This window comes from Ranitomeya variabilis, chromosome 3 (assembly GCF_051348905.1).
Source record: "Ranitomeya variabilis isolate aRanVar5 chromosome 3, aRanVar5.hap1, whole genome shotgun sequence".
Lineage (NCBI taxonomy): Eukaryota > Metazoa > Chordata > Amphibia > Anura > Dendrobatidae > Ranitomeya > Ranitomeya variabilis.
The window spans coordinates 401,930,875-402,002,963 of NC_135234.1; the positions used below are offsets into that span (position 1 = coordinate 401,930,875).

Sequence of the window (72,089 nt, forward strand, 5' to 3'; positions counted from 1 at the left end):
CCACCCTTGGGGGTGAAGGGGTTAAAAGCAGATGCTCCACAAAAAATAGAAACCAACAACTTCACACGCCGTACCGAACACTCTGAATCACACAGCACACACACATCATCCATATAGCCACTCATCTTCCATTCTCTCCCCCACCCCCGGGTACTTGCACACCCCGAATCACCTTATCTTTTCTTAACAAACATAACAAAGGCTCAATTGCGCAAATAAAAACGATAGGGGACAAAGGACACCCCTGCCGAACACCCGAAAATACATTTACTCTCCTCCCCACATTTCCATTCAACAACACACAACTGTAAATATTCTTATACAAACTTCTCACTCTCTCAACAAACTCAGAAGGAAAACCCATCTTCACCAACACACTAAACAAAAAACCATGCGCCAATCTATCATACGCCTTCTCAAAATCCAAACTCAACACATACACCCCTTTCTTACGATTCATGCAGTCCCACAAACAATCTCTCAACATACACAAACTTCCATGTATTCGTCTTCCAGGTACCGCACAACATTGCTCCTCACCCACCACACTCCCAACCACACCACGCATCCTGTTAGCCAAAAGTTTCGCATAAATCTTATAATCACAATTCAGCAATGTGATCGGCCTCCAATTTTTTAGATTTTTCAAATCACCTTTTTTTGGCAATAACACAACCACCCCTGCACGCATACCATTTGCCACCTCTGCATTCGCCCACATATACTTACATACATCCACAAAATCCTTCCCAATCACATCCCACATCACACGATAAAATTCCACCGGTAGACCATCCTCCCCCGGTGTTTTATTCAGCGCCATACTGCACACCACCTTCCATACTTCTTCACCCGTCACCTCACCCATCAAACTTTCCCTTTCTATCCTATTCAAACTATTTTCCAAAACACTCAACACCTCACCCTCCAAACCTTCATCCCTCCATTTCACAGCATACAAATCATCATAAAACTTTGCCACTTCCTCACACAAGTCCGCGCCACTAACTTCATTTCCATCCATCCCATTCAAAACACTCATACTCTGTCTCTTCCCAAAAACTTTCTTAAAGAAAAACCGCAAACACTTCTCATTCTTCTCCAAATTCTCTAATTTGGCCCTATACACAATACTCCTCCCTCTTTCTAACAAAAAATCATTCACTTCTTTTTTCACTTTCACTAAATCTTCACTCACATCCATCCCTCCCGCCCTCAACTTATACAACAAACTCAATCTTGCATTTAAAAAAACAAACCTTTCTCTCTTTGCAGCCGCACACTTGTACCCGAGTTTTTTAAAAAAACTCTTGGTTCTCCATTTAACCCAATCCCACCATTCACACACATTTCTGAAATCACTCCTGCACCCACACCACTCTGCATAATGTCTTTCATACTCCTCTCTCACCCCCCCTCCTTCCAGCAAACTCACATTCAACTTCCACACACCTTTCCCAGCCACCTCATTAACATGCAAATCCAATTCACACTTCATACACACATGATCCGAAAAAAACACCCTCTCCTGTGCATAACTAACAGGAATCAGATTTTTTGAAACAAAACAATAGTCCAATCTAGACTCCACCCTCCCACTGTCAGAAAAAAACGTATTTAACAACGGAGTTATCTTGCATGCCCGCTGCATATCTTTTAAACCAAAATCACTCACCATATCCATTAACACTTTCCCTGATGCATCGACATTCACACTTCCCACATCACAGTTCATATCACCCACTATCACAACAGGCACTCTTCCTGGAATAAAAAACTTAATTTTTTCAAATAAAACTCTACGCTCCTGTTTATCCACAGGCGCATATACATTAATAACGCAAAAACGAACATTTCTAAACTCAAAATTAGCCAACACACACCTTCCAACCTCAATCACCATATAGTCACACAAACTCACATCATTTCCCTTCACCAAAAAACCCACACCATCATTTTTATTACAGGCACTCCCTGACCACACAGACGCACCATGAGGCCATTCACTCCCCTTCACACCATCCACAATCCCACACTCCTGCAGACAAAAAATTCCTGCATTCTGGGTTGCAAAAAAATCCAAAATGGCTGCCCGCCGCCACCTGCTTTTAAAGACCCTCACATTTTGTGATATGAGTACAAAACCCATCACATACACAAAAAAATACTAAAAAAAATAACCTACGAACATGACATTACTCAACTTACATGAAAAACAAACCAAAAGGAAAAAAAAAAAAAAAAAATTTAAAGGCAAATGCTATATACAAAATCACCTAGCTACTGAAATAATAGCACATATCTACACAGCACCGCCACTGTCCTCCTCCACCATCTGCGCTGAGCAGCTTTCAGGGCCGCTGACCTCCATACACTCCTCCACACGCGCCTTCTTCTGCCCAGCCTTCCTCTGGGGCCCTCCACCTTCATCACAGATTTCCCCACCACCCTCCCTGGGACACTTTCGACCTCCAGGCTCCTCTTCTGAGGAAAAAACGCCAATGCTTTCTGGATCAGAATCAACAATCAATGACGCAGCCATCTCCTCCGCCCCAGAAGTGTCAAAATCCATCAAACCACCCAACTCCTCATCTTTGGTAACTGGGGCCTCCTTTTTTTTCTTTTTATTTTTAACCATAGCACGCTCTTCTTGCTTTGCAGCTCTCCAGAATAACTTGTCCTCCAGCTCCTCCTTCCTCCTTTCAGCCTCCTTGTCCTCCTGCCGTCTATCCCGCCGTCTCTCAACCATGGAGGGCGGAATTACCTCAGCGCTTTGCTGCGCAGATGCCTCGCTTTCCTCCCGCTTCCTCTCCTCCTCCCGTTTCTTAACCTCCTCCTCTCTCTTTTTTTCCTCCTCCTGCCTCCGCTCCTCCCTACGTTTCTTTTCTTCCTCCTCCCGCCTCTCCTCCTCTCTAGTTGGCCTCCTTGGCACACCATATGGACAGTCCTTATACAGGTGCCCTGTATTACCACACTGGTCACATTCACGTGGCATCGGACACTGAGCCGCTGTATGGCCTTCTTGCTTGCAGTTACGACAAACCATGCTCTTCTCACATGTGTTCTGTAAGTGCCCAAATTGAAAACACTTCCTGCAGTATAGAGGCTGCCCTGCATACGACAGAAAGCCCCTATGACCCGCCACTGAAAAGTTCGCCGGGGGATGGGTAAAGCCTCCCAAACAGCTTGGGTCTTTCCTCAGTTTCACACGAAACACATATTTACAATTAAAAATGCCCAAACAATTTCTCTGTTTCTCTCCACTTTTTACATATTCGCAGTACCGAGCCAGGAACTGCTCCAGCAGCCTTACTTCTGTGTAAGGATTGTACACGGTTACAGTCACTACTTTCTCCATGAGCCCAAACAAAGGCTCCACCCGCACTCCCCCCAGGCAGGGGTCACCATCATGGCTTCTTAACCACTCGAAGACAGTTAGACAGCAAGGCTCACTCACAAAGGTTACATCATATATACCTTGGTTGTGAAATTCATTCACACTGAAAATGTCAGTCCGATGAGCTCCAGCCTTTCCCTCCAGCAGGTCACGAACCACATATACCACGTTGTTTTTGGCACCATCCTCCACGACCAAACGAATCGTATTCTTGACAAACATCTTCAGTCTTCACTGCCGATACGAATATCGCAGACGAAAATTAGCAGCACGCTGCAAAGAAACACTCGCACCCTCTGACTGCGACACAAGATCGCAGCCAAAAGGCCGAGAGGCACTCCTACCCACAGACAGCTGTTTCGGGGTTTTTGCCCCTCATCAGTGTGGAGTAGGAAACTGGCTATCAGGAGCAGTGCCTAGTAGAAAGACTATAAAGGCACGGATGATTGACCTCGTGGAGACCAAAACATCCAACACTGCGGAGACACCATCACGTGTTTCTCAACGCAGTGATCCAGAACACTGCCCCCAAGTATGCAAATGCAAGTAGAGGAGCTGCGGAGACACCATCACGTGTTTCTCAACGCAGGCAGTGAATAGCCAGGCCTTTCCCCGGGAAGGAACAACCAAGGGAAGGGCAGCTTGGCATAGGTGGTTTTCCTTTATTGGATGTTTTCCTTTATTGGATGCTGCCCTTCCCTTGGTTGTTCCTTCCCGGGGAAAGGCCTGGCTATTCACTGCCTGCGTTGAGAAACACGTGATGGTGTCTCCGCAGCTCCTCTACTTGCATTATCCCGTTGCAAGACCTGAGACTGAGACCAAGCTTTCTGACAATGGGCAGCACATTTCTCTCTAGAATCCCTTGCTAGTCTTGAGATTTCATTGTACCCTGCACAGATTTTAGACACCCTGTGCCAGGTGCAGCAAAGAAGCCCCAGAACATAACAGAGCCTCCTCCACGTTTCACAGTAGGGACAGTGTTCTTTTCTTGATATGCTTTATTTTTCCATCTGTGAACATACAACTGATGTGCCTTGCCAAAAAGTTCCATTTTTGTCTCATTGGTCCATAGGACATTCTCCCAGAAGCTTGTCAACATGTAGTTTGTCAAATTCCAGTCTGGCTTTTTTATGATTTTTTTTTTCAACAATGGTGTCCTCCTTGGTCGTTTCCCATGAAGTCCACTTTGGCTCATACAATGACTGATGGTGCAATCTGACACGGATTTTCCTTGAGCTTGAAGTTCACCTTTTAATCTGTTTAGAAGTTTTTCTGGGCTCTTGTTGCCATTCATATTATCCGTGTCTTTGATTTGTCATCAATTTTCCTCCTGCAGCCACGTCCAGGGAGGTTGGCTACAGTCCTATGGAACTTAAATTTCTGAATATGTGCAACTGTAGTCATAGGAACATCAAGCTGCTTGGAGATGGTCTTATAACTTTTACCTTTAACCCCTTCCCGACCTGTGATGCCACGTAGGCGTCATGAAAGTCTGTGCCAATCCGACCTGTGACGCCTATGTGGCGTCATGGAGGGATCGCATCCCTGCAGATCGGGTGAAAGGGTTAACTCCAATTTCACCCGATCTGCAGGGACAGGGGGAGTGGTACTTTAGCCCAGGCTACGATCGCTCTGATTGGCTGTTGAAAGTGCAACAGCCAATCAGAGCAATTTGTAATATTTCACCTATGAAAAGTGGTGAAATATTACAATCCAGCCATGGCCGATGCTGCAATATCATCGGCCATGGCTGGAAAACCTAATCTGCCCCCCGCCACCGATCTCCTCCCCAGTCCTCCGTTCTGTGGTCCGCTTCCCTCCGTCCTCCTGTCTGCTCTCCTGTCCGCTCCCCCGTGCTCCGATCCCACCCCCCATGCTCCGATACCCCCCCTGTGCTCCGATCCCCCCTCATACTTACCGAGCCTCCCGGTGTCCGTCCGTCTGTTCCATGGGCGCTGCCATCTTCCAAAATGGCGGGCGCATGTGCAGTGCGCCCGCCGAATCTGCCGGCCGGCAGATTCGTTCCATGTACATTTTGATCAGTGTGATAAAACCTATCACAGTGATCAAAATAAAAAAAAATAGTAAATTAACCCCCCCCCCTTTATCACCCCCATAGGTAGGGACAATAATAAAATAAAGAAAATATATTTACTTTTATTTTTCCACTAGGGTTAGAATTAGGGTTAGGGTAAGGCTATGTGCACACGTATTCTGGTCCTCTGCGGATTTTTCCGCAGTGCAAAACTGCGGATTTATCGCGGATTTACCTCGGTTTTTCTGCGGATTTCACTGCGGTTTTACAACTGCGGTTTTCTATAGGAGCAGCTGTAAAACCGCTGCGGAATCCGCAGAAAGAAGTGACATGCTGTGGAATGTAAACCGCTGCATTTCCACGCAGTTTTTTCCACAGCATGTGCAGTGTTTTTTGTTTCCCATAGGTTTACATTGAACTGTAAACTCATGGGAAACTGCTGCGGATCCGCAGCGTTTTCCGCAGCGTGTGCACATACCCTTAGAATTAGGCTATGTGCACACGGTGCGGATTTGGCTGCGGATCCGCAGCGGATTGGCCGCTGCAGATTCGTAGCAGTTTTCCATCAGGTTTACAGTACCATGTAAACCTATGGAAAACCAAATCCGCTGTGCCCAGAAACGCTGCGTTGTATTTTCCGCAGCATGTCAATTCTTTGTGTGGATTCCGCAGCGTTTTACACCTGTTCCTCAATAGAAATCCGCAGGTGAAATCCGCACAGAAAACACTGGAAATCCGCGGTAAATCCGCGGTAAATCCGCAGGTAAAACGCAGTGCCTTTTCCCTGCGGATTTTTCAAAAATGGTGCGGAAAAATCTCACACGAATCCGCAACGTGGGCACATAGCCTTAGGGTTAGGGTTGGAATTTGGGCTAGGGTTGGAAATAGGGTTAAGATTAGGCTTGTGGTTAGGCTTTTGGTTAGGGTTAGGGGTGGGTTGGGATTAGGGGTGTGTTGGGGTTAGGGTTGTGGTTAGGGGTGTGTTGGGGTTAGGGTTGTGGTTAGGGGTGTGTTGGGGTTAGGGTTGTGGTTAGGGGTGTGTTGGGGTTAAGGTTGTGATTAGGGTTATGGCAAGAGTTGGGATTAGGGTTAGGCAGATCAGGGGTCTCCAAAAGCAACATTGCGCCACCATTGATTCCAGCCAATCTTGCGTTCAAAAAGTCAAATGGCGCTCCCTCTCTTCCGAGCCCCGACGTGAGCCCAAACAGTGGTTTACCCCCACATATGGGGTACCAGCATACTCAGAACAAACTGGGCAACAACTTTTGGGGTCCAATTTCTCCTGTTACCCTTGCAAAAATAAAAAATTGCTTGCTAAAACATCTTTTTTGAGGTAAGAAAAATGATTTTTTATTTTCACGGCTCTGCGTTGTAAACTTCTGTGAAGCACTTGGGGGTTCAAAGTGCTCACCACATATCTAGATAAGTTCCTTGGAGGGGTCTAGTTTCCAAAATGGGGTCACTTGTGGGGGGTTTCTACTGTTTAGGCACATCAGGGGCTCTGCAAACGTAACATGATGCCTGCAGACGATTCCATCAAAGTCTGCATTCCAAAATGTCACTACTTTCCTTCTGAGCCCCAACGTGTGCCCAAACTGTGGTCCCCCCTTACATATGGGGAATCAGCGTACTCAGGACAAACTGGACAACAACTTTTGGGGTCCAATTTCTCCTGTTACTCTTGTGGAAAAAAAATTGCGGGCTAAAAAATAATTTTTGAGGAAAGAAAAATGATTTTTATTTTCACGGCTCTGCGTTATAAACTTCTGTGAAGCACTTGGGGGTTTAAAGTGGTCACTGCACATCTAGATTAGTTCCACGGGAGGTCTAGTTTCCAAAATGGGGTCATATGTGGGGGAGCTCCAATGTTTAGGCACACAGGGGCTCTCCAAACGCGACATGGTGTCTGCTATCGATTGGAGCTAATTTTTCATTGAAAAAGTCAAATGGCGCTCCTTCCCTTCTGAGCCCTGCCGTGTGCCCAAACAGTGGTTTACCCCCACATGTGAGGTATCAGTGTACTCAGGAGAAATTGCCCAATAAATTTTAGGATCCATTTTATCCTGTTGCTCATGTGGAAATGAACAAATTGAGGCTAAAATAATTTTTTTGTGAAAAAAAAGGACTTTTTCATTTTTACGGATCAATTTGTGAAGCACCTGGGGGTTCAAAGTGCTCACTATGCATCTAGATAAGTTCCTTGGGGGGGGTCTAGTTTCCAAAATGGGGTCACTTGTGGGGGAGCTCCAATGTTTAGGCACACAGGGGCTCTCCAAATGCGACATGGTGTCCGCTAAAGATTGTAGCCAATTTTTCATTGAAAAAGTCAAACGGCGCTCCTTCCCTTCCGAGCCCTGTCGTGCGCCCAAACAGTGGTTCCCCCCCCCCACATATGGGGTATCGGCGTACTCAGGACAAGTTGTACAATAACTTTTGGGGTCCAGTTTCTCTTTTTACCCTTGGGAAAATAAAAAAATTGTTGCTAAAAGATCATTTTTGTGACTAAAAAGTTAAATGTTCATTTTTTCCTTCCATGTTGCTTCTGCTGCTGTGAAGCACCTGAAGGGTTAATAAACTTCTTGAATGTAGTTTTGAGCACCTTGAGGGGTGCAGTTTTTAGAATGGTGTCACTTTTGGGTATTTTCAGCTATATAGACCCCTCAAACTGACTTCAAATGTGGAGGTGGTCCCTAAAAAAAATGGTTTTGTAAATTTTGTTGTAAAAATGAGAAATTGCTGGTCAAATTTTAACCCTTATAACTTCCTAGCAAAAAAAATATTTTTGTTTCCAAAATTGTTCTGATGTAAAGTAGACATGTGGGTAATGTTATTTATTAACTATCTTGTGTCACATAACTCTCTCGTTTAACAGAATAAAAATTCAAAATTTGAAAATTGCAAAATTTTCAAAATTTTTGCCAAATTTCCATTTTTTTCACAAATAAACTCAAAAATTATCGACCTAATTATACCACTAACATGAAGCACAATATGTCACGAACCGCTAGAATCCGTTGAAGCGTTCCTGAGTTATTACCTCATAAAGGGACACTGGTCAGAATTGCAAAAAACGGCTAGGTCATTAAGGGGTTAACATGTTTGTCTATAATTTTCTTTCTAATCTCCAGAGACAACTCTTTCGTTCACTTCCTCTGGTCCATGTTGAGTGTGATACACACCATGTCACCAAACAGCACAGTGAGTATCTGTAGCTCTATATACAGGCCCACTCACTGATTCCAAGATTGTAGACACCTGTGATACTAGTTAGTGGACACACCTTGATTTAACATGTCCTTTTTGTCACATTATTTTCAGGGCTACCATCATTTCTGTCCAGGCCTATTTCATGAGTTTTATTTTTTTTCAAATTCTGTGGAAGCATGGTTGAAAAGCAATGTCTGACTTTCATTTGTTCATTTTCATAGAGCTAGATCTTTTATTATTACTTTTGTCAGATTCAAGTTATTTCTGTGATCATTAAAGAGAGGTACCAACAATTTTGAATACGTGTGTACATGGAAACCCCACTGTAAGCGCTCAGCATAGTGCGCAGGATCAATGTGCGCCGAGCCTTACTGCGATCTTTGGGAAGCAGAATGAAAAAAAAATATCAACAGTATGTGAAGAATTGGTTTTATTTTTTCCGCTGTTTCTCATGCAGTATAAGTGTGTCGGGACCACACTCTGACGGAGCAGCCTTTGGAAGTGGGGAATCACCAGAAATAATACACAAGACACGTCTCGTATAGTATATCACTGGGAAGCCTCTGAAGCACGCCTGCCTTCAAGGTGCTATCCCCTCTTTATATAGTTGTACAGGTAGTTTCAGTGGTTATACAAGTTTTGCTTGTTTAAACAAAGAGAGAAAAGAGAAGACAAAAAAAACAGTTTCGGCTATGTGATAGTTTCACAACAAACAAAACAGTACAGTTTCGCCTAAGTGGCAGTTTCACAAACAAAAAATAGGATTTCACACTATAGCTAAAATGTCCTTGAATGGACAGGTCAATATTGATCACAAATTCTTTTTGGTTCATTGAGGTAACCATTTTTGTTCCGCTCTTCACAATCCCCCCTTTGACATATTCCATTCAAAACCTTGTCATATAGACGATTATTTTAGTCATTCTTTTTGTGATATTACAAAAAAACTTTATATTCTCGCATCCATTACACAAAATTTATTTGTGCATACCGAGATACCCTTGAGTACAACCTTGAATAATACATATATAATTACAATAACTATAACTGTATGTATTAGGCTTTGCATAATCCCGGTAACCCACCCACCGATCCCCCTGAACCAATTGGCCGGGTTAAGAAAAGAAAAGGTATCTGACCACCAGCTATCCTTATTTTGGTCATTGTCTTTGTCATACTGATCCCTGAGTCGTTGTACGTCTTCTAATTTAAATCTCATACTCATAGTACTATTCGGGTCTATATAATGACAGCAGGTGGGTCCGATGATTTGACACATACCCCCTTGTGAGGCAGTTAGGTAATCCAATACCAGGGTATGTTGGTTAGTGACTATTATAAGCTGATTCTGTGCAGCTATACTAGTATTTAATATGTCCAATATATCCCAAATCTGGTCATCTAGATAATCCGTGGCTCTAACTAATTTATCCCACATCTGTGTTAACATAGGATAAATAAAAATGGTACTAGCAATTTTGTTGGGAATTCCCATTTGTACTATATGTGGCCTCCCCGAGGGACGTGGTGAGTTATCTGCAGCTCTTTTATACAGTGTGTGCTTGGGCACGGCTTGCATATTCACTTGTTTGTTCGAAATTATGAAAGTAGCCGGGGTTAGGCGTCCTAATGTACAAGTACCCTTTATACCTACGGGAAGCCATTTATATGCCCCTTCTCCGCATATCCAAAATGTACTCTCAGGCAGATCCCACAAAGCTGAGTGCTGCAATACCAATCTGTGAGCCAAATCCACAAAACTAGATACATTCTGAAGCATACACCAAGAGGGTTTTTGTCCCAAGGGGCTACAGTACCCAGCTGCGGGATTCCCACATACATGCATTCCGTTGACATACTCATCGGATTCATTACAAATCAGGTTCCCCGGCTTACTTGTACAACTGTTTGCATCACCTTGGGGGAACAACTCGGAATGTTCCCATTTTCTATTATGTATGTACCTTTCCAATACTGTAGGTTTGAAAGCATCAGAGGAAGGGGTGGTTGTACTGAAACTGAGCTGTAGATTTTCAGTGGGGACCTGTCCTAAATCAGTTAATCCAGTCTTATTCCTAGGTACCCATGCTCCTCCTCTGAGTGCTAAATATTGTAAGTTGCCTATTTTTCCTGTCACCAAGGAAATTCTACCCATCCCACAACTGGTATGGCGATTGTAGTATTCCATAGTCTAGTATTGCCAGGTTGGTTGTTGGCCAGGTTGTCTGAACAATTAGGCCAAGCGAATATTTCTTCAGCTGACACGGGAACTGCTAGAAAAGGTATACTTGTGGCTGATACTGGTGAATGGGTACAGATCCAACAATCTGCCAGGGGTTGCGTATTATTTAACAAATCATGCACTAATTTTCTATGATGTTGTACGAATCTATTGTTCAAAGGGGCTAGAGAATTCAATCTTTCCCATGCCTCCGTTGAGGTTAACATTATTAACATCAATATCATGAGTCTTATACTGCTTTTTTGCAATGGCTTGCATGTATCCATGATGCCTTTCCTTCAAGCTTGACTGCTGTTGGAGTTGTTAACAGGACTTGGAAAGGTCCGTCAAATCTCGGTTCCAGAGTCTTTCTGGTGTGTCTTTTCACGTAGATTTGATCACCAGGTTCCAACTTGTGGCCTCCTTCGAGATTTTCTGGATCTGGAAGGGAAGCAAAAACTTGCGAATGCACTTTAGTTAAACGTTTCTGTAATTCTTGTACATAAGCAGTTAAAGTCTCAGTATTCAACATCAGTTGTTGTGGAAAATAACAACCCAAATTTGCTGCTCTACCAAAAAGAATCTCATGTGGTGACAGCTTAGCCTTCCCCCTTGGGGCGTTTCGGATGGAATACAGGGCAAGTGGTAGACACTCGGTCCAAGGCTTTCCTGTTTCTGCCATGGCCTTCTGGATTTTTAATTTTATTGTTCCATTTAATCTTTCCACTTTACCTGAACTCTGTGGGTGATACGGAGTGTGAAACTGGTTTTCTACTCCCAACATTTTCATAACATTCTGCAATATTTCTCCAGTAAAATGGGTACCCCTATCTGACTCGATCACCTCAGGCATGCCGTAACAGGGTATCAGTTCATGTGCTATTTTAATGGCAGTAGTTTTTGCTGAGGCTTTACGAACTGGATAAGCCTCTGGCCACCCTGAGAACATGTCCACACACACAAGCACATATTCGTATCCATTGTACCTAGGAAGCTGGATGTAGTCGATCTGGAGTCTTTGAAAGGGATACAGTGGTCTTACATGATGCTTGGTTGGGGTTTTAATGGTCTGACCTGGATTGTGTGCCAGGCATATAGCGCATGCAGCACACATGTTCCGAGCGAAATTACCAAAGCCTGGAGCCAACCACCTTTCTTTTACCTTGAGCGTCATACCGTTTGCCGATACATGCGTAGGTAGGTGGAGGTCACTCGCCACTGCGGGGTACCAGGCTCTGGGTAAACACAACAAAGTTCATTTTTTCCATAATCCTTGCTGATCTTCTGCCCCTTTTTTCTGCCACTGCCCTCGTTCTTCGTCGTCTACCTGTTTCTGAGCTTCCTTCAATCTCTCCTCATCATCTTCAGAGGTATCTAGTGTGTGGGCATGATGTAAGGGTTTACGTGCTGCCTGTTTTGCTGCTTTGTCGGCTTTATCGTTACCCCTGGCTTCCTCGGTGTCGAGTCTCACATGTGCAGCTACCTTTATCACCGCTATTTCTTTAGTTTCTTGTGCTGCCTCCAGAATCTGTCTAATGAGGGAGGCATGTTTAACAGGTTGGCCTGAAGCAGTCATATAACCTCTGGCTCTCCATATTACGCCAAAATCGAAAATAATGCCATGTGCATATCTAGAATCAGTGTATATGTTTGCTGTCTGATCTTTGGCTATTTTTAGAGCTTCAACTAATGCCGTAAGTTCTGCTTCTTGTGCAGACTGATTAGCAGGGAGAGGTTCTGCTTTCAGCACTTCATGCTGAGTTACTACCGCATAACCTGTATGAAATTGTCCATTCATATCTGCATATCTACTGCCATCTATGAAAAGTTCAAATGTAGCATTACAGAGTGGCTTGTCACGTACATTACGTAAGCCCTGAGTCTCTTGTTCCATTAATTGTACACAATCATGCATTGACTCTGATGGGTCAAAGGAGTTGGAGAGTGCAGTTTCCTCAGGTATGGTACCCCCTTCAGACTCTAAAGGGAGCAAAGACGCGAGATTAAGAGTCTGAACCCTGGCAAAGGAAATGTTGGGCGGCAGTAGTAGGGAACATTGGAGACGGAGGTGTCTGGCCATTGAAATATGTTTAGGTTGGACCTGGTTAAGAATGCCATGTACATCATGAGTGGTCTGAACTAGAAGTGGGTGATCAAGAACAATCTCAGAAGCTTTATCTAATAACAGTGAAATTGCGGCTACTACTCTTACACAAGAAGGTGCGGCTCTAGCTACAGGGTCCAGATGAGCTGATATGTATGCCACAGGTCTCTGTTTGTTTCCATGTTTTTGTGTGAGCACCCCTGTAGCATGTGAGGATATCTCAGCTGCCATCAATTGAAAAGGTTTAGTGTAGTCTGGGAGTCCCAGAGCCGGAGCTGATACCAGTGCTGTTTTCAAAGAGGAAAATGACTGTTTAGCCTCTTCACTGAGTGAATATGGCGTGTTGGCAATACAGTCATATAAAGACTGCATGAGTTGACTTGCATGTATGATCCACTGTCTACAGTGTGAAACAATACCCAGGAAAGCACGCAGCTGTTTGTGATTCCTGGGTTCAAGCATGTTACGTATGGCTTCCGTACGTTGAGGTGTGAGATGTCTGATGCCCTGTGATATGCAGTGACCTAAGAACACGACTGTTTGTTGACAAGCCTGGAGTTTCTGTCTATTTACTTTACAGCCTTCTTGCGCTAGGAAAATTAAGAAATTAACAGTTGAGGTAACTGCCGTCTGCTCATCAGGGCAACAAATAAGTAAGTCATCTACATACTGTAGAATGACTACTCCTGGTTCTGGGGTGAAATTTTTCAGCACGGTCTGCATTGCTTCAGAGTACAAAGTTGGTGAGTGTACCATACCTTGTGGCAATCTTGTCCATGCTAATTGTTTACCCTTGAATGTAAAGGCAAACAAATGCCAACAGTTCTTATGTAGTGGCACAGAAAAAAATGCGTTTGATAAGTCAATTACCGTAAAATATGCAGCAGTGCTGGGAATTTGAGACAGTAAGGTATGAGGATTCGGTACCACAGGGGTGACCGGTGCCAAAACCTTATTGATTTCCCGTAGGTCGTGCACCATGCGATATTTCACCATAGTTTCTTTGGAGGAAACTTTCTTTTTAACAGGATATAAGGGTGTATTGGCGGGTGACCTGATTTCTACCAAAACACCTTGTAACACATAATCCTGAATTTGTTGAGAAATCGCCAGTTCTTGCTGGGCGCTGATGGGGTATTGCCTAAGCTGAGGTAAAATGGTTCCCGGGGCAGTTTCTAACAGTATAGGAGCTACTGATAAGAATCCTACATCAGTGTCTCCTTTTGCCCATAGGCTGTCAGGAACCCGAGACAAGTCAATTTTTGCTTGTTGAGTGTAAATTTCGGGAAAATCCTCCATTGCCTGTATTCTAACATATTTTTCCAGAGTTTCTGCATCTTCAGGGATGGTCAGCATAACTGTGCCATTTTCTCTAAAATGGATGTTTGCGTGCATTTTACTTAAGACATCAGTACCCAGCAAGCAGGTAGGTGCACCTTTAGCAAATAAAAATTTGGATACAAAGGTTTTAGGGCCAAAGCTCACATTTAAAGGTTTTGTAAAGGGCAACGCCTGAATTTTACCATCATACCCTTCTGCATATGTTACCTTTGAGGATATATTGTCAGGATATGGTAAAAAGTCTTGATTTAAAATGGAGGATGTTGCTCCCGTATCTATCAGAAAAGGTACATTTTTACCCTCAACCTCAACTTGTATTATTGGTCTTCTAGAAGGAAGAGAGACCTGCATAACCTTCAGTCATTCTGAGCTGTCTGTTTGATCAGGCGCTGGGTTATTTATCCTATTTTTGGGTACAAAGGTTCCTGAATCTATATCTGCTTTTCTCTTCCTACATTCCCTTTGGAAATGTCCTGGCTTCTTACAGTAATGACAAGTAAACTTTTGATTAGCAGAGCCAGTATTAGCCTGTGCAATTCTTACTGGCTTAGAATTTTCTCTTAAGTCCATTTCTATCCCTACAGCTTTCTGTCTAGCCAGGTGTGGGTCTTCCAAGGTTCTCCAATCAGGGGTTGCGGCCTTAAGCTTTTCCTTCACTTTTGGAGACAATCCATCTATAAAGGTTTTTGTAACTAACCTCATCATTCCTGAAGCGGTTAGATCCATGCCTTCATCTCTGAAATTATTTTCTACACTTAGATAATATTCGTCTACTGATTGTCCAGATTTCTGAGCCACCACTCCCGTTGTTCCTCTCTGCCTCTGTTTTTCCCTCATGAAAACCATTAAGTGATCTACAAATTGCGTACCTGATTCTATCGTTTGTAAGGCACCATCTCCTGCCTGGGGCCTATGTACCTGTAGATTTGCTAATAGCTCCTGGAAGAGTCCAGGAGTCATTTTCATTCTACATAATTCTTCTCCATCTGCCCAAACGCCAGCGTGAGTCTGCATAATTTGCTGTATATATTGTGCAAATCTAACTGGACACTGGGTGGGATCTGGTGCGTTATGCAAGAGAGACATGCCTTCAGTGGGGGACCAAGGGAAATATTGTCGAGTTTGGTGATATTTAGTTCCCATTACTCCGTCAGCACCAGGTTCCCTAAAGGGTCTTGGTACTACCCTAACAGGGGCAAGTACAGCGCCATGTCTAGGTGTACCACAGGCTAGGCAATCATTTCTCCAGTCTGGATTTTGTTGTCCACAGTGCGGACATACCCATCCTCCTGGTCCGGCTAAACTTTGAGGTGGTGTTTGGAGAAAAGATGAGGCATGTGGGTTAAGGTATGGGGGTGGGGTGTTCTTATATTCCACATTTTGTTTTTCTCCATAGCCTGCGGGTCTAATACACCACTTTTTATTCTGTTGATTATATGTCCATCCCTCTTTTTCTGCTACCCTAGAGACATCAATCAACGCTTGGATCTGATCTATCCATTTCTTGTCTCTGATTATGCCTTTTTTTTTTTTCCCTGAATTCCTTCCCATTTTTTTTCTACTAAATGCTTCTGCCTTAGTAACTCCAAACTTACTAAAAATCTTTCTCAGCCCCTTAGTGGCATCTTCACCACTTCTCTCCTTTATGATAGTATAGATATCTAATTCTTCTGGTTCCGACTTTGCTTATTCCCCATTTTCTTATCCTGAGCTTTTTTCTTTTCTTGCCCTAGGTGGCGTTTGGGTATGAGAATACCTCGTTACCTTCTTCCTAAGGAGCTAGGATGTTTAACGGCTTCTGCGTACCGTGCTGATGTAAGAAAATCCTGATTCCTACACCTATAGCAAACAACACAAATGCAACCAGACAGAGGATCAAAATACAACGTATCTTGTCCCAGGCTAATTTATCTGTCCTGGGCTCATACTATCATACACTTATCCGTCACCAGGTTTTCGTCAAAGACAGGATCAGAGATTGAACATAGGCGCGGAGGTCTCCCCGAAAGGACGCAACCACGTTGCCCAGTGGGACAGTCACTTCTTCTGTTTCAACACCCTGGGCGGCTTATAGGGCTATTCCCAACTTCCACACACCTTCTATTCACATTCACTCTCATTCAATGCCGTACTCCGTGAGGTGGTCAATTCCTAAGTAGTTCAAGAACCCGAGCTATAGGTATCCTCCTCTACTAGAACTACCCGCTAAAGGACACGACACAGAAAATCTTACGGACAGTGCAGGGCAGATATAAGAGATCTAACAGTGTCTCTTACCTGGCCAGGTTTTTATTCATCTGCCGTCCATTATCCCAGATTCTCTTTTCGTTCGTATTCTGCCGGTGTTCTTGAAGGAGTACACAGACCTCGGGTCCCTGTTCAGGCACCAGGAAATGTCGGGACCACACTCAGTCGGAGCAGCCTTTGGAAGTGGGGAATCACCAGAAATAATACACAAGACACGTCTCGTATAGTATATCACTGGGAAGCCTCTGAAGCACGCCTGCCTTCAAGGTGCTATCCCCTCTTTATATAGTTGTACAGGTAGTTTCAGTGGTTATACAAGTTTTGCTTGTTTAAACAAAGAGAGAAAAGAGAAGACAAAAAAAACAGTTTCGGCTATGTGATAGTTTCACAACAAACAAAACAGTACAGTTTCGCCTAAGTGGCAGTTTCACAAACAAAAAATAGGATTTCACACTATAGCTAAAATGTCCTTGAATGGACAGGTCAATATTGATCACAAATTCTTTTTGGTTCATTGAGGTAACAATTTTTGTTCCGCTCTTCACAAGTGATTAGGCAACTTTATTCTTCGGGTTTGTGTGATTACAGCACAAAAAAAAATTAGAAAGGAAGCTTTATTCTTCAGTCCAGTACCATTATAGCGATGACACATTTATATAGTTTTTTTTCTGTTTTGGTACTTTTACACAAACTATTTTATAGAAAAAATAATTATTTTTGCATCGCTTTATTCTGAGAGCTATAACATTTTTATTTTTCTGCTGATGGAGCTGTATGGTAGCTTGTATTTTGCGGGACAAGATGACATTTTCATGTAAATATATTTACATCCGTCTTTTTGATTGCGTTTTATTGCACTTTTTGTTTGGTGGTATGATGATAAAGCATTGTTTTTTGCCTTTTATGGTGTTCACTGAAGGGGTTAACTAGTGAGACAGTTTCACAGAGTGGGTCATTACGGACGCGGCAATAACAAACTTTTATTGTTTTTTTTTTTATTTACATAAAGTATTTATTGGAAAAAAAATGTATTTACGGATTTTTAAAAAAATATTTTTACACTTTTTAATTTTATTTAACTTTTTTAGATTGTCCCATTCTGGGACATCACTGTATAGTGTCAGATCACTGATCTGATATTCTGCACTGCAAAGTATCACATCAGGATCTCACAGGTAGGGAAGGAGGCATTATTAGAAAAAGGAGATGTGTTCCAGCTTCTTTGATTCCAAAAAATTATTAGAAAATGCTTCTTAAAAAATCATGGCAATGGCAAAGTTCCCATGGCAGGATACAGTTACGCATTTCAAACGCTCGAAGCGTCCTTTAACAAACTTAGTTTTTAAGAAGCATTTTCTAATAAATTTTTGGATTCAAAGAAAAGTTCTGTGCTTCAGCAAGCCGTATGCTGCTGGGGGTGAGGTGGTTCATTCTTTTTTCTGTGTTTCATGTTCAGGGAAGGAGGCATGTCAGTGTCTGCTCTCAGCAGAAGCTCACAAGCCATGTTCCCTGCAGGATGTCGCGGCCATCTTGGGGCTGATGGTCTCCAAGGAGACCATCAGGACAACGCAATCGCATTTCGTTGTCTTGATGGAAGTGCACAGGGAACTTATTCCCTGCACGATGCTCCTCTATGCCGCTGTCACTACTGACAGTGGTTTCAGAGGGGTTAAATGGCTGCGATAGGTGCTAGCACCGATGCGTTGCTGTGGGGTGTCAGTTCTCACACAGAGCTGACATCCGTGCGCAATCGCCGCAATGCTCCGTGTGAGGCCGCGCTGTATATATACTGCTGTTTGCGGGAATGCAGCTCCCGCAGAGTAGTATATGTACGCCGCATGTCTGGAAGGGGTTAAACAGCTAGGATCATTCTATGTTGTGGCGGTTAAAAAAAAAAAAAAAAAATGTTGATCGAAACATCGTAGCTTCCCCAAACTGGTATTAATAAAAATGTTGGCTCAAGAGGCAAAAAATAAGCCCTCAAACAGCCCTATCAATTAACCTGGAGAATCATATTACCAGATAATTTTTTATCATGTAAAACACCAATAAAAAAAATGTGGAGTTGTGCTTTTTTGCGACTTTGCTGCACTTGGAATTTTTTTTCCCTTTTCCGGTACTTCAGCTGTTAAAATGAATGGTGCAATTTAAAAGTATAACTCGTCCAGTAAAAAAAAAAAAAGTTATGGCTCTTGGAAAAAGGAAAGATGACAAAAATGCAAAATATCAGCGATGCAAACGGGTTAAGGTCGATGTTCATGCTGCAATTTTTGCAACAATGTTGTGTCGTCTGACCTAAACTAACAGCCTTATTGGCATGTCACTCTGTTGGTTCAGCTCAACGACTTGCAGGGCTGCCACTAGAAATTTCGGGGCCCCATACTGGCAAAATTTTCGGGGCCCCCTTGAGACTCCGCCCAGGCTCCACCCCAGCCCCGCCTCCATGCTCCACCCCTCAAACTGTCCACAGTCTCACCGCTCTGTCTTGAAAAAACTCCACTTCTCACCTATCACACATTAACAGTTCCCATCACCAGATCACACATATAGCCGGCAGCTTTTGTTTTGGGCAAAAGATTTTTTAAGCTGCCACCATAACACGGTAGACACTTTTGGCCGGGCCCTACTCTACTGTAACCTACTAAATATTTGTTAACCCCTTCCCGACCTTTGACGCCACGTAGGCGTCATGAAAGTTGGTGCCAATCCGACCTATGACGCCTATGTGGCGTCATGGAATGATCGCGTCCCTGCAGATCGGGTGAAAGAGTTAACTCCAATTTCACCCGATCTGCAGGGACAGGGGGAGTGGTACTTCAGCCCAGGGGGGGTGACTTCACCCCCCCGTGGCTACGATCGCTCTGATTGGCTGTTGAAAGTGAAACAGCCAATCAGAGTGATTTGTAATATTTCACCTAAAAAACTGGCGAAATATTACAATCCAGCCATGGCCGATGCAGCAATATCATCGGCCATGGCTGGAAACACTTATGTGACCCCCCCACCCCACCGATCGCCCCCCCCAAGCCACCGATCTGTGCTCCGCTCCCCTCCATCTTGTGCTCCGCTCCCCCGTCTTCCTGTCCGCTCCCCCCGTGCTCCTATGCCACCCCCCCGTGCTCCTATGCCCCCCCCTGTGCCCCGATCTCCCCCCCCCCTCATACTTACCGAGGCTCCCGGTGTCCGTCTGTCTTCACCATGGGCGCCGCCATCTTCCAAAATGGCGGGCGCATGTGCAGTGCGCCCGCCGAATCTGCAGGCCGGCAGATTCGTTACAAGTACATTTTGATCGCTGTGATAGGTTCTATCAGAGCGATCAAAATAAAAAAATAATAAATAACCCCCCCCCCTTTATCACCCCCATAGGTAGGGACAATAATAAAATAAAAATATTTTTTTTCTTTTTACACTAGGGTTAGGGTTAGAACTAGGGGTAGGGTAAGGGGTAGGGTTATGGCATGTGCACACAGTGCGGATTTGACCGCGGATCCGCAGCGGATTGGATTGAATTCGTAGCAGTTTTCCATCAGGTTTACAGTACCATGTACACCTATGGAAAACCAAATCCGCTGTGCCCATGGTGCGGAAAATTCCGTGCAGAAACGCTGCGTTGTATTTTCAGCAGCATGTCAATACTTTGTGCGGATTCCGCAGCGTTTTACACCTGTTCCTCAATAGGAATCCGCAGGTGAAATCCGCACAAAAAAACACTGGAAATCCGCTGTAAATCCGCAGGTAAAACACAGTGCCTTTTACCTGCAGATTTTTCAAAAATGGTGCGGAAAAATCTCACACGAATCCGCAACGTGGGCACATAGCCTTAGGGTTGGAATTAGGGCTAGGGTTGGAAATAGGGTTAAGATTAGGCTTGTGGTTAGGGTTACGGATAGGGTTAGGGGTGTGTTGGGGTTACAGTTGTGGTTAGGGCTGGAATTAGGGTTACGGGTGTGTTGGGGTTAGGGTTGTGGTTAGGGGTGTGTTGGGGTTAGTGTTGAAGTTAGAATTGAGGGGTTTCCACTGTTTAGGCACATCAGGGGTCTCCAAACGCAACATGGCGCCACCATTGATTCCAGCCAATCTTGCGTTCAAAAAGGCCCCGACGTGCGCCCAAACAGTGGTTTACCCCCACATATGGGGTACCAGCGTACTCAGGACAAACTGGGCAACAACTGTTGGGGTCCAATTTCTCCTGTTACCCTTGCAAAAATAAAAAATTGTGCGCTAAAAAATCATTTTTGAGAGAAGAAAAATTATTTTTTATTTTCATGGCTCTGCGTTATAAACTTCTGTGAAGCACTTGGGGGTTCAAAGTGCTCACCACACATCTAGATTAGTTCCTTGGGAGGTCTAGTTTCCAAAATGGGGGTCACTTGTGCGGGAGCTCCAATGTTTAGGCACACAGGGGCTCTCCAAACGCGACATGGTGTCCGCTAATGATTGAAGCTAATTTTCCATTCAAAAAGCCAAATAGCGTGCCTTCCCTTCCGAGCCCTGCAGTGCGCCCAAACAGTGGTTTACCCCCACATATGGGGTATCATCGTACTCAGGACAAACTGGACAACATTTGGGGTCCAATTTCTCCTATTACCCTTGGGAAAATAAAAAATTCTGGGCTAAAAATCATTTTTGAGGAAAGAAAAATTATTTTTTATTTTCACGGCTCTGCGTTATAAACTTCTGTGAAGCACCTGGGGGTTTTAAGTGCTCACTATGCATCTAGATAAGTTCCTTGGGGGGTCTAGTTTCCAAAATGGGGTCAATTGTAGGGGAGCTCCAATGTTTAGGCACACAGGGGCTCTCCAAACGCGACATGGTGTCCGCTAATGATTGGAGCAAATTTTCCATTCAAAAAGTCAAATGGCACGCCTCCCATTCCGAGCCTTGCCGTGCACCCAAACAGTGGTTTACCCCCACATATGAGGTATCGGCGTACTCAGGAGAACTTGCCCAACAAATTTTAGGATCCATTTTATCCTGTTGCCCATGTGAAAATGAAAAAATTGAGGCTAAAATAATTTTTTTGTGAAAAAAAAAGTACTGTTTCATTTTTACGGATCAATTTGTGAAGCACCTGGGGGTTTAAAGTGCTCACTATGCTTCTAGATAAGTTCCTTGGGGGTCTAGTTTCCAAAATGGGGTCACTTGTGGGGGAGCTCCAATGTTTAGGCACACGGGGGCTCTCCAAACGCGACATGGTGTCCGCTAAAGATTGGAGCCAATTTTTCATTCAAAAAGTCAAATGGCGCTCCTTCCCTTCCGAGCCCTGCCGTGCGCCCAAACAGTGGTTTACCCCCACATATGAGGTATCAGCGTACTCAGGACAAATTGGACAACAACGTTCGTGGTCCAGTTTCTCCTTTTACCCTTGGGAAAAAAAAAATTGTTGCTAAAAGATCATTTTTGTGACTAAAAAGTTAAATGTTCATTTTTTACTTCCATGTTGCTTCTGCTGCTGTGAAACACCTGAAGCGTTAATAAACTTCTTGAATGTGGTTTTGAGCACCTTGAGGGGTGCAGTTTTTAGAATGGTGTCACTTTTGGGTATTTTCAGCCATATAGAACCCTCAAACTGACTTCAAATGTGAGGTGGTCCCTAAAAAAAATGGTTTTTTTTAAAAAATGAGAAATCACTGGTCAAATTTTAACCCTTATAACTTCCTAGCAAAAAAAAAATTTGTTTCCAAAATTGTGCTGATGTAAAGTAGACATGTGGGAAATGTTATTTATTAACTATTTTGTGTCACATAACTCTCTGGTTTAACAGAATAAAAATAAAAAATGTGAAAATTGCAAAATTTTCAAAATGTTCGCCAAATTTCTGTTTTTTTTCACAAATAAACTCAGAAATTATCGACCTAAATTTACCACTAACATGAAGCCCAATGTGTCACGAAAAAACAATCTCAGAATCGCTAGGATCCGTTGAAGCGTTCCTGAGTTATTACCTCATAAAGGGACACTGGTCAGAATTGCAAAAACGGCAAGGTCATTAAGGCCAAAATAGGCTGGGTCATAAAGGGGTTAAAATATGCAATACAATTTAGGTATATTTTTATTTATGATGATGTGTGCAAAACTGTAAAGCACTGAGAAATATGTTAGCGCTATATAAAAATAAAGATTTATTTATTTATTTTTCAATTTTTAAAATGACCAATAATATCACATACAAGGAACAGATACCGCAACACCATGTCCAGACCACATATTACCACCAGTGACCGAATAATATCACATACAAGGAACAAATACCACCACACCATGACCAGACCACATATTACCACCACATAGTGACTGAATACTACAATTCTGATCAGTAATAAAAAAAAAAAAAGCACCATACTATCACCATAAGTGCCAGTATTCACAGGAGATCTGTACTTAGTATGCAGTGTCTGTAGAGGTAATACAGTGATCACCGGTGACATTGTACACAGGACCTCTGTATATAGTATACAGTGTATAGTGTCAGTGTATAGGTAACACTGACTCACCAGTAACGTCTCTAGGTGAAGTCCTTTATCTTTTATCCAGCACAGACCGCCATCACTTCATCCAGCCAGGACTTGTCTCTGCAGGAAATAACAGTTATCTCAAGCTCCGCTTGCAGAACATATTACTTAATTTTTCCCAACTTCTACATTACACCACATGAAGAAAAAGAGGCGACATAGTCTCACTCTACGCAGTAACAGGACCGCCCCCTCATCCTCAAAAAATAAAATAAATACATCACTGCAGTAATAATATCCCTTAATTAGTCCCTATGGTAATAATATTCCCCATCCTGGCCAACGTGTGTCTCATTCCTGGCGTCAGCCATACGTTCTCCCATCCTGCCCTCATGAGTACCCATTCTGCCCCATATGATCTCCCCATCCTGACCCATCTGTCTCCATCCTGCCCCATGATCCTGCACGATCTGTCTCCAATTCTGCCCCCAGTGTCTCCAGTCATGCCCCCATGTCTTTCATCATACCCCGTATCTCCATTCTGCCCGTGTCCAGCATCTCTGCCCCTGTGTCCAGCATCTCTGCCCCTGTGTCCAGCATCTCTGCCCCTGTGTCCAGCATCTCTGCCCCTGTGTCCAGCATCTCTGCCCCTGTGTCCAGCATCTCTGCCCCTGTGTCCAGCATCTCTGCCCCTGTGTCCAGCATTCTGCCCCTGTCCAGCATTCTGCCCGTGTCCAGCATTCTGCCCGTGTCCAGCTTTCTGCCCCTGTGTCCAGCATTCTGCCCCTGTGTCCAGCATTCTGCCCCTGTGTCCAGCATCTCTGCCCCGGGCACAAGTGACTATGAGATCTTTATAAATCCCATCTACTTTGTTGCAACTGTAAAAAGCTACGGTTATGGGAAAATACATGAGTAAAAACTCCTCGTGGGCGAGTACGAAGATGGTATCGCCAGGGGTCTTCATTGGGTCCACTGATTGCACTAATTAAATGCCTGTTACCAACAGTGGCACTTAAGTAGTTAAACAGCGATGAGTGTGGCTAGCGCCAATGGCAGCCATTACAGGCAGATGCTGGATTACAGCTCCCACACACCCAGGCCATGACAGCCATGTACACTCCTTCAGTTTCCTCAGTGTTCACCCCTGTCACTGTGAGACCATGACGCCCTCCATATTGTGCCACCTGCCCCTTCTATACACAGCAGCCTTTCTTGTGGCCCCAGAAGCAGCACCTGCTCCACCTCCACGTTACAAATCTCCACAGACACCGCCCTCTCCTCATTTGCAGCACGGTCCTGCTTCATTCATTCAGGCCGCAGCAGAGCGGCTTCACACATCAAAGGTGGCGGGAAGTTCTGGTTTAGCGGCACGTGACTTGAAGTCAGGTGGTTGGTCACATGCTATGATGACGTAGCGAGGTCCTCACGGAGGAGTGGAGCGCGCTGATAGGTAGGTGGCTGTGAGCCGGCGTTGTGGGTAATAGGAGCCCGTGCTGTGTCCTGCTCCGGGATCGGTCACGTTATAGCACAGGATGACACGTGGTGCTCTATGCAATCCAGTCAGGCAGCAGTGCATTGTGGGTGATGGTCGCTTTCCAGGTCACCCTATAGCTGCTGTTCCCATTGGATGCGTTATTTTTAACCGTGACAGGGTTTGTCCCCTTGCAGGCAGTGCTCGGTACCTAGTCTGCAGTCACACCGGGTAACTGCAGGGTTAGCATTGTGACCCGGACAGGTGACAGAGATGAGCGAACATGCTGTGTGTTATCCCTGAGACTTCGGTGTCCTTGTATGTTTGAGTCTCTGCGGCTGCATGTCTCAACAGCCACTACACTTGGAGGGATTGCACACTGTAAAGCGCTGTGGAATATGTCAGCGCTATGTAAAAATAAAGATTATTTCTTTATTATTAATTAACAGCCATGAGACGCTGCTGCGGGGACTCAAACGTATTTTTCAAGCACAATGAAGACACCTGGTTAGCACCCGGGCATGCTGAGATAACACCTTATCCCGCACGTTCACTCATCACAAGTGACGACCTTTTTAAAGGGAACCTGTCAGCAGGATTGTGCACAGTAACCTACAGACCGTGTCAGGGCGGCGCCGTTACACTGATTACAATGATACCTTGGTTGATGAAATCCGTCTTGTGGTTGTTTAATCTTTATTTTCAGGTATTGAGATTCCCGTGCTCTGGGGCGGCCTGTGGGGGGCTTCATGTGGTGCTCTGCTTAGGTATTCATCCTTATTGGCTTACGACAGGTCTCTGATCCCCCCGTGACCTGCCCCCTATTTCACATACTGTGTATGTTTTAAAAAAACTACATTCATCATGCAGGTGACAGCGCTGTAGCATGATCGCATTTATAATATCCATATTTTTATTTTATTTAGTGAAATAAATTGCTTGAGGGAAAAAAAAATCTTCCTCAGAGTGGCTCCAGCCGAGCCTGCACAGTAGCATAATTCGGAACGCGATAGATGCTTCTGCAGAGGCGCTACCACCATTTTGGTGGATGACAAAAAAAATAGTTTCCACCAAGATGGCGCCGGCCGCGCTTGCACAGTAGCAATTCGATAAACTAAGTGGATTCTACACTGAGGAAATGTTTTACAGAAAAACAAAGCTGTTATATGTATCTTCACTTTTGATGCTGATTTGACAAATGGGTTTTCCCATGAACAGAGATCATTTTAATTAACAGATCTTGGAATAATAATAATTTGCACAATTGGATGTTTTTAAAAAAATGCTCCTGTGCTGAGATAATCTTATAAATATGCCCCTGCTGTGTGCTGTGTAATGGCTGTGTCTGACCGTACAGGGACATAGTCTGATCATGCCACATCTCATGGGCAGGGGAGGAAGCAAAAGAGAAGATACAGACAGGATAGTATGGGATCGCAAATAATTTTATCTTTTGAGGTACATTTAAAAAAAAAAAAAAAAAACAGGCAGGGAAAGGCTTTGTCTCACAAAAACAATGTTTTACCTCAAAAGAAAGAATTATTTGTGATCCCATACTGTCCTGTCTGTATACTCTTTTGCTTCCACCCATGCCCAGGAGATCAGGTCATGTCAGGTGAGACACAGCCATTACACAGTACACAGCAGGGGCACATTTATAAGATTATCTCAGCACAGGAACATTTTATTTGAACACATCCAATTGTGGAAGTTATTATTATTCCAGGATCTATTGATTGAAATGCACTTTTGTTTGGGGGAAACCCCTTTAACGTGGCCTGTAGTTCATCATTGGAGCTGCTTTCCCAACGTTTTTGCACATTGTGGCATATCCCGATAACGGTTATCCTTACATTTGTGTGTTATTTTTTTATTTTCAGGATGAAACACCTCGCATCTCTATCAGTGTGCCCTCATCTCTGGCGGTCAATTCCATGCCATCTCTCTGAACTACGCCTGGATTTTGTTCTACCAGGCGGTCAGTCTTTTCGGTCGGTATTCTCCTGATAGTTAATATATATTTACACTCAAACTTTATTTTAAAGGTGTTTTCTTAGAAAAAACTTTTAGCACCTATCCACAGCCTTTATATAGCATTGTATATACAAACCAAGAAAACATCAGGGCAGTAGTGTTTACACCACACATTGGTGCCTTCATTAGAGCTTTAACCCTTAATGACCGCTGATATGCATTAAAACGATGGCCGTTAAGGGTACTTATTCCCTCATTACTATTTTAAAACGGCGATGGGAAATAAGGGACTAGCACCGCCCAGCAGCGATTCCCATGGGTGTCAGCAGTACATGACAGCTGACACCCTGCAGTATCGGACCCGGCAGGTGTTGCGACCGATGTGAGCCTATTTATCCCCTTCCATACCGCTATCAATCACAACAACGGTATTTTAAGTATTTGCAAGGGGGTCACAAGACCCCCTTAGTAACAATCGGACCCCATCGATGAGATTCACATATGCCTGTGGTTATCATTGTACCCTGGGGCAATGTGATGATCCCAGGGTACCGTGGCCTGTGAGATCCATCAATAAGCCGAGTCTCACAGACACAGCCAGTGAAACACTGACGGTCTCGGTACGTGAGTACAGCAGTGTATGAGACAAATGATCAAACTGAAAATTAAACACGTCTCGTAGTGGGACTATGTAAAAAAGGTAAAATAAAACGTAATGAAAAACAAAACAAAAAAGTGCACACAAATCACTTTCATCCATTTCGCCACTCAAAACACAGCATTTGTGATAAAACCGCATCAGGACACATTGCATCTATGAATCTAGCCTCCTGAGGAGCCCAGATGGGGCGAAACGCGTAGAGGCGCTGTGTGGTTATGGGCAACTGGCGAACAATGGGAGCTAAGTGATCGTACTGTGTTACTCGCTTATGAGATTATGTCTGCATACCTTAACTGTTTGAAGACATATCACAATAGGTTCACCTGTAATAAACAGGATTAACCGGTAGAGAACTGTATCTAAAGATAACTCCCTTGCCAAATACGCCAATTATCTTTTGCCCTCTGTGTTCTTTACATTTGTTTTTATTTATGGGGATCTAGTACTCCCTTAGTGTAGGTATATCTCTGTATAGCCCACAGTGGGTTCCTAGGCTGTGGGTAGTGGATGTTCCTTAGTGGATATAGGGCTTTACAGGGCCTCCAGGAACAGCCGCCGAGGAGTGGGGGCGCCACAACGTTTCCCTGTAGGGTGCCAACCCCCACAGTCAGGCAGGTGTGAGTCTAGTACTCACTAGGGATGTCTAGTACACCCCATTTTTAACTTAGTGTTTGTATGTGAGCACAGTGTTTTTTTGTGTATTATATGGTCCATTTTGTGGTGTGAACCAACCATAGGTTCAATTAATAAAGTTTATAATTTTAAGGATAAGAAAATATGATAATATAAAAAACTACATGTTTCCAGCCAGCTAACGCTCGGCACGATCATTGCTATCTAATTAACGCTGCTGGTGATTAAACTAAAGTAAATAATGACAACATTCAATAGCGCTTACGCAGGTGGTAAATTAACTTAAAATGAAGTTAATAACAATAGTGTGGTGATGTGTTGGGGGCGGGATTAAGTGTGGTGATGTGGTAAGGGGGCAGGATTATGTGTGGTGATGTGTTGGGGGCGCGGGATTATATGGTGATGTGTGGGGGGGCGGGATTATGTGTGGTGATGTGGTGGGCAGGCGGCCGCGGGATTGTGTGGTGGGTGGGCGGAATTATGTGTGGTGATGTGGTGGGCGGGCGGGATTATGTCTTTATCTCCATCCTTGTACGCAATTCCCTTAAACTAATTAGTCAAGAGGAACTTGAATTTCTCCTCCCTGAATTTCCGGTCATGCCTACGTTTTATAGTTTGCCAAAGGTGCATAAAGGATATACCCCCCTAAAAGGTAGACCAATTGTCTCTGGAGTAGGGGGTGTCTGTAGTGGTATTGGGGTGTATAGTGATCAAATCCTTAAACCATTCGTGAATTGCATTGCCCTCTTTCATAAGAGATACAACAGACCTCCTCCAGAGATTGGAGGGAATACCGATTGAAAAAGAAACTATGCTAGCAAGCATTGACGTAGAAGCCCTATACTCCTCAATACCCCACAAATATGGGATTAAAGGAGTGGAATACTTTCTGGGATCAAGAGGGCGCCAGTGTAGTGAGCATAATAAACTTGTGATTGAACTTTTGGAATTTTCTCTCAGAAATAATTTCTTCGTGTTTGACGGTCGAACTTACCACCAGCTCAGGGGCACTGCGATGGGTAATCCATCAGCACCAAGTTACGCAAATTTGCTCCTGGGCTGGTGGGAGGACACGATAGTCTTTTCAGACGAACTCAATGAATTCACCAGATCTATCGATCTATGGGTGAGATTCATTGACGACGTTTTCATACTGTGGAATGGCACTAAGGAAATGTTTGATTTATTTGTGGCAGCCCTGAATATTAACGAGATTGGTGTCCGTTTTACATATGTTATAGAGGTACAAAGTTTACCATTTTTGGATATCTGTATCAGTAAAACTGAAAAGGGAGACACTTTGAGCACTTCCATTTTTCGTAAACCAAACTCTACGAATTCCCTGTTAAGATGGGACAGTCATCACCCAACTGCCCAAAAAAAGGGGATCCCAAAAGGGCAATACTTAAGATTGAAACGAAATTGTTCAGATGAGAGGGACTACAAGACAAAAGCAAAAGACCTCAGAGAGAGATTCCAGAGGAGGGGATATCCTGATCAAATTCTAAAAGAATCATTCAAATTTGTACAAACACAACCTAGAGAGAGTTTATTAACACTGAGAGTAAGGAATGAGGAGAATCAAGGTTTAATTCGATTGGTTACAACTTATGATAACAGGGCACCCACAGTACGTAGGATTTTGAATAAGTATTGGAACATCTTACAAATGGACCGAGACCTGAGGGATGTGATTGGTATAGCACCCCAAATCACATATAGAAGAGGTAGGTCCCTAAAAGACAGACTGGTACATAGTCATCTGACCAGAGACCAGACCTGAAGCAGAAAAAACGTGGCTACCTGAAAAACCTAAGGGATGCTACAAATGTGGACTATGTGTGGTGTGTAAAAACATACAAACAGGGAAGGAATTCATAAATGACACGACACAAGAAAAATTTACAGTGAGATATTTTATCAATTGCAAAACAATGGGAGTGATTTATAAGGCTTCTTGCATATGCGGTAAATCCTACATAGGGAAGACTATCAGGGAGTTTAAAAAAAGAGTAGGTGAACATCTAGGAGATATACGAAATGGAAGAGACACGCCACTTGCAAAACATGTAAATCAGTGTCATGGAGGCAAATGTGAAGTCGTGAGATTTATGGGAATAGATCGAGTCAAACCTCCCTTACGAGGAGGGAATTATGACAAACTCATCCTACAAAGGGAATGCCGTTGGATATACCGATTAGATACCCAGCAGCCTCTAGGATTGAATGAACAGCTTAATTTCAGTTGCTTCCTGTAATTAATGATTTTACCTATCAATCATGTTTAATATACATATGCAAAATATTCTAGCAGATGATGATTAATACAGTCAATAAAAACCCAAAAAAAATGTTTTATTTCAAGATGAGACATTGTAACTGTACCCAAACTGTATAAACAGGAAATATGGGTATAAACAATTCACTGTCCGTAATCATGAGTGAGTAAAGCCACTAAGAAGATAGAGTGGCTTTATTTAGGTACAGTGTTTAATATAGGGTAGCAAGGTGGACCGAATATTTTAATATTCTTATCTATTAAATTGAATCCAGATAAAAAATGTCGCTAGTTGGATGAAAGATGTCGCTAGTTGGATAAATATTAAAAATGTAGTATTGGATAAATTCTATTTAGGCAGCAATGATTACGCTGGTACTGCCTTATTCTGTATGGCCAGTAGTGATTCTGGAATAAGTAAACATAAGGACTCCGGTATATACCTGGTTATTTTTGGTCACATGATCAAAATAGGAGTACTTGCGCTGGACGAGATGCAGGTTGGAAACAATAGGACCTTGGAATGGACATGCGCAAAGCCTTCCCGAATATACTATATTGAAAAGGACCTAGGTCACATGACTCCAGCGTTAGTATCTGCGCATGCGCTATAGATAAGAGACGGCTGTGGTTAAAGTGCTGGGTAAGAGTTCTAGCGCCGTAATACATATAGAGACACGAGTTTAATGGCGCCAGTACGAAAAGGAAGTGAGGAAATACGCCAGCAATCTGATAGTCCCACCCACTACCCTATATAATGACAACAGATTTATGGGTAATTGGCAGATCGCATACCCCTATGGAGAGAGACACATAATACAGAGAAGGGTCTCACTAGCCACTGCAGGAGACTAATTTAGATTACTTCCCCTGACGAACCCCCTGAACGGGGGTGGAAACGCGTTGGGAAGCGATACACATAACACCCAGGGAGGCCATATGTTCCATGGGCATTTGAAGGCAGCTCCACACTTGGGTACTGCCCTTGTTAGGGCGGGAGTCTCTCACAGCGGGCACGACAGGGAAGTCAGATCCCAATATTCTCCCCCCGGAATGCTCTCAATTAGGTCTTAAATGCATAAGCGTGACCCTAGAAAAAGACTCAGAAATCGGGTGAGACCAAACCTTTTTTTTTTAATATGTGCACTGGTAATATTGAGCACTATATATATATATATATATATATATATATATATATATATATATATATATATATATATATATATATATATATATGTTGTCTGGTACCAATTTTAACTAGAAATTAGTAAAAGTTATGTTTTAAATGATTAGTTGACTATGCTGGATTTGTGTCTTAATGGTAGTCAGTAAGGTCTGGAGCAGATTGCTCAGTCAAAATTATTGCTGAATAGCATCGGAATGAGATGCTACGAGGGCGCGCAGGAAAGGTAGGTAGAATGTTTTTGATTTGTTTTTTTTATAATGGAAGCCTGCTGCTGTAACTGTGCACGCCATAAGAAAAATGAATATTCACTGCACTGGCAGTGGGCACATGCTTTAGACGCAGCCACCGTCTCCTGTGACCCGCCGCTCCCCCTCAGTAAACTGGGACAATGACTTGTTTATAAGCCGAGGGAGGCATTTTCAGCACAAAAAAAATGTACTGAAAAACTCAGCTTATACATGAGTATACGGTAATTTACTGGTGTGTATCAACAGAAGCACAATGTATGGGGGCGCTACAATATATGGAGGCACTGCACTGTTTCCTAGAATGCCAAATGGCAAATCTGCCTCATTATACAAGTAGGAGTGATGCCGCCACCTGTACTTTAGTTAGATTGTCATTAAGGCACTTTAAAAAGCTATTATATAACAATATACTTACTGCAGTCATCATGCTATTTTATGTATGTTCAGAATCAACTGAGTGTGGCTCTGACTGCTGAATTACCAATTTGCTTAGTTATGTAGTGATAAATCTCCCGATATACCTACACTGACCTGCTGTTCAAGGTCCTGGGAAAGCTAATTGACAAACCTTGTGTGTCTGTAAAAGAGACCGCTTAAAGGGATATTCCACTTTTTAATGTTTCCTATCATATAACGTACCAAAATGAGAGAGTAGTTGCCCTCCCCTGGTCCTGCGCTTGTTACCTGGTCTCAGCATTTTGGCTTTAGGGGAGAGGTCACGTTGACAGCTCACCGCTGCAGCCAGTCATTGAGCTCAGTAGTGGTCAACCCCTTTAAGAAATAAAGCTCAAAGTGTATCAGGGCATTGAAAAGTTCAGATTTACATCTTTCTTGTTTGTCGTGAAACATTTAGGTGGAAAGAACACAGGCCCGGCTACTGGACAGGGGTATTGCATGAACGGGTGTGGACCCTGACTCAGAAAGATGGCCACTTATGGTACACCGTGTATCCCTGCCCAGAGACAACAGATAGTGAGTTTGAAAAAGAAGTCCGAAGAAGGCCCCTCAAACGAAAACTGCCCCACACTGTCTCTGACACAAAGCAAGAAAAAGACACAATAAAGCAGGAAAACGAGGTAGTATCGGGAGATTTTGTGTCTCCAAGTGCTGACTGTAAGAAAGACAGTGAGATTTTACAGAATTACTTTCAATTGCAAGTCCGTCTCGATGAACTCTACAATCAATGGGGAAAGTCTGACAAGCACTTTCTGAAGGTAGCTAAGGAATTTCCAGGTAATATTCTTGATATTACGTTCCACATTTGCGCTTGTCATCCAACAGTAATATCTGCAAAGGCTGCTCCATCTAGATATCACTTATACATACTGGTTATAGTTCACTCTGCTGTTCTTCTGATGTTCTCTGATGACTACCAAATGTGTGCAGTACTAGTGGTCATACATGCCCAGTAGCTCAGTGCATCGCCCACATCGTTACCTGGACAGTGATTCTTATCATTGTGCAGACCAGCAAATAAGAATTGACATACTAGTAGCGTTGTTTCACCAGCACTCCACATTGCGTAGATGATAGGTAACACCAGGGGGCTCCTAAAAGGGATTTTTTCAGCACAGAATGACTGTTGAAACCAAGTACAGGTGCTCGATGCATCACTGCGGGGGGTCAATCATTTATATACATCTCACCTGCTTGGTTTCCATCTATCTCTACCCTTCTCTGGCTCTATGAAGCCAGAGCTGTCAATCAAATATGGGGTGTAAAGTTAGAGGGACAACAAGCAGGTGGGAAGGTGTATATAAATGATCGGTCCCACTTTGAAGCATCGAGCGTCAGGACTTAGTTTGAACAGTCATTCTGTGCTGACAAAATCCCTTTCAGGAGCCTCCTGGTGTTACCTAACATCTACATAATCTGGAGTCCCTTTAACAAGTATTTACCAGCAATATCTACCCATAGAAGCTTTTATTTTCTGTCTGTGATTCTCATTTATGACATGAGTATGCATGGTCTCTCTTCCAGGGATTCGAGTTTTGCGGCAGGATCCTGTAGAATGCCTTTTCTCTTTCATCTGTACCTCCAACAACCACATTTCTCGCATCACTGGAATGATTGAGCGCCTGTGCACTGCTCTGGGAAAAAGGCTATGCCAGCTTGACTTGGTGGAGTACTATTCGTTCCCCACACTTCAAACACTGGCAGGCAGGTAACATGCCAGTCCTTCTTTGGGGAGCTGTCTATATGTTAGTGGGCAAGTCTGCAAAATTATGCACATTTATGTACTGGTGGGGAAAACTGCTCCGATTGACTTGGTAGTAGTCAAACTTCAGCATGTGTGATGATTTCAAAGACAGTCTAGGGGTATGTGCACACAGTGTCTTTTTGCAAAGCTAGCAAGTTTTTCAGCGGGAAAACTCTTCAGGGCACACCGGCATATTTTGTTCTGAAGTGTCTTTTTTCGCATCATTTTGGTTATTTAATGAGGGATCTGGCCAACTGCATTTTTAAATAAAAAAACTTGTATTGAACAAACTAGTGAGTGGCTTCCAAGCACAAGCTCCCTGAAGAATGGGGTTAGGTTACTTCTTTAAACCGCTTCACATCTTTGGAAACCTGAAGTGGTGAAAAGCAGTTAAAAAGACTCAATATATGAACAGCAATAGTTTTACATTGTAATGCGTATATTCATTTTTTGTAGCATTTGTTTAGCGCTTTTTCAGGTGAGCTATGGAGCATAACCTCCAGAAAAAGACATTGTGTGCACATGCCCTAAGAATTCAAGTCTAGCGTATTAGACCAAGAACCAAGCCGATTAAAATGCCCTATACAGGTTTTAACAATTATTGGCAAAGGAGTGATTTAATGAACAGAACAATTATATTAAAGGGTTCTTACACTTTATTTTGGAGTTATAACGTTACCCACTCGGCAATATAACGTTTGTGAGCCCATACACCACTCTATGCCTGTGTGTGTGGCATAGCCTTTTTAACAAAAGTAAAGTTGAAATAAAAAGAGTACTTGCTGTTTGAGAAATACAGAATCCTGCATTGCCTATAAGAAAGAGCTTTTCTAATTCACAAGACGAAGAGTCTGTACCATCCATTATACGTCATTTCTACACAGTTCTGTCTTTAGTGTGAAGAATAAAATCTGGGATGCACATAGTCAGAACCAGTTACAAAATGCTATAGTTTGCATGGATACCATTATGCGGCTGATGTCATTTGCATTTGGTTTTAGTTTATCTTTTAACCCCAGTTTAAACATCTATATTCAATTCCCGGACACAGATGACCCCTAGCTTGTCACCTAGGTGTAAGACACTTGATTTCTAGATGTACTCGACTTAATATTATATACTCAGCTAAATTACATAGACTAAACATAACTCCAGAAATTATATCTTTTAAAAAAGTCTTCTGCCTGCAGATTTCACAATACAATCTGCATACACTATGTAATAGATCTTAGACCGGATGAGGCTGGTGTACGTAATTGAAAATCCATATTAGAATCTCTGTAAAAACAAAAAAAAATTGTTTTCCCTTCTCATTTTAAAATGGAGAGTGGGAGAGCTCATTAGTTCAAGTATATTCATGACCTAAACTCCTCTCTACCCACCTCAGTGTTCCTCCTCCCTGCTGCTGAGATCTCACATTGCTCAGTATACGCTGCAGCTGTGAGTCAGGCTGGGTGGGTACAGATTTCCAAATGCAAATCATCACGTTTATGACCAATGTAAATTTACCATGTTTTCCACGTGTGTTTACTCTACAGCTGATGATACTGAGGCAAAGTTGCGAGATTTAGGTTTTGGTTACAGAGCAAAGTTTGTTAGTGAGAGTGCCCGGGCAATATTGCAAAAACAAGGTCCTGATTGGTTGGACAGCCTTCGACTGGCTCCCTATGAGGAAGCAAAATCTGCGTTATGTGCTCTGCCAGGGGTGGGAGCCAAAGTAAGTATGATTTATAGCCTGTCATTCAGCACAAGTAATATACAAGTAATAAAAATGATCATTGCCGGTAAAAAATGTTATTTGGTTACCATAATCTTACAGACCTTTAGCTACATATATTGTTTTGTATCAAATTAACACCGTTCAGTGGTGGAGGTAACGGGTGTAATTAGGGCAACATATTGTATATGGTGAAAAATGGCCAGACCTACTAGATTACAGCAGTATTATTAGGTTACATATACTATATGGTGGACCTCTTGTGTGATTGATGAAGCTGCACAATTAGCCCCATTGCTTTAGTATAGTTAGGATTTTAATTTGGTATACTTTTTTTTTTTTTTTTTTTTTTAAAGGTGGCAGATTGTGTTTGCCTGATGGCTCTAGATAAATCAGAGGCTGTACCGGTGGATACTCACGTCTGGCAGATTGCAAAAAGAGACTATTTACCCCAGCTCGGTCAGGGTAACAAGACTCTCACAGAGCGGGTGTACCGGGAGATTGGTATGAACATTCAGTTTTGTGATAGGAACTATTCGTGTCGTTTATGTAATAATTTACATGATTGTTTTCTAATACATAGTGAGGGCACCCTACTATGCACTGAGCCTATACAATTTTCTAGTGCGCAGTGAGGGCACCCTACTATGCACTAAGCCTATATCATTTTCTAGTATGTAGTGAGGGCATCATCTATGCACTGAGCCTGAGGGTACGGAAAGTATTGAGATCCCTTTAAATTTTTCACTCTTTGTTTCATTTGTTCCTAAGAGCAGAGTGGCCTCCATAATCCTTAAATGGAAGATGCTTGGGACCACCAGAAGTCTTCCTAGACCTGGCTGTCCAGCCAAACTGAGCAATTGTGGGAGAAGAGTCTTGGTGAGAAAGCTAAGGAAGAACCCCAAGATCACTGTGGCTGAGCTCCAGAGATGCAGTAGGGAGATGGGAGAAAGTTCCACAAAGTCAACTATCACTGCAGCCCTCCACCAGTCAGGCCTTTATGGCAGAGTGGCCCAACGGAAGCCTCTCCTCAGACATATGAAAGCCCACATAGAGTTTGCTGAAAAACACATGAAGGACTCCCAGACTATGAGAAATAAGATTCTATCGTCTGAGGAAACGATACTGAGCAAAGGGTCTGAATACTTATGACCATGTGATATTATAGTTTTTAATTTTAAATACATTTGCAAAAATTTCTACATCTCTTGTTTTTTTTCCAGTCAAGATGGAGTGCAGAGTGTGCATTAATGAGAAAAAAATGAACTTTTTTGAATTTACCAAATGGCTGCAATGAAACAAAGAGTGAAAAATTTAAAGGGGTCTGAGTACTTTCCGTACCCACTGTATATAATTTTCTAGTATGTTGTCAGGGCACCCTTCTACGCACTGAGCCCATATCATTTTCTAGTATGTTGTGAGGGCACCCTTCTACGCACTGAGCCCATATAATTTTCTAGTGTGGAGTTAGGGCACGCTTCTACGCACTGAGCCTAAAACATTTTCTAGTGTGGAGTTAGGGCACGCTTCTATGCACTGAGCCCATATCATTTTGTAGTGTGGAGTTAGGGCACACTTCTATGCACTGGGCCCATATCATTTTGTAGTGTGGAGTTAGGGCACCCTTCTATGCACTGAGCCCATATCATTTTCTAGTGTGGAGTTAGGGCACCCTTCTATGCACTGGGCCCATATCATTTTGTAGTGTGGAGTTAGGGCACCCTTCTATGCACTGAGCCCATATCATTTTCTAGTGTGGAGTTAGGGCACACTTCTATGCACTGGGCCCATATCATTTTGTAGTGTGGAGTTAGGGCACCCTTCTATGCACTGAGCCCATATCATTTTCTAGTGTGGAGTTAGGGCACACTTCTATGCACTGGGCCCATATCATTTTGTAGTGTGGAGTTAGGGCACCCTTCTATGCACTGAGCCCATATCATTTTGTAGTGTGGAGTTAGGGCACACTTCTATGCACTGGGCCCATATCATTTTGTAGTGTGGAGTTAGGGCACACTTCTATGCACTGGGCCCATATCATTTTGTAGTGTGGAGTTAGGGCACACTTCTATGCACTGGGCCCATATCATTTTGTAGTGTGGAGTTAGGGCACACTTCTATGCACTGAGCCCATATCATTTTCTAGTGTGGAGTTAGGGCACACTTCTATGCACTGGGCCCATATCATTTTGTAGTGTGGAGTTAGGGCACCCTTCTATGCACTGAGCCCATATCATTTTGTAGTGTGGAGTTAGGGCACACTTCTATGCACTGGGCCCATATCATTTTGTAGTGTGGAGTTAGGGCACCCTTCTATGCACTGAGCCCATATCATTTTCTAGTGTGGAGTTAGGACACGCTTCTATGCACTGAGCCCATATCATTTTCTAGTGTGGAGTTAGGGCACCCTTCTATGCACTGAGCCCATATAATTTTCTTTGTGTGGAGTTAGGGCACCCTTGTATGCACTGAGCCCATATCATTTTCTAGTGTGGAGTTAGGGCACCCTTCTATGCACTGAGCCCATATCATTTTCTAGTGTGGAGTTAGGGCACCCTTCTATGCACTGAGCCCATATCATTTTCTAGTATGTAGTTAGGGCACGCTTCTATGCACTGAGCCCATATCATTTTCTTTGTGGGGAGTTAGGGCACCCTTCTATGCACTGAGCCCATATCATTTTCTAGTGTGGAGTTAGGGCACCCTTCTATGCACTGAGCCCATATCATTTTCTAGTGTGGAGTTAGGGCACCCTTCTATGCACTGAGCCCATATCATTTTCTAGTATGTAGTTAGGGCACGCTTCTATGCACTGAGCCCATATCATTTTCTTTGTGGGGAGTTAGGGCACCCTTCTATGCACTGAGCCCATATCATTTTCTAGTGTGGCGTTAGGGCACCCTTCTATGCACTGAGCCCATATCATTTTCTAGTGTGGAGTTAGGGCACCCTTCTATGCACTGAGCCCATATAATTTTCTTTGTGTGGAGTTAGGGCACCCTTGTATGCACTGAGCCCATATCATTTTCTAGTGTGGAGTTAGGGCACCCTTCTATGCACTGAGCCCATATCATTTTCTAGTGTGGAGTTAGGGCACCCTTCTATGCACTGAGCCCATATCATTTTCTAGTATGTAGTTAGGGCACGCTTCTATGCACTGAGCCCATATCATTTTCTTTGTGGGGAGTTAGGGCACCCTTCTATGCACTGAGCCCATATCATTTTCTAGTGTGGAGTTAGGGCACCCTTCTATGCACTGGGCCCATATCATTTTGTAGTGTGGAGTTAGGGCACCCTTCTATGCACTGAGCCCATATCATTTTCTAGTGTGGAGTTAGGGCACACTTCTATGCACTGGGCCCATATCATTTTGTAGTGTGGAGTTAGGGCACCCTTCTATGCACTGAGCCCATATCATTTTGTAGTGTGGAGTTAGGGCACACTTCTATGCACTGGGCCCATATCATTTTGTAGTGTGGAGTTAGGGCACCCTTCTATGCACTGAGCCCATATCATTTTCTAGTGTGGAGTTAGGACACGCTTCTATGCACTGAGCCCATATCATTTTCTAGTGTGGAGTTAGGGCACCCTTCTATGCACTGAGCCCATATAATTTTCTTTGTGTGGAGTTAGGGCACCCTTGTATGCACTGAGCCCATATCATTTTCTAGTGTGGAGTTAGGGCACCCTTCTATGCACTGAGCCCATATCATTTTCTAGTGTGGAGTTAGGGCACCCTTCTATGCACTGAGCCCATATCATTTTCTAGTATGTAGTTAGGGCACGCTTCTATGCACTGAGCCCATATCATTTTCTTTGTGGGGAGTTAGGGCACCCTTCTATGCACTGAGCCCATATCATTTTCTAGTGTGGAGTTAGGGCACCCTTCTATGCACTGAGCCCATATCATTTTCTAGTGTGGAGTTAGGGCACCCTTCTATGCACTGAGCCCATATCATTTTCTAGTGTGGAGTTAGGGCACCCTTCTACTCACTGAGCCCATATCATTTTCTAGTGTGGAGTCAGGGCACCCTTCTATGCACTGAAATTACGGTATACAATTTTTTGGTACATAGTGACACCACCATTTTATAGTTTGAGCTTATGCCATTTTCTAGTATGTTGTGAAGGGCACCCTTTTATGCACTGAACTTACGCAATTTTGTACAGTAATACAGAAAAACAGAACTTTTTTTTACATGTAATGAAACAAGAGCATGATGCATAAATGTGTCTTACTGAATGATTTGAACAGAAGAAATAGAGAGATTCTATAAAACATATTCATCTATTGCAATACAGATAGATATTCCACTCCTCCAATGGAAGTCTGTGACTTTATATATTCTGTCAGACATTTCGCCCATTGGGCTCAATTGTTAAATTTAAAAAAAAAACACTGTTCAGTTTTTGTTTTGTTTTTTTTGTATACTTTTCTAGGAAGTTGTGTAGCTTTGCACACTATACATGTATGTCAGGCTTTTCCCGAGTGTACATCACTAACTTGATGTGAACAAAGCCTGTCTCTGTTACTGTGTAATGTGTGTATTCCTCTCTGTTGTCTTCAAGGAGATTATTTTCATAGTCTCTGGGGTCCCTACGCTGGATGGGCCCAAGGGGTAAGTTCATGTGTCTATTGTACAGTTTTAAAGCACAAATGTTAACATATTTGTATTAAAATATGTTGTAGCTTGTATAGTACTGTACAGTATTTAGTGAGAGGGCATGTAGATGGCACTTTTTTTTATAAGGTCCTTGAAAGCACTCGCAACAAAATTAGATAGTTTGTATTATATCGCAACATACTTTTTTATATTAAGAGATGCGGAGAAATTTAAAAAAAAAGTAGCATAAAATTGACATTCATTTACTTTTTTTTCTTCATATGGATCAAAATGTATACTACGCAAATAGCCATATGTTTGGATTCAACAACTGTTGAGCCAAAAAGATGGGATGAGAGTAGTTAGTTTTTGGTTTAATGGTGATTATTATCGGTTTTATTAGGCTCAATGAATATCAGTTTTGAGTGTTAATAACTGTCCCCATTGATTTAAAAATTACATTAAATCTTTTTCAAATGTGAAATAAGGTTCTAGAGTTGATTTCCGAAGCATGTTCTATTAGTTCTTTCTGGTTAATAGCATTGAGGGATACCGGACCGCCTGGTGGGTTATTCCCTCTCCTAGTACACTAGTTAGCTTAGTTTTTGCCTACTGTCCATAAGAGGCAGACACGACCTCTATCAGCTTTTCTGCACACTTTTTTCTTTCCCTATTTCCTTTTTTTTTGTGTCTATCCAGTTAGTATGTAGGTTCTCCACTTTAGATCACAATCCAGGAAGGGGGTAACACTGTTTGCTCCACAGAAATGTGTCTCCCTGCAGACTCCTTCCCCCATGGCTGCTGCCTCATCTCAACTCTGGAGAGCTACTACCTTGCCCTTTCCACTACCTTTACCTTGCTCTAATGTGATGCAGCATTCCTCTGTGACCTACTAGACATGAAGATTGACCTAATTACTAAAGCAGCTTTTTTGGCAGCAGGCCCAGCCTTATTTATTTTACTCGCTTATAGGGTTCTGTCTTTGTGGTCTCCTATGATAGCAAAGCTTGCATGGGCTGTAAAAAGCACCTTCACTAAGATTTTATGCTCTAGTTCCTCAAGAGGATCTTCTCAACCTCCCATCTCATTTTGCTGCATGCTTCAAAGTTATCATGCAGGGCTTCTCTTGGCACTATTTGTGGCTCACGCTGCAGCTATTTCCTTTGGCTGATTTGTGCTCCACTTTGCTCAGATCCTTTTCCCCTGACTCAGCGAACACAAAGGTCCTTGCTTTGCCTCTTGTTATAGGAGGCTAGCGCTTTGGAAGGCGCCTACATGACATCATTAAAAGGGTTCTCCACTACTAGGACAACCCTTTCTTGAACTAAATGTTTGCCCTGATAAAATAAAAAACCTATGCTCTCCTCACGTGCCGATGCCGTTCCCGCCCTGTCGGCACTTGCTCTCCCCACGGTTCTCATGCAGTGTTGCGACACGTGGTGCCCCATCAGTGCTGGCGTCACTGTCCCCACCTATGTACGGATTGAACATGAAGAGGAAGCCAGGGATCAGCTGTAGCATGGACTTCCTTTTCATGTTCAATCCGTACATAGGCGGGGACAGTGATGCCAGTGCTGATAGGGCACCGGGGTCACGTGTCCCAACACTGCACGAGAGCCCCGAGTAGAGTGCTGACACCGCAGGAACGGCGATGGTACTGGAGGTGAGTATAGGTTTTTTTATTTTATCGGGAGCAAATATTTAGTTCAGGAAGGGGTTGTCCTAGTAGTCGACAACCCCTTTAAGGATTTTACTTGGCCAAGCAATCTGGCTCCCCACATTCGGAAGCACTCATCAGCCATCTTATTTGCTCCCAGTAGTTCTCAATACTTTTGTAATCACTCCTTCTGGGGAACCAACAGGAGGTTATCCTGACCCTCCAATACCAGGTAGCCCTTATTCGGGCCTCAATTGCCCTGATTGGCCCACTCCAGGACCGTGAACCTTACACAGTAAGCAGATCTCTCCTCTCTTGCTTCAACTTTTCAGGGAGATTTGAATAGCTCTTGTGGACAACACCTGGGTCAGTGAGGAAGTATTTGTCAAAGATTGTCTTCACCTCCTTTCCCTAAACAGGTTGTTTTTTCGTCCCCTCTTGAAGGTTTGACCTTGTGCACTCGTATTCTTCTGATCCACCAGCTACAAGGAGTCATTGTCTACCGTTATGCGGTAGACTTTGCTGTTCCAGCCTGTTCAGTTGTCCAGAAGGACGGCTTGGTCAGACCAATCCTGGACTTGAACAGGTTCAGCAAATTTGTATGGTATGATGATGTCACAGATCATTTTTTTTTATTGTGAAAGGTATCAAGAATACATTCACATTTTAATTTTGTTTTTAGAAACAATCAAAACTAAAGAAAATATGCAGAAAAAACATAAGTCCTTGTGAACCAAAGAAAAAATGGTTCATATTAACGTTCATCGTAGGTATAATCATTCGCTTACGACATTTTACATACATTGGGGAAAATAAGTATTTGATACCCTGACAATTTTGCAAGTTTTCCCACCTACAAAGAATGTTAGAGGTCTGTAATTTTTATCATAGGGTACACTTCATCTGTGAGAGGCAGAATCTAAAACTAAAAACCCAGCAAATCACATTGTGTGATTTTTACATAATTAAATTGCATTTTATTGCATGAAATAAAGTATTTGGTCACCTATCAGCCAGCAAGAATTCTGGCTCTCACAGACGTGTTAGTTTTTCTTTAAGAAGCCTTCCTATTCTGCATTCATTACCTGTATTAATTGCACCTGTTTGAGCTTGTTACCTCTATAAAAGACACCTGTCCACACAATTAGTCACACTCCCAACTTTTCCACCATGGCCAAGACCAAAGAGCTTTCACCAGGGACAAAATTGTAGCTTGGTGAGATAGCAACAATTATTACAAAATGGAAGAAACACCAGATGACTGTAAATCTACCTCAGTCCGTGCAAGATCTCGCCTTATGGGGTAAGGATGATTCTGAGAAAGGTCAGGAATCAGCTCAGAACTACATGGGTGGACCTGGTCAATGACCTAAAGAGAGCTGGGACCACAGTCTCAAACATTACCATTCGTAACGTACTATACCACCATGGATTAAAATTCTGCAGGACAAGTAAGGTCCCCCTGCTCACGCCAGCACATGTCCAGGCCCATTTGAAGTTTGCCAATGACCATTTGGATGATCCAGAGTAAGCATGGGTGAAGGTCATGTGGTCACATGAAAATGAAATAGAAGTTTTTGGTATCGGCTCCACTCGACGTGTTTAGAGGAAGGAGAAGGATGAGTACAACGCCAAGAACACTGTCACAACCGTGAAGCATGGTGGGGGAAACCTCATACTTTGGGGGTGCTTTTCTGCAAAGGGGACAGGACAACTGCACCGTATTCAAGGGAGGATGGATGGGATCATGTAGCCCGAGCTTTATGTGTGCAAACTTGGTCAAGAGCTACAGGAAATGTCTGACCTCTGTAATTGCAAACAAAGGTTTCTGTACCAAATATTACTGTATGTTTTTCTGTTGTATCAAATACTTCATGCAATATAATGATTATGTAAAAATCATACAATGTGATTTTTTGTTTTTTATTTTTAGATTCTGTCTCTCACAGCTGAAGTGTACCTACGATAAAAATTACAGATCTCTCTCAATTTTGTGGGAAATCTTGCAAAATCGGCAGTGTGTCAAATACTTATTTTCCCCACTGTGTACAAATATAAATGAATACCATGTGACTGCTTGTGTATTGTATTAAAATACAAAGAATTATAGCATTTACATATAATTATCTATGACCCTTTTGTTTTCCAAAATCTTAACACTTTGAGTATGTGAGTTAGGGACTTGAGATGAGTTAGGAGATTTTACAGGTTTATGACAAGGAGATGTACAGACTGTTTTCTCCTTGTCATGAATATTCACTTCTCTCCACGCCCAGAGAGGTGAATATTAATTTCTCTTAAGTAGCCGCACACGTGACCGCCCGGTAGCTGCAGGAAAGCTCTGGCTGACACTGTAAGCAGCGCATGGCAGGGACGTCAAGCGCTGCTCACAAGCATAGCACAGCTGCCGGAAAACTCACTGGCTCCCCACGTCGGGACTGTGCGCAGCGCATGACGTCCCTGCCATGCGCTGCTTACAAGCATAAAGCAGCTGCTGGCATCGGAACAAGATTCTGCGAGGGAGCGCCGAGAAGGTAAGTGTAATGTGTTTTTTTTTTTTTGTTTTTTTTAATGTTTTCTGATGGGGTCATGCATACCAGGAATGGGGTGGGTTGGAGCCAAATTATTAGAATGGGGCCATGCATACCACGATGGGGGCCAATTATAAGGAGGATGGGGCCATGCATACCTCGAACGGGATGGGGTCCATGCATACAAGGACCGGGATGGGGGCCAATCATACCAGAATAAGAATGGGGCCATGCATACGAAGTCGAAATCTGGGGCCTGCATACCAGGATAAGGATGGGGCCCTGCATACCAGGATAAGGATTGGGGCCGTGCATACTAGGACGAGATGGGAGCCCTGCTTACCAGGATAAGGATGGGGGCCATGCATACTAGGACGAGATGGGGGCCCTGCATACAAGGATAAGGATGGGGGCCATGCATACTAGGACGAGATGGGGGCCCTGCATACCAGGATAAGGATGGGGGCCATGCATACTAGGACGAGATGGAGGTCCTGCATACCAGGATAGGGATGGGGCCATGCAAACTAGGACGAGATGGGGGCCCTGCATACCAGGATAAGGATGGGGGCCATGCATACTAGGACGAGATGGGGGCCCTGCATACCAGGATAGGGATGGGGCCATGCAAACTAGGACGAGATGGAGGTCCTGCATACCAGGATAGGGATGGGGCCATGCATACTAGGATAGGGATGAGGGTGATTAGTCATGCCAGGATAGGGATGAGGGGCACCATGCATACCAGGATAGGGGATATTAAGTGCAGAACTGACCACATTTTTTGCTTCAATTTTTTTTCCCCTAATTTCCTCCTTTAAAACCTAGGTGCGTCTTATAGTCCCCCAAAAATATAGTATACTTCACTTTGGTTATATATTATATACACACCATTGTTCATATTATGCAGCATGTCTCCCTACTTACCCTTGGAGCATGTCAATATTATTACCTAATCTGTGATATATATGCTCCACTCTCCATTTACTTGTGCATCCCCCACATTTTTTTCCTGCAGGGTTCTCTTCCTTGTTCTCATTAGGAGAGAGAGTGGTTTTTTGTCATTTGCTTTTTTTTTCCCTTTGGTGGTCCCTGTCTTCCGCATCATTGACAATATCAAGCTCCCGTCTTTTTGCTCTTCTCCAACTCTTCCCCATAAGTGTTCTCATCACTGTCTGTATGTGGTTATTGCCATTTTAGCCTATCTCTTCCTACTCTTTTTATGATGCCTTATAGCCCATGCAATGGCTTTCCAGCCTTTAAGGGCTTGTTCACACCATCCTTTTTTTCCTGCGGATTTTTCAGGTCCTGATTTGGAAAACCCGCAGTGCAAAACCGCGGTGGATTTCCCTGCGGTTTTTTGTGCGGTTTCTTCTGCGGATTCCACTGCGGTTTTCCAACTGCACTTTCCTATTGGTGCAGGTGGAAAACCGTTGCGGAATCCGCAGAAAGTAGTGACATGCTACTTCTTTTTTTCCGCAGAAAATCAGCGCGGATTTTCCAGCGGAAAAAAGGAACGTGGGAACAGCGGATTTGGTTTTCCATAGGGTAACATTGTACTGTACCCTGCATGGAAAACGTCTGCGGATCCGCAGCTGCAAATCCGCTGCGGATCCGCAGCAAAAACCGCAGCGTGTGAACATAGCCTAAGACTATCTTTTCCAAATAGATGATATCAACTATTGGAAGCCTACAAGGTCAAGGAAAACTATCCACCTTTTGTGTCATTCCACAATGGCGGTAAGGGCCTCCCGGGAAGTCAGGCATCAGGGCTTTGTTTCAGGCCTGCAATGCTGCCCCTTAGCTCTCCATCTGCACCCTTCATCAGGTCTGCCAAACTTCACTCTATGGCTTATGCTGATGCCAGTTTTGGGTGTAGGGAACTGCAGTCTACAAGGTGGTGTTTTTTTCACCTTTTGGAACTACTTTAGATCGTCCCACGGTCCAGTGTTTCCCAATGCTATTGACAAAAAATTGGGCTTTTGTACTCTGCCTAAAAATCCCTTTCTCATTGACTACATTGGGGAACACAGCCTCTACTCTAATCCTGGTGTTCTTGCCCGAGAATCAGTTATTGTGGCCTATGTGTTCTTCTCTGAGTTCATGGCGTATACAAAAATAAAATTTTGTGTTGTTGCTGAATTTATTTTCCTTTTCAGGTGTTATTTTGTTCAGATCTTAAGAAATTCCAGAGTGCAGCAGACCAACCAAAAGTAAAGGCAAAAAAGAAGTTAAAAGGATAAAATACATTGTAGTTTTTTCTTTTATGTAAATGTTCTTTATACAAAACATTAAATAAAGAAATCAATTAAAATAATGAATTGCTATAGTGTCAGTTTTATTTGTCTTTTTATTTTTTTCAGAAACCTTGACTCTTTGGCTTCATGCCCATGATCAGTAATACAAGCGTTCTGCATTGTATAGTACAAGCACTGTTTATGGAATTAAGGCCAGGCACACACTTAACGTATAAAAAAAACGGTCCGTTTTTCACGGCCGAGAATCGCACAAATGTTTCAAAAACAGTGATCCGTGTGCAGTGCGAGGATGCGATTTCCTCGCATCAAATGATCCGTGTGAGATCCGTATGGCATCCGTATGCCGAGTTTTTCTCGCAAGCTTGCAAAACCGACATCTAATGGATTTATGTGCTCGAATGTTCGGGAAAACATATATACAGTATATATATATATATATATATATATATATATATATATGTCATTGAGACACATATATATATATTCTGTATTTATATTTCATTCAGCGCGATATCTGTGAAAAGCCGGTAATTCAATTGCCGGCTTCACATTTCTCCTGCCTAAACCCGACCGGATATGAGACATGGTTTACATACAGTAAACCATCTCATATCCCCCTTTTTTTTGCATATTCCACACTACTAATGTTAGTAGTGTGTATGTGCAAAATTTGGCCGCTGTAGCTGCTCAAATAAAGGGTTAAATGGCGGAAAAAATTGGCGTGGGCTCCCGCGCAATTTTCTCCGCCAGAGTAGTAAAGCCAGTGACTGAGGGCAGATATTAATAGCCTAGAGAGGGACCATGGTTATTGGCCCCCCCCGTGGCTAAAAACATCTGCCCCCAGCCACCCCAGAAAAGGCACATCTGGAAGATGCGCCAATTCTGGCACTTGGCCACTCTCTTCCCACTCCCTGTAGCGGTGGGATATGGGGTAATGAAGGGTTAATGCCACCTTGCTATTGTAAGGTGACATTAAGCCAGATTAATAATGGAGAGGCGTCAATTATGACACCTATCCATTATTAATCCAATTGTTTGAAAGGGTTAAAAAACACACACACATGATTCAAAAGTATTTTAATTAAATAAACACACCGGTTGTTTTAATATTTTATTGCTCTCTCAATCCATTTTAAGACCCTCGCTTGGCAAAATAATAAACCCACAAAATACATACCCTCAGATGAACCGTCACGTCCCACGAGGTAATCCATCTGAAGGGGTTAAAATATTTTACAAGCAGGAGCCCTGCTAATGCAGCTGTGCTCCGTGTCTGTAAGCCCCGGCGAATGAAGGAAATGTAGGTCAATGACCTATAGTTACCTTCAGTCACGGTGATGCGCCCCCTGCAGGTTGTCCTCATATGATCTCGAGCGTGGGAAAAAGTTCCCAGGCTGCAGTTCATGAGGACATCCACCAGAGGGCGCATCACCGCAACTCAATGTAAGTACAGATCACTCAGATTTCCTTTCATTACCCGGGGCTTACAGACACGAGCGAGTGCATTAGCACAGCTCATGGCTGTAAAATAATTAACCCCTTCAGATGGATTACCTCGTTGGACGTGAAAGATCATCGGAAGGTATGTATTTTGTGCGTTAATTATTTTGCCAAGCGAAGGTCTTCTGATGGATTGAGAGAACAATAAAATACTAAAACAACCGCTGTATTTATTTCATTAAAATCATTTTTAATAATGTTTGTGTGTCTTTTTTAACCCTTTCAGACAATTGGATTAATAATGGATAGGTGACATAATTGACGCCTCTCCATTATTAATCTGGCTTAATGTCACCTTACAATAGCAAGGTGGCATTAACCCTTCATTACCCCATATCCCACCGCTACACGGGAATGGGAAGAGAGTGGCCAAGTGCCAGAATAGGCGCATCTTCCAGATGTGCCTTTTCTGGGGTGGCTGGGGGGCAGATGTTTTTAGCCACGGGGGGGGCCAATAACCATGGACCCTCTCCTGGCTATTAATATCTGCCGTCAGTCACTGGCTTTACCACTCTGGCGGAGAAAATTGCGAGGGAGCCCACGCCAATTTTTTCCGCCAATTAACCCTTTATTTGAGCAGCTACAGCGGCCAAATTTTGCACATACACACTACTAACATTAGTAGTGTGGAATATGCAAAAAAAAGGGGGATATGAGATGGTTTACTGTATGTAAACCATGTCTCATATTCTGTCGGGTTTGTGAAGGAGAAATGAGAAGCCGGCAATTGAATTACCGGCTTTTCTATAGAACACCGCTGCGTATTTCTCGCAATGCACACGCATGGTCCGTGTGTAATCCGATTTTTTCGTGCACCCATAGACTTGCATTGGCGAGTCTCGGCCGAGATACGCTGACAATCGCAGCCTGCTGCGAGTTCCCTCGGATCCGAAATACGGTGGAGAAAATATCGGATGATGGGAGCTGGACCATAGATTAACATTGGGCCGAGTGCTATGCGATTTTTTTATCGCATAGCACTCGTCCGTATTACGGTCTAGTGTGACCCCGGCCTGAATAGTAATCTCATGCCTACTGTGCTTCTTTTTTTTTTACACTACCTAAATTCAACTGTGGTGCTGGTTTCCGAGCTGCAGCATGTCAATTTCTCTTGTGGGTCTTCTGTACGGAATCTCCTCATAGACTTGCATTAGATGCGGAAAATCTGCAGTTAAAAAAGGCAGATGTGTTGTTGGGGATGTTTTTTTTTTTTTGTTTGTTTTTTTTAGACTGGTTTAACCTATCCATTAAAAAAAAAAAATACGTGAAGCCCCGCCCCCCATCTTTGATAACCAGCCAAGGTAAAGCAGATTACCTTGATAAAGGTTATATTATCAGGCTGGGAAGGTCCCTGGTTATTGGGCCTTCCCAGCCTAAAAATACCAGCTTGCAGCCGCCCCAGTATTGGCACATCACATTAGATGGGCCAATTCTGGTGCTTTACCCGGCTCTTCCCAATTTGATTGTAGTTGGGGTTCATGACAGCAGTGATTTGTCAAAATTACAGCTGGCATGAAGCCCTGGGGTTAGTAATCGAGAGGTGTCTAGCATACATCCACATTACCAACCCGGTAATAAAAAAATAAAAACTCACACAAATACTTTATTTGAATAAAGACTTACCCACACTATACCCCTTGTTTACCAATTTATTGAAAAAAATTTAAAAAAATCCCATGCAAGCCTACAGTAATCCACCAAATCCGATGTAGTCCAGAAATGGATATATTAAAAAAGTAAATAAGACAGAAATAAACACAAAAAAAAGTCCCTTGTTCACCAGTTTTTGTCAAAATGTTTCCACGAAGCTGTGACGTAGTCGATGTTCCTCGAATCTTGCTCTGAAACTGTGAATAGCGGTAAAGTGACCTGTTCACAGGCGCAGAGTACTAACTACAGTTCTTTTCTGAGCCGCTGTGTCTCGCTGCGCTCAATGAAACCCGGCGACAGTGATAAGTATTGATGTCACTACCCGGCCCTTGTGAGTAGCATGTAACTCCTGCTATTCGCAGTCGCCAGAGGTGAGGAAAGTTGACTACCAATAACCAGGGACCTTCCCAGTCTGATAGTATAAGCCCGTAGCTGTCTGCTTTACCTTGGCTGGTTACCAAAAACAGGGGGACACCACATCATATTTTTTTTTCCCTTTTATTAGGTTAATACATGTATTGTAAAGTACGCACACATGGCAATATATATATATATATATATATATATATATATACTCACTGGCCACTTTATTAGGTACACCTGTCCAACTTCTTGTTAACACTTAATTTCTAATCAGCCAATCACATGGCGGCAACTCAGTGCATTTAGGCATGTAGACATGGTCAAGACAATCTCCTGCAGTTCAAACCCGAGCATCAGTATGGGGAAGAAAGGCGATTTGAGTGCCTTTGAACGTGGCATGGTTGTTGGTGCCAGAAGGGCTGGTCTGAGTATTTCAGAAACTGCTGATCTACTGGGATTTTCACGCACAACCATCTCTAGGGTTTACAGAGAATGGTCCGAAAAAGAAAAAAAATCCAGTGAGCGGCAGTTCTGTGGGCGGAAATGCCTTGTTGATGCCAGAGGTCAGAGGAGAATGGGCAGACTGGTTCGAGCTGATAGAAAGGCAACAGTGACTCAAATCGCCACCCATTACAACCAAGGTAGGCCTAAGAGCATCTCTGAACGCACAGTGCGTCGAACTTTGAGGCAGATGGGCTACAGCAGCAGAAGACCACACCGGGTACCACTCCTTTCAGCTAAGAACAGGAAACTGAGGCTACAATTTGTACAAGCTCATCGAAATTGGACAGTAGAAGATTGGAAAAACGTTGCTTGGTCTGATGAGTCTCGATTTCTGCTGCGACATTCGGATGGTAGGGTCAGAATTTGGCGTAAACAACATGAAAGCATGGATCCATCCTGCCTTGTATGGAGCATCTTTGGGATGTGCAGCCGACAAATCTGCAGCAACTGTGTATATATTATATATATATAATCATGGATAGCTATCTATTCCATATCTATCTATCTCTTTTGCATGTCTAATCTAACATGCCAAAGAGACAAAAATGCAAGTGAGCTGAGGTGCAGGATTCATGCGGAAATTCAGTTGTGTGAAAGCCTGAACAAACACTGATCGTGGGAACGTACCCCTACAGTCATCTAAAAAATTGCAACTAATATCAATAACTATATATCCTATAGACTTTCTGTTTGGCCATCCCCTTTATGCAACCTGATATGTTTACCCCTGGCAGAAATAGTAAAAAATATTTAGAGTGAGAACATCATTTTAGGCTTTATTTCCACACTGGCAAAAATATGATACACTGTGTGTTATGTCTAGCACAGGGCTTGAGGGTGCAAGACTTATCCTTTTAGTGTAATTTCAACCTAAATCATAGTACGCCCCGTCCGCCCCTGCACTAAGTATAACACAGGTTATGCATTTTATTTGGAAGATTCTTTTAACCCCTTCCTGATGTGATGTACAGTTACGTCATATTGCGGACAGGGCAGAGGGACATTTGCCCCCAGGGCAGTTCCTTAGAAACAGTTCAGGGCCGCCCAATGCTTTAGGGATATTGTACTTTAAAATCACCGACTGCTGCTTCATAATCTGCATCATATTTTACAGATTATAGTTCGGCCACAGGTGATTGAAACCAAAGTACAGCATCACTAAAGGCGCTAGGCAATGTGGTACTATACCTTTAAATCGCTGCATGAGAATCCTTAAGCAATGTCCACATAACAGCACGCCGTGCGTGACACGCCTTTCTTTTATCCGCACGAGAGGAACACTTGTTTGCTCAGAACACAGGGGCCACCACATATGTAATGCAACATGGTTATGTTAATAAGACTGAGAAGCTCCTGGAGAGGGACAGAAGCGCGCAATAAATTGGGCAATCTGGTAAGGGATAGGTATAATCAATGGTGCACCCATCTAGAGGTGTCAGCAGGCATGGAAAGCCACTGCTACTGCCCATGGCTGGAGGTAAAGGTTGTTCCAGAGGTATAATGTCAAAAATGGAAGCTGAGAAAGGTGCCAGTCTGGCGCAGAAACGCGTTGGTATTAATAAAACCGCTTTGTAATCCCATGACACTTCATTCCCGCAGCGCAGCCCGCTTAAACGTGCCAGCTTCCATTTTTGCTATGTTAAGAATACAGCAAACAAAAAAAAAATTGAACAGTTTTGTACTTCCAACTTTGTGGGAACAATTGGGGGAAGACCTTTTCTTATTCCAGCAGACGGTGCCATACTGCATAAAGTGAGGCATGTAAAGGAATGGTGTCATGACCTTGTAAAGGCCACGCAATCTTTTTCAAATCGAAGCATTAACTTAAACTCCATCAACTTCTTAGGAATGCCAAGGGCAAGACATCATTTCTGAGTCAAGACTAGTGTCCGACCTCACAAATTCTCTCCTCTTGCTATAAAGGAACAAATTCTCAGACGCAGTCCAAGAAATCTTGTGTAAAGCCTTCCCAGAAAAGTGGAGGCTCTCATAGTTGCAAAAGGTGAACACATGGTCTGGTGTGCGATATATATATATATATATATATATATATATATATATATATATATATATATATATATATATATATATATATATACACTCACTGGCCACTTTATTAGGTACACCTGTCCAACTTCTTGTTAACACTTAATTTCTAATCAGCCAATCACATGGCGGCAACTCAGTGCATTTAGGCATGTAGACATGGTCAAGACAATCTCCTGCAGTTCAAACCGAGCATCAGTATGGGGAAGAAAGGTGATTTGAGTGCCTTTGAACGTGGCATGGTTGTTGGTGCCAGAAGGGCTGGTCTGAGTATTTCAGAAACTGCTGATCTACTGGGATTTTCACGCACAACCATCTCTAGGGTTTACAGAGAATGGTCCGAAAAAGAAAAAAAATCCAGTGAGCGGCAGTTCTGTGGGCGGAAATGCCTTGTTGATGCCAGAGGTCAGAGGAGAATGGGCAGACTGGTTCGAGCTGATAGAAAGGCAACAGTGACTCAAATCGCCACCCGTTACAACCAAGGTAGGCCTAAGAGCATCTCTGAACGCACAGTGCGTCGAACTTTGAGGCAGATGGGCTACAGCAGCAGAAGACCACACCGGGTACCACTCCTTTCAGCTAAGAACAGGAAACTGAGGCTACAATTTGTACAAGCTCATCGAAATTGGACAGTAGAAGATTGGAAAAACGTTGCTTGGTCTGATGAGTCTCGATTTCTGCTGCGACATTCGGATGGTAGGGTCAGAATTTGGCGTAAACAACATGAAAGCATGGATCCATCCTGCCTTGTATGGAGCATCTTTGGGATGTGCAGCCGACAAATCTGCGGCAACTGTGTGATGCCATCATGTCAATATGGACCAAAATCTCTGAGGAATGCTTCCAGCACCTTGTTGAATCTATGCCACGAAGAATTGAGGCAGTTCTGAAGGCAAAAGGGGGTCCAACCCGTTACTAGCATGGTGTACCTAATAAAGTGGCCGGTGAGTGTATGTATGTATGTATGTATATATATATATATATATATATATATATAATTTTAAAATTTTCTTCTTATTACTAATTTAAAATAGCTGTGTGCAGGGAGTTTTGGAGGTAAGTTACACACGCCCAATTTATCAAAGGGACTGCAAAGTTGATTGGCCCCAGCACAAGGGTGAAAAGGTTCTGCAATTTCAATAATAACCTTAAACGGAGTTTGTTACTTCCAGAACTCAATTTAAACTACCGTAATTATACAGTCCTCTGGGGGACTTAGCCCCTAGGACTCAAATCTGCATTGTAGCTTTTCCTTCTTTAGTTGTGCAGAAAAATGATTTTATGGCATATGCAAATGCGGCTTCCTCAGTGCACCCTTGGTGTGGTAAAGGGCTCAGTGTGCCATTCTCATTAGGGGTATATCCAGGACTTAAAAAAAAATGTGCCTAAGCACGAACAGGCAGGTAACTGCAAATTACCTGCCTGTTGTGCATGGTGCCGTTCTTCTCCTGCATAGAGCGGTCACATACCGCTACTGCTGGGGATTCAGCTGCCTCTGCTGACGTAATTTGGCGTGACTTATGACGACCAGCTGTCAATCAGAATGACGTCAAAAGTCCTGCCCTGTCCACAGAGCAGAACGGAAATGAAGCCTTCGATTTGTAGATGTGACTTCAGCAGAGGCTATTGAATCCTGGCAGGAGCAGTCTGTGACCCCTCTGTGCCGGGGAAGGACGGCACCGGACACAATAGGCAGGTAAGTTGCAATTACCTGCCTTTTCGTGCTTGGGTACTTTTTTTTGTTTATATTAAAGTCCCAGATACCAACATTAATCAACAATCCACGCACCTCTCCTTTGGCATGATTGACATAGCTCAATTACCCAGAATGAGCACGGCCTGAAACGAGTCACTGGCCCTGCATGTCCACACTGACCCTGCATGTCCACACTGACACTGCAGGAGGCAAACAGCTGCCCACTACTGTATGATCCTGAGTGCAGAAAGCAGGTGCAGCAGACAGGAGAGATATGAACGCACTCTGATATTGAGTGATTGCCTGTTTGGCTCCTGTAGTGTTAGTGTCCGGCCGAGGGATTCAATTCGGTCAGTGCTTGCTCTAGGCAAGAGAGCGCTGGCAAACTAAGGGAAGGTGCATGGCCTGCTATATGAGGGTGGAATGGTGCACTGAGCCCTTGGCCATGCCAAGAAGTGCATCAGGGAGTCCTTGTTTGCATATGCTATAAAACAGTTATTCTGTACAGTTTAAGGGAAATCTATACTGCGGTTATTATACAGGCCAAGTCTCCTATAGGATTGTATACAAAGTTTAAATAGAGTTTCAGGGGTGACAGATTCCCTTTAATATAAGCCATACATAACTCCATTAACCAAATGGAGGGGATTTGGACCAAGCATATTTGGAACAAACATAAAAAAAAACACAAATGGAGCAACAATGTCCAATTATAGTCTTACTTTTTTTTTTTTAAGGCAAGTATACTTTAGCAGTTTTTTTCCTGCTATACTTTGTGCAGATTCCCTGCCTCCATGGTTATAGATTAGAAACCAAACCAATGTGCTATCCTGTGTAACATCCTACCAATTCTTCCATTTTCTTCCTAACATACTATTTCTATGTAGACATCTGTAAGGCTCATGCAAACGTCCTTTGGAAATTGATGCTAATGCAAGTATTGGCTGCCTGTATACCGACCTGAGCGCGACAGCCTCATAGACAATATATGAAGCTGTGATGCTCAGGTAATAAGAGCAGCGGCCAATCTGTGCTATGCTGTCCAAGATCAGACCGAATTATATGGACGTCTGCATGAGCCTTTAGGACAGGCCTGCACAACATACGCATGCAGCTCATCAAAAGAGTTTGTGGCATCCATGTCTGGGAGATGCTGGATTTTTTGTTTCCATATTAAAATGTATTCACTGCTAACTTCATCACACTGCTGTCGGTGCTGTGTTGACTCTGTTAGGCCCCAGTAAACACTCCACGGAAAAGCTGAAGATTAAATATCATGTTATTTTCGAAGATGGATCCGGGGGAGGGAACGATTGTGCTACTACGAAGGCACATAATGGGGCAATGGAAGATATTAAGGGGCAACTAGGGGGAATTGTGAAAGGGGGCATAGTATAGCTGTAGGGAGACTTTATGCAGAGTTGGAGAGATACGAAAGGAGCATTATGTGGGGAGATATTATGGAAAAGGGTAGTGTGGGGGATATGTGCAGGCACATCATGAAGTGGGATAGTGTAGGGGGTATTTTGTGCAGGAAGCACAGTAAGAGCCAATTAGCTATTCAGGGACACAGCATGGGAGATATTTATGGAGCAGTATAATGTTACTTTTATTTTTAAGGGCACCATGTCGGGGAGTGCTGCTGAAGATGGAGAAGTGGGAAGTCTGGAGGGACCAGCTCTGGGTATTAAATCTCTTCATGGCATCTGTGCTACATGGAAACAAAAGGGTTGGGAACAACTCCAATAAGAGAAGATGTAACCTATTAGGTACTTGGATGCAAGTTTTGTACTGTATACATGTGCTGATGGTAGTTCTGGTGCTTCTTCTTCTGGTACTCACTTTATTTCAGGGCTGGACTGGGATATAAAAGAAGCCCTGGCATTTAACGTGGCGTGGGGCAGTAGCCGTGGGTGTTGTACTCGTCTCTTGCGCCCTGGCACATTACATGAAGGTGGGGGTCCTGGCTGGGTGTGTGGACTTGTGCTGTGGGGGAACTACTCCCATGCAGACTGCATGTAACAGGTGTTGCTGGTTGGCCAGAACGGGATGTTTGACAGTTCAAAGAGGGAGAAGATCAGATCAAAATAAACCTTTTAGGGTATGTTTCCACGTTCAGGAAACGCTGCGTGTTTGACGCTGCGTAGAACCGCAGCGTCAAACACGCAGCGTCCAGATGTTACAGCATAGTGGAGGGGGTTTCATGAAATCCCATCTTCACTATGCGGTAAAACACGCAGGCGGCAGACCTGCGTAAATGAACATGCGGCGCGTCTTTTCAGAACGCATCATGTCTGTTTGTAAATTTACCATAGACTATCATTAGATGCGATAAAATCGCATGTAACGATTAGTCACATGCGTAGAAACTGCGTACAAGCAGCTTACTACGCATGTTTGCCGGCTCACCTGTCCCGTCGCCGGAAGTCCCTCGTCCACTGCAGTTCTCGCGATAACTTATGTTCTCGCGATAACTGCCGTGCACGTGACCGGGAGTTATCTCCGGTCACTAGTCTAGTTCAGCTGATCAGCTGATAGTGAGAACGCTGTAGTGTAGGTGATCGCTGGAGAGTTATCTTCGGCGACCATCTACAGTCTCTGCTACATCAAGATGTCAGGCATCCATATGTAGCAGAGCTGGACTCGTCTAGACTGTGTGCACATACAACACACAACATACACCATACAACATACACAATGCAACATACACCATGCACCATACGACATGTGACAACATGCGGTGACATGCAAAAACATGCGACATGCAACATACTGTGCATACATACAGAACATGCAACATTCATAACATGCATTCAATACATACATATAGACATACAGTACATTAAACATAGAGTACATACGCACCATCACCTTGATCCCCAAAGCCATTGTCACCTGTAACAAATTATAAAATAAATAAACAAACAATATACTCCCTGATCTGCAGATATCCAATTAAAACGAGTGTCCCACGACGATCTCCCGTGGAGAGCAGCAGCATCAGCTTATGCGACCGCTGTCCAGGGGCTCCAGGAATACAATGATGGAAGGTATCCTTTCGCACTGTATTCCTCCGCCACTGTAAAAAATAGTCCCTAGTCTCATTTGTGGCTCTGCTGTGTGAGAAAGTTCCCACGCAGCAATGCCATAAAGTGAGACTCTGAACTAAGGTAACCTCAGTGATGCACTGCAGGAGCCATTGTCTCCTGTCAGTGTGTCACTGGAGGTCTATAGAGCGGTGACATCACCCGATGTCACTGTTCTATAGGGGAGATCGTCGTGGGACACTCGTTATTAATTGGACTACGGTGGACAGGTAGTATACGGTTGGTTTATTTTTATTTTTTATGCAGGCGATCGAGTATGGTAAGTATTGTAAAATTAAGAATATTAAAATACTTTTTTCTGGCTGTGTCTTTATTTTTTTTTTAACCCTTTAACTACTCTAGGATTAATAATGGATAGGCGTCTTATTGACGCCTCTCCATTATTAACCAGGCTTAATGTCACCTTACAATAGCAAGGTGACATTAACCCCTTATTATCCCATATCCAATCGCTACAGGAGAATGGGAAGAGAGGGGCTAAGTGCCGGAATTGGCGCATCTTACAGATGCGCCATTTCTGGGGAGGCTGGGGGCTGGTATTTGTAGCCAGGGGGGCCAATAACCATGGCTCCTCTCTAGGCTATGAATATCAGCCCGCAGCTGTCTGCATAGCCTTTCTGGCTATAAAATATAGGGGGACCCCACGTCATTTGTTTGGGGGATCCCCTTAATTTTATAGCCAGTAAAGGCTACGCAGACAGCTGCGGGCTGATATTCATAGCCTAGAGAGGAGCCATGGGTATTACCCCCTTCCCAGGTTACAAATATTGGCCCCCAGCCGTTGGCTTTCCCCCTCTGGCACAGAAAATTGCGTGGGAGCCCACGCCATTTTTTTTTATTTATTTTTTATTTTTTAAATTAAACATTGCGTTTAAGGCCGGCGTCATTATCCGGCACTGACGCTGGCACTCGGGACCGGAGCGTTTAGCTGCATAGAAATACATGCAGCCGCACGCTCCGCTTCCGAGTGCCGGTGGCAGTGCTGGGTATTGAAGTGAGAGACTTGTGTGAGTTTCTCGCGAGTGTGGCCCTGGCCTAACGCAGATTTCGTGTGTGTATTTATTTAAGGCTGGGATCACACATGCGAGAAACTCGGACGAGTCTCGCATCTTAATACCCGACACTGGCGCAGGCACTCGGGAGTGGAGCGTGCAGCTGCATAGAAATACATGCAGCTGCACGCTCTGCACCCGAGTGCCGGCGGCAGTGCCGGGTATTAAGATGCGAGACTCGTCCGAGTTTCTCGCTTGTGTGATCCATCTATCTATCTATCTATCTATCTATCTATCTATCTATCTATCTATCTATCTATCTATCTATCTATCTATCGTATCTATCAATCATCTGTTTATCTATTATCTATATCGTATCTATTTATGTATCTATCAATATATCTATCGATATATCTATATAGAGATATATTTATAGATAGATATATCGGTAGATAATAGATAGATATATCGATAGATAGATACCATAGATAAAATCCATAGATAGATGTGATAGATAGATAGATACGTTAGATGGATACGATACATATCTGTCTATCTATCTATCTATCTATCTAGCTGTGTGTGTATATTCTTCAATGGAGTATGTAAATAAAGAGGTTGGACAAGAAATGACATATCTTGTATATCTTTATTGAGCTTACAAAAGCACACACAAATCCGCATGAAAAAAACGCATGAAAAACGCAGGTGACCTGCCAGTGACCTCAGGTGCAGATTTGGTGCAGATTTTACATGTCAAATCCTGAGCAAATCCTGATGCAATCCTGAACGTGGACACATACCCTTACTGAACTTTAAGGGTTATATACAGTAGATAGCAGGCACATATCTTCTCAAACGTTTCCTTGATAATGAATAACATTTTCGTCACACAAATTCAATCCTTTTCTCTTCTTTCTTTACTCGTTGTGTATTCACCACAACCCAGCTTGAGATTACAGTTCAGCTAGCAAGAGTCCTTTGCTCAACCTGTTGTTTTGCGAATTCTTTCTCCTCTATGGTACCAGTGTAACCAGTTATCTTCTCTTCTACTGATGCTCTGGAAATCCCACCTGGGGCACTCTTTGTCTTGTATACTCCATCTTGTCTAGTCCCGCTACCTTTAGGAATTAATAACTCTGGGCCGTACTGCTAGGCGTAGTCTCCCAGGACCCATCTCCAGTAAATGGCTCTGTCCCTCAGTCATGATTCCTCATTTCTGCTCCAGATTATGCTATCTCTCCCGGTGTCCGCTCACTTCGTCATGGGACCCCCTGCCCCTGATGAAGCCGACGCGAAAAGCGCGTTGGGGCTATAGTGTGGTCCCTTCTGATGCCAAGCAATGAGTAAGGAGTTGAGGGGTGGGGTTGACCGTTAAAATATGGAACACTTGATTTCGGATCCTTAAATAAGGGCTCAGATACTAACTATACATATTACCCTGCCCCTGCACATGCCTACCCAGTATGCACTTTGCACTTTACTGTTATTTGTCTATGGTATCATCAGAGGTTCACATTGTGTATTCTGTGCTACTTTTGTTTCCCTTGCTGAAATAGTTTGCACTTATTGTTTTTTTATATTTACATTTTTTGTTTGTGAAGTATTGTCTAATAAAATTTATACTTTGTTAATGAATATGGACGTGTACTCCATCTTGTTTGGGTATATTGATTCAGATTTTCGGCGTGTCCAAATAGCATTTTTTGTGGTCTCTCTGCTATAAGCTCTCACACTTGGTTATGAGCATGTGTGAGAGATCCGTCTGTATATTCTCCATCTTGGGCTGTATTTATTATTTTCTATGCACTTCGGCGCCTCAATGGGTAACTATTGCTTTCCCTTCAGCCTAGCCCCTCCCACATTGGGCTAGCCCCAAACTTTAGCCCCTTCATTCCCTCCCCTCCCCAAAGCCATTTTCACCTCCATGACCAGGCCTAATTTTACAATTCTGACCAGAGTCACTTTATGTTGTAATAACTCTTGAACTGTTCAACAGATCCCACTGATTCTGAGAGGTTTTTTTTTTCGTTACATATTGTACTTCATGATAGTGGCATAATTTATTTGATATGACTTGCGTTTATTTGTGAAAAAAAGTGGAAATTTTGTGAAAATTTAGCAATATTCAAACTTTAAAATTTTGTGCCCTTAAATCAGAGTTATTTCACAAAAAAGATGTTTGAAAAAGAATTGGGTATACTAGTATATCACAGACAGGACATGAGTCATCAGCATGATGCAGCAGCAAAAAAGGCAAACACAGTTCTAGGATGTATTAAAGAAAGCATAGAGTCTAGATCACATGAAGTAACCCCCCCCCCTCTACTCCTCCTTGGACAGGCCTCATCTGGAAAACTGTGTCCAGTTCTGGGCACCACACTTAAAAAAAAAAAGGACGTTCAAAAACTGGAGTAAGTTCAGAGAAGAGCTATCAGAATAGTGAGTAGGCTGCAAAGTATGTCCTACGAGGAAGGTTAAAGGATCTGGGAATGTTTAGCTTGCAAAAAAGAAGGCTAAGAGGAGACTTAATAGCTGTCTACAAATATCTGAAGGGATGTCACAATGTAGAGGGATCATCATTATTCTCATTTGCACATAGAAACACAAAAAGCAAAGGAATTAAACTAAAAGGGAGAAGATACAGATTAGAAAAGTTTTTGAAAGTGAGGGTGATCAATGAGTGGAACAGGCTGCCATGAGTGGCGGTGAGTTCTCCTTCAATGGAAGTCTTCAAACAGATGCTGGACAGACATCTGTCTGAGATGGTTTAGAAATTTCTGCATTGAGCTGGGGGTTGGACGCAAAGACTTTTGAGGCCCCTTCCAAATCTAATGTATACTTTACATCAGCACAATTTTTTAAACATTTTTTTTTATTAGGAAGTTATCAGGGTTAAGTTGACCAGTGATTTCTAATTTTTCCAACAAAATTTACAAAACCATTTTTTTCTAGGAACCACTTCACATTTGAAGTGACTTTGAGGGGCCTATATGACAGGAAATACCCAAAAGTGACACCATTCTAAAAACTGCACCCCTCATGGTGCTTAAAACCACATTCCTGTGTTTCACAGGAATTAATGGAATGTGGAAGGAAAAAATCAACATGTAACTTTTTTCACAAAAATTTTACTTTATACTCAAATGTTTTTTATTTTCGCAAGTGTAACAGGAAAAACTAGACCCCAAAATTCGTTGTGCAATTTATCACGACATGTGACATGTGGAGGAAAATCACTGGGCACATGGCTCGAATAATTTACGGATGCCATGTCGCGTTTGGAGAGCCCTTGATGTGCCTAGTGGAAACTGCTCACAAGTGACACCATTTTGGAAACTAAACACCTTGGAACTTATCTAGATGTGTGGTGAGCATCCTGGACCCCCAGGTGCTTCCCAGAAGTTTAGAATGTTGAGTTGTGACACAGAGCGGGAACGTGACACGATGACGCAATACGGTCACGTGACCCATGACGTGCCAGACTCCCAGCACGCCCACACTTCCGGGATCTATGCCTTATAACCCTGGCCAATATACAATGGCCAACAGCGCTTACCTCAGCGGCGCTACTCGCTATTCAGTGCGCCTATACTCCTGGTGGTTGATCCTTCACAGGCATACAGGTACGTCCATTACACATCTCTTGCATGTTATCTGCACTTTACAAGTTTTTTTTTTATATATACATGCTCTCCTGTCTGTACTTTTTACCATATATTATAATATTTAACCCTTCCCTCACTCTCCCAGGTACAATGTGACCACCCAGGGTCACTACTATCACATTGGATGTCTCCACTAAAGAATTTAGAATTCCTGCACCCTTCTATGCACTACTGTCTCCCCAGTTCGTTCTCTCACAGGACATTCCTGTATCCTTTGTACCTTACCTTTTGCTGTAACCGCGAGTTTATCCTTCCGTAAATTGTCTTTTCTTAACTTTCCAGTCAAATAATTGGTTATCTTGCTTGCGATTCTTTATAGAATCATTGTGTTCTCTCTCCAGGGATACTGGGGCCATTAATATATGATTATTTTACTGCAGGAACTTTGACTTTTGATGACAATAATATTGTTCATTATGATTTATTTGCTTTAAAATTATTTGCCTCATAATTTAGTCACTTATATGACATATCAATCTTCCTTTCTGTATATCCCCTCTAGTTCTGATGAAGGTCTGTGTGCAGACCAAAAAAACACAAATAATGTATGCAAAATAAAAGGAACTCTTATTTTCTCAGTCCCCCATGACAGCACCACCAGAGAGAGGGGATCCGCCCTTCAGGGACAGGAAACCTACAGGATAAAAGGGCGGTACCTCTCCCCTGCATCAGTTTGGTTTCCTGTCCCTGACGGGGAACCTACTAGGAATTCTACCTGCCTATCCGAAGACCGACCGAGGATATCCGAAGACCGACTGAGGAGTCTGGAACCGGCCAGTCTGAGTTCTTGCAGCGGGGATGCCCCTGCCCCGGCTGGTGCGGTGTCCGAGGCCGTCACGGCTACGACCGATGGGTCCGGAGCATGAGCGGGGGGAAGCGCAGCCGCCACTCCGGATAGGAGTTAGGGGCTTCCGGGACCTGCCATGCAGAGAACGCCTGGATTCCAAGATGGCGCCGCACTGGAAGTGGTAAGAAGACTTCCGGTTCGGGGGGGGCAGTGAGTGAGGTGCACCAAGATGCGCTGCCCCAAAACCGGCTGGCTGGTGAACCTTCAAAAGTCAAAACTAGAACCAACCAGGGTTCAGGAATTTTTGGGTCTCACCTTGGACTCTATTTCTCAAGAATGTCGCCTCCCAGTCCACAAAAGACAAAAGATAATAAATCTAGTGTCAGAAGCTCGCTCAAACCCGTCCATGTCTCTGAGAAAGGCGATGTCATTACCTGGGTCCCTCTCTGCTTGCCTTCCAGCAGTTCAGTGGGCACAACTCCACACGAGACCTCTCCAGTGGGACATATTGAGAAACCAGAATATGCTAAGGGGACGGTTAGAAGGTCGCATGACTCTAAGTTTACCTACTATTCATTCCCTAGCTTGGTGGTTGAATCCCAGCAACCTATCAAAAGGGATTCCCTGGGTGATAGAGGTGTCTCAGATAGTTACCACAGACGCTAGTCCCACAGGGTGGGGGGCTCATCTGGACAACAGAGTCGCTCAGGGGGTATGGACAAATCAGGAACTCGGGGCTTCCTCAAACCAAAAAGAACTGAGGGCAGTGAATCATGCATTACTATTTTTTCTAGACAAATTACAAGGGCATCATGTCTGAGTATTTTCGGACAACAGAGTAGTGGTAGCCTACTTAAACCACCACCAGGTCTCAAACATTAATGAAAACCACCTCCGAAATTTTCAGCCTGGTACAGAACAACTTTCTATCCCTATCGGACCTACATATAAAAGGTGTATAGAACCAGAAAGCAGACTTCCTGAGTCGTATCTAACTAAAGCAAGGGGAATGGTCTCTAAATCAGGACATCTTCGACAAAATTACAGATCTGTGGGGAATTCCTGTAATAGACCTCTGTTGTGAATTCCGTTCTCGGACTCCCTCCTGTGGTCATGAATGGTACTTTGGTTAGTTCTGCTCTTGGACTCCCTCTGGTGGCTTTGAGCGGAACTGCTGGTCACTGAGGTTGGCTTTGTGAGCTGCTCTCGTTTATTGCTTGCTGGCTTCCCTATTTAACTCCACTCAGATCGTTACTTGATGCCAGCTGTCAATGTTTCATTATTGGTTCAGATCTCTCTTGGACTTCTCTGAGGACCTGTCTACTCCAGCAGAAGCTGTCTTTGCTAGTTCATTTGTTGTTACTGCTTCTTGAATATATTTCTTAATACTGCTAATTTCTAGTCCAGCTCGCTATCATGATATTCTCTTGCTAGCTGGAAGCTCTGGGGTGCAGAGTGGCACCTCCACACCGTGAGTCGGTGTGGGGAGTCTTTTTGCTTACTCTGCGTGGTTTTTTGTAGTCTTTTGTGCTGACCGCATAGTCCCTTTTCTATCCTCTGTCTATTTTAGTGAAGTCTGGCCTCCTTTGCTGAAACCTGTTTCATTCCTGTGTTTGTGACTTTCTTCTTAACTCACAGTCAATATATGTGGAGGGCTGCCTTTACCTTTGGGGAATTTCTCTGAGGCAAGGTTAGGCTTCTATTTCTATCTTTAGAGGTAGTTAGCTCTTAGGCTGTGAAGAGGCGTCTAGGGAGAGTTAGGTACGCTCCACGGCTATTTCTAGTTTGTGTGATAGGAGTAGGGTTTGCGGTCAGCAGAGTTCCCACTTTCCCAGAGCTTGTTCCGATTACTAGTTTACTCATCAGGTCATTCCGGGTGCTCCTAACCACCAGGTTCATAACAGTACAGCTGGCCCACAAAGTGTTAATGCATCTCAAAAGAGGGATAAGAGAAGTTCTGAACCCATTTTTTTTTCTTTGCAGTGTGTTTTGTCTCTCTTTTCCCCTTAATCTCTGGGTGGTTCAGGACTCAGGTGTAGATATGGATATTCAAGGTCTGTCCTCTTGTGTGGATCATCTCACTGCAAGAGTACAAAGCATTCAAGATTATGTAGTTCAGAATCCGATGTTAGAGCCTAGAATTCCAATTCCTGATTTGTTTTCTGGGGATAGATCTAAGTTTCTGAATTTCAAAAATAATTGTAAACTGTTTCTTGCTTTGAGACCCCGCTCCTCTGGTGACCCCATTTAGCAAGTAAAAATTATTATTTCTTTGTTGCGTGGCGACCCTCAAGACTGGGCATTCTCCCTTGCGCCAGGAGATCCTGCATTGCTTAATGTAGATGCGTTTTTTCTGGTGCTTGGATTGCTTTATGACGAACCGAATTCAGTGGATCAGGCAGAGAAAATCTTGCTAGCTTTGTGTCAGGGTCAGGATGAAGCGGACATATATTGTCAGAAGTTTAGAAAATGGTCTGTGCTTACTCAATGGAATGAGTGTGCCCTGGCAGCAATTTTTAGAAAGGGTCTTTCTGAAGCCCTTAAGGATGTTATGGTGGGATTCCCCACGCCTGCTGGTCTGAATGAATCAATGTCCTTGGCCATCCAAATTGATCGGCGTTTGCGTGAGCGCAAAATTGTGCACCATTTGGCGGTGTCCTCTGAGCAGAGGCCTGAGCTTATGCAATGTGATAGAACTTTGACCAGAACTGAACGGCAAGAACACAGACGTCAGAATAGGCTGTGTTTTTACTGTGGTGACCCCACTCATGCTATCTCTGATTGTCCTAAGCGCACTAAGCGGTTCGCTAGGTCTGTCACCATTGGTACTGTACAGCCTAAATTTCTTTTGTCTGTTACTCTGATTTGCTCTTTGTCATCCTACTCGGTTATGGCATTTGTGGATTCAGGCGCTGCCCTGAATTTGATGGACTTGGAGTTTGCCAGGCGCTGTGGTTTTTTCTTGGAGCCTTTGCAGTATCCTATTCCATTAAGGGGAATTGATGCCACGCCGTTGGCCAAGAATAAACCTCAGTACTGGACTCAGTTGACCATGTGCATGGCTCCTGCACATCAGGAAGATATTCGCTTTTTGGTGTTGCATAATTTGCATGATGTGGTCGTGTTGGGTTTGCCATGGCTACAGGTTCATAATCCAGTATTGGATTGAAAATCAATGTCTGTGTCTAGTTGGGGTTGTCAAGGGGTACATGGCGATGTTCCATTGGTGTCAATTTCTGCTTCCACTCCTTCTGAAGTCCCTGAGTTTCTGTCGTATTACCAGGATGTATTTGATGAGCCCAAATCCAGTGTCCTACCCCCTCATAGGGATTGTGATTGTGCTATAAATTTGATTCCTGGTAGTAAGTTTCCTAAGGGCCGACTTTTCAATTTATCTGTGCCAGAGCACGCCGCTATGCGGAGTTATATAAAGGAGTCCTTGGAGAAAGGGCATATTCGCCCATCTTCATCACCGTTGGGAGCAGGGTTCTTTTTTGTGGCCAAGAAGGATGGTTCTCTGAGACCCTGTATAGATTACCGCCTTCTCAATAAAATCACGGTCAAATTTCAGTACCCTTTGCCTCTGCTGTCTGATTTGTTTGCTCGGATTAAGGGGGCTAGTTGGTTCACCAAGATAGATCTTCGAGGGGCGTATAACCTTGTGCGTATTAAACAAGGCGATGAATGGAAAACAGCATTTAATACGCCCGAGGGCCATTTTGAGTACCTGGTAATGCCATTCGGGCTTTCAAATGCTCCATCTGTGTTTCAGTCCTTTATGCATGACATCTTCCGAAAGTATCTGGATAGATTCATGATTGTATATTTGGATGATATTTTGGTCTTTTCGGATGATTGGGAGTCTCATGTGAAACAGGTCAGAATGGTATTCCAGGTCCTTCGTGCTAATTCCTTGTTTGTGAAGGGGTCTAAATGTCTCTTTGGAGTTCAGAAGGTTTCCTTTTTGGGCTTCATTTTTTCCCCTTCTACTATCGAGATGGACCCTGTTAAAGTTCAGGCTATTTATGATTGGACTCAACCTACATCTGTGAAGAGCCTCCAGAAATTCCTGGGCTTTGCTAATTTTTACCGTCGCTTCATCGCTAATTTTTCTAGTGTGGTTAAACCTTTGACTGATTTGACAAAGAAAGGTGCTGATGTGGTGAATTGGTCCTCTGCGGCCATTGAGGCTTTTCAGGAGCTGAAACGCCGTTTTTCTTCGGCCCCTGTGTTGCGTCAGCCAGATGTTTCGCTCCCTTTTCAGGTCGAGGTTGATGCTTCTGAGATTGGAGCAGGGGCTGTTTTGTCTCAAAGAAGTTCTGATGGCTCTGTGATGAAGCCATGTGCCTTCTTTTCTAGAAAGTTTTCGCCTGCTGAGCGTAATTATGATGTTGGCAATCGGGAGCTGCTGGCTATGAAGTGGGCATTCGAGGAGTGGCGACATTGGCTTGAGGGAGCCAAGCACCGCGTGGTGGTCTTGACGGATCACAAAAATCTGACTTATCTCGAGTCTGCTAAGCGGTTGAATCCTAGACAGGCTCGATGGTCGCTGTTTTTCTCCCGTTTCGATTTTGTGGTCTCATACCTTCCAGATTCTAAGAATGTGAAGGCGGATGCCCTTTCTAGGAGTTTTGTGCCTGATTCTCCGGGAGTCCCTGAGCCGGCTGGTATTCTCAAAGAGGGGGTAATTCTGTCTGCCATCTCCCCTGATTTGTGGCGGGTGCTGCAGGAGTTTCAGGCTGATAGACCTGACCGTTGTCCAGCGGAGAAACTGTTTGTCCCTGATAGATGGACTAGCAGAGTTATTTCTGAGGTTCATTGCTCAGTCTTGGCTGGTCATCCTGGGATTTTTGGGACCAGAGATTTGGTGGCTAGGTCATTTTGGTGGCCTTCCTTGTCACGGGATGTGCATTCTTTTGTGCAGTCCTGTGGGACTTGTGCTCGGCCTAAGCCCTGCTGTTCTCGTGCCAGCGGGTTGCTTTTGCCCTTGCCAGTCCCGAAAAGGCCTTGGACGCATGTTTCCATGGATTTTATTTCAGATCTTCCTGTCTCTCAAAGGATGTCTGTCATCTGGGTGGTTTGTGATCGCTTTTCTAAGATGGTCCATTTGGTACCCTTGCCTAAATTGCCTTCCTCCTCTGATTTGGTGCCATTGTTTTTTCAACATGTGGTTCGTTTGCATGGCATTCCGGAGAACATTGTGTCGGACAGAGGTTCCCAGTTTGTCTCTAGGTTTTGGCGGTCCTTTTGTGCTAAGATGGGCATTGATTTGTCTTTTTCTTCGGCTTTCCATCCTCAAACAAATGGCCAAACCGAACGAACCAACCAGACTTTGGAAACCTATCTGAGATGCTTTGTTTCTGCTGATCAGGATGATTGGGTGACCTTCTTGCCATTGGCTGAGTTCGCCCTTAATAATCGGGCTAGTTCGGCTACTTTGGTTTCGCCTTTTTTCTGCAATTCTGGTTTTCATCCTCGTTTTTCTTCGGGGCAGGTTGAGCCTTCTGACTGTCCTGGTGTGGATTCTGTGTTGGACAGGTTGCAGCAAATTTGGATTCACGTAGTGGACAATCTGACGTTGTCCCAGGAGAAGGCTCAACGTTTCGCTAACCGCCGTCGTTGTGTTAGTCCTCGACTTCGTGTTGGGGATTTGGTTTGGTTGTCTTCTCGTTATGTTCCTATGAAGGTTTCTTCTCCTAAGTTTAAACCTCGTTTCATTGGTCCTTATAAGATTTCTGAAATTCTTAACCCTGTGTCATTTCGTTTGGTCCTTCCAGCTTCTTTTGCCATCCATAATGTGTTCCATAGGTCGTTGTTGCGGAGGTACGTGGCGCCTATGGTTCCCTCCGTTGATCCTCCTGCTCCGGTGTTGGTTGAGGGGGAGTTGGAGTATGTGGTGGAAAAAATTTTGGATTCTCGTATTTCGAGACGGAAGCTTCATTACCTGGTTAAGTGGAAGGGCTATGGTCAGGAGGATAATTCCTGGGTTATTGCCTCCGATGTCCACGCTGCCGATTTAGTTCGTGCCTTTCATTTGGCTCGTCCTGATCGGCCTGGGGGCCCTGGTGAGGGTTCGGTGACCCCTCCTCAAGGGTGGGGTACTGTTGTGAATTCCGTTCTCGGACTCCCTCCTGTGGTCATGAATGGTACTTTGGTTAGTTCTGCTCTTGGACTCCCTCTGGTGGCTTTGAGCGGAACTGCTGGTCACTGAGGTTGGCTTTGTGAGCTGCTCTCGTTTATTGCTTGCTGGCTTCCCTATTTAACTCCACTCAGATCGTTACTTGATGCCAGCTGTCAATGTTTCAGTATTGGTTCAGATCTCTCTTGGACTTCTCTGAGGACCTGTCTACTCCAGCAGAAGCTAAGTCTTTGCTAGTTCATTTGTTGTTACTGCTTCTTGAATATATTTCTTAGTACTGCTAATTTCTAGTCCAGCTCGCTAGCATGATATTCTCTTGCTAGCTGGAAGCTCTGGGGTGCAGAGTGGCACCTCCACACCGTGAGTCGGTGTGGGGAGTCTTTTTGCTTACTCTGCGTGGTTTTTTGTAGTCTTTTGTGCTGACCGCATAGTCCCTTTTCTATCCTCTGTCTATTTTAGTGAAGTCTGGCCTCCTTTCCTGAAACCTGTTTCATTCCTGTGTTTGTGACTTTCCTCTTAACTCACAGTCAATATATGTGGGGGGCTGCCTTTACATTTGGGGAATTTCTCTGAGGCAAGGTTAGGCTTCTATTTCTATCTTTAGAGGTAGTTAGCTCTTAGGCTATGAAGAGGCGTCTAGGGAGAGTTAGGTACGCTCCACGGCTATTTCTAGTTTGTGTGATAGGAGTAGGGTTTGCGGTCAGCAGAGTTCCCACTTTCCCAGAGCTTGTTCCGATTACTAGTTTACTCATCAGGTCATTCCGGGTGCTCCTAACCACCAGGTTCATAACAGACCTCTTCGCAAACATGCACAACAGAAAGGTGAAAACCTTTTGTTCCCTAGACCCCAGGGGGATCCCTCAGGCTGTAGATGCATTCACGATTCCCTGGACACAGACTCTTGCGTATGCATTTCCTCCTACTATCCTCATTCCAGCAGTTCTGCGAAAAATCAGACAGGACAGATCCAGACTCCTCATAATAGCCCCCTTCTGGCTGAGGATGCTATCGGTCACCGATCACTGGTTCTTCTGGATCTTCTGGACCTCCTGTCTCAGGGACCGGTGTTCCACTCTCAGTCAGAGAATCTCCACCTAACAGCGTGGAATTTGAGAGGTCACTATTGAAGGAAAGAGGTTTTTCTGACAAGTTAGTTTCTACACTAATGAAAAGTAGAAAACCTGTGACCACAAAAATTTATGGCAAAACCTGGAAAAAATTTTTGTCCTCCTCCGGGGTAAGGTTGCAAGACGGGGTCCCAGTTGCTGAAATATTAGAATTTCTACAAAAAGGGTTAGACCTAGGCCTTTCAGTAAGTACTTTAAAAGTACAGATAGCAGCCCTAGGAGCATTGTACTGTGAAAACATAGTAGCCAACCCTTGGGTAATACGGTTTGTCAGAGCAGCCGCAAGGTCTAAACCTGTAACTATACATAGACTACCATCCTGGGATTTGAACCTTGTCTTGTCAGCTTTAACAGAATCCCCGTTTGAGCCTATAGAATCAATACCCCTTAAAATTCTATCACTTAAAACTGCCCTCCTGATAGCCCTAACATCGGCCCACAGATTAAGTGATCTCCAAGCCCTGTCTGCAAACTCTCCCTTTACACAGATCCTGGATGATAAGGTTGTACTAAAAACAGACCCTGCCTATCTACCAAAAGTAGCATCCACATTCCATAGGTCTCAGGAAATAATCCTTCCTTCCTTCTGTCCAGACCCTAGAAATAAGAAAGAAGAAAAGTTCCACACATTAGATGTGAGAAGGTGTCTAGTTCAGTATCTAAAATCCACCCAGCAGTATAGGAAGGAAGGGTCTCTTTTTATCTGCTTCCAGGGACCCAGGAGAGGACTTAGAGCCTCTAAAGGCACTATAGCACGTTGGATAACAGATGCGATAGCCTTGGCGTACTCGTCCACCGGGAACACAGTTCCAGAGGGTCTGAAGGCTCACTCTACAAGGGCTATGGCGACCTCCTGGGCCGAAAGGTCGGAGGTACCATTAGATCAAATTTGTAAGGCGGCCACCTGGTCATCACCTTGAACCTTTTTTAGACATTACCGCTTAGACCTAGCCTCTTCATCTGACTTAACCTTCGGAAGAAGGGTTCTGCAGGCTGTGGTCCCTCCCTAAGCAACAGTCTCTGCAATTCTCTCTGGTGGTGCTGTCATGGGGGACTGAGAAAAGCGTAGTTACTCACCGATAATGGTGTTTCTCAGAGCCCATGACAGCACCTGCTTATTCCCCCCCCCCATCACGTGTGCGGTGAGCACATTCTTTTGTATGAAATGTGTTTTTTATATATAGACACGGTGTTCACTTGTTAAGCAATATGATAAAGTTGTATATTTTTTGTTGTGACTAACCTGGAGGACCTCCGATGCTCTGTAAACAAAACTGATGCAGGGGAGAGGTACCGCCCTTTTATCCTGTAGGTTTCCTGTCCCTGAAGGGGGTATCCCCTCTCTCTGGTGGTGCTGTCATGGGCTCTGAGATACACCGTTATCGGTGAGTAGCTACACTTTTCAACACCACTTCACTTGAGTGCCAGATCGTTTTGATGATATGAAAATTGCAAACTGTCATAGTGCCCAGTACATAGTAGTCTCCAATACACTGTAGTGACCAGTATGTGGTAGTGCCAAGCTCATGCTTCTGGAGACATGCACCCATAAATTAGGAGGGCTGTCATTGCTACAGAAATACCTAACACATGGACGCTAAATGTGGTTTAAAGAGAACAAGAACAAGATACACGGCACTCTATAGATTTGTGAGTAGAGGTGCTCAAGTAGGGTTTGCAGCCCCTTAAATCAAATGTATCAAAAAGCTTGGCACTCAATAATGCTTGTAGAAAATAGTCATTTATTTTACATCTGGACAAACAAATCAGCGATAGCTCGTTTCTTGCTAAACGTTTTCGGTCCTTTGTGGACCTTCCTCAGAGCAAGTTTATCTGGAGCGTAGGATCTGTACATTTAATCAGATGCATGAGTATACTGGCAATATATGTAGAAGCGCCTCCCTCAGCGTCTCAGCATGCCATCAGCGCTCCAGGCAACAGAACGTGCACATCGCATGCCCAAGCAGCTTATTCTGCTCACAGTCACGGTCTCCATTACTGCCTCTGAAATTTGCTTCTACATATATTGCCAGTATACTCATGCATCTGATTAAATGTACAGATCCTACGCTCCAGATAAACTTGCTC

General features: G+C 43.6%; 1 protein-coding gene across 6 annotated transcripts; it reads left to right on the forward strand.

Moving 5' to 3' along the window:
• The first annotated feature begins 24,283 nt into the window (after positions 1–24,283).
• OGG1 (8-oxoguanine DNA glycosylase) lies at positions 24,284–46,485 on the forward strand. 6 transcript variants are annotated; one of them, XM_077296200.1, is made up of 8 exons: positions 24,284–24,454; positions 26,356–26,466; positions 32,309–32,688; positions 33,436–33,615; positions 35,194–35,372; positions 35,729–35,876; positions 39,942–39,991; positions 46,324–46,485. In XM_077296200.1, the coding sequence occupies exons 2-8, from the start codon at positions 26,357–26,359 to the stop codon at positions 46,405–46,407; spliced, it is 1,131 nt and encodes a 376-aa protein (XP_077152315.1). In that variant the 5' UTR covers positions 24,284–24,454; position 26,356; the 3' UTR covers positions 46,408–46,485. The 6 variants fall into 6 exon arrangements, with proteins under 6 accessions (XP_077152315.1, XP_077152313.1, XP_077152319.1 ...); XM_077296198.1 differs by having other exon boundaries at positions 24,321–24,458; XM_077296199.1 differs by lacking the exon at positions 24,284–24,454 and adding an exon at positions 24,469–24,581.
• The last annotated feature ends 25,604 nt before the right edge of the window (positions 46,486–72,089 follow it).

What these genes read in the sequence shown, in the direction of transcription:
- OGG1 (XM_077296200.1), top strand. Translation starts at nt 26,357, where the DNA reads ATGAAACACCTCGCATCTCTATCAGTGTGCCCTCATCTCTGGCGGTCA. An exon ending in GCGGGTGTACCGGGAGATTG is followed by an intron (nt 35,877 to 39,941) that starts GTATGAACATTC and finishes GTTGTCTTCAAG; the next exon opens with GAGATTATTTTCATAGTCTC. An exon ending in ACGCTGGATGGGCCCAAGGG is followed by an intron (nt 39,992 to 46,323) that starts GTAAGTTCATGT and finishes TTTCCTTTTCAG; the next exon opens with GTGTTATTTTGTTCAGATCT.